Here is a 70,988-nt window from a genome sequence, read left to right as displayed (position 1 = left end):
AAACTCAAGTTAAATGGAATGGAAGTGGAGCTTAGTTTATAGGTCCAATCTAACATAAAAAAATATATATATTATTACAATGGAACAAATTTTGGGTTAAAAATTAATTTCTTCTCTCTCAAATAATTTCAATTATTTTGAATATGTTTCACAAATCTTATTCAAAATAAATTACGTATTAAACTTTAAAAAAACAAATTACGTACTTATTTGACAAACTCAACTGTGGGCAGTTGCATTTCCGTCCCAAAAACAATTTTGGGAGTTTAATATATCTATCTATCTCTCTTCCTTTTACGGTCACATTACTTAATGTCTTCAACTAAAAACGTTAAAATTTGAATTCTCCCACTAACTATTATTTTAGAATTAAAAAGTGAATTCATATTTCACGATAATGACCTGTCTTTCACACTTGAATAATAAAGTCGTTTCTAAAAATATGAAAAAAAAGTAGAATCCACAAAAGTATGTCATCTTTACAATAATTAGGAATCTTATCAAATCAATAGAACTATTATGGATAATTTACTGAAAATCTTTTAACAAAACATTTGTAAAATAATCCTCATAAAAAAAATGAGAGAGTCCGTAGAATAACAAAGCGTAGACAAAGATCATTAGACTTACACTTAAGACTATTGATCTATTTTTATCCATAACCTTGAATGACATAACATAATAAATAGACATAAATCAATTACCAGGCACGAGACTTGTAGAGGCCACAAGACAGGCACCGTTCATGCTTCAAATAATTCATCCAAGACATAACATAATAAATAGACATAAATCAATTAGAAGGCACGAGACGTGCAGAGTCCACAAGGCACGCACCGTTCATGCTTCAAATAATTCATCCAATCAAGCTAGTAGTAGAGTTGCTTATTTGGCCTAGGTCGGAGTTACTAATTATCTTTGAAACTAGCTTAGATTTGTTCATCTAAATCCAGTTTAACCTATGCAGACCCACGACATCGAGTTAGAGCATAATATACAATTCATGACATCAACTAATTAAAATTGTAGCTAAAAGAAACTTAAATTAACTAAAAATGCTTGTAAAAACTTTAAAATCGGGTGCGAGAGGATTAAAAATTGTAGAAAAGGGTCTAAAATTGATAATGTGAAATCTTACATTAGTTGAAGAGGAGAACGAAACATTCTTTACAAGGATGTGGAAACCTTTCCATAGAAGATGGCGATACATAATGGGTCAAAACAGACAATATCTACTAGTGGTGGACTTAGGTTATTACAGGTAAACCAAGCTGAATAAACCGTTTGGAGTCGCAAAAACGTGCCGAAGCTAAGCCGAAGTCCAAAGGTTTATTTGAATTTGTACATTCATACTTGCCCACAACTTTTTAACTTTTTCATTAATAAGTTTACAATTTTTTTCTCTTTTATTTTTAGAAAAAACATATTTATTTATTTATTCTCTTAACATTTAATCCATTTATAAAATAAAATAAACTTTCAATTTCATATATTTAAATCTCAAACTTAGCAAAGTATAATATAGGTGGAGGTGTGGTTAATGTTAGAAGCATAACGTAACATTATTGTGGTAACATAATGAGAAGAATGTTATTTAATGAAAGATACTATGGCAAAGGGAGAGAAGATGGAGGGTACATAACATGAGATAAGCGTGGCTTTGCAAGCAAATGCAATGGCTTTGGGAGAGAGAGTTCATCAGCTTGGGAGAAGTCTATCTTTGTGATTCCTGGCAGTAAGCTCCATGAAAAGCCTTGTAGAAGTCTTGCAAATAGCATCATAGTAATGGTAGTGCCGAGTGAGCTACCAAGGCACCCTCTTCTCCCTCTACTGAAGGTAATGAATCGCAGGTTGGGTTCTAATAATCCCAATTCCGTTGTCCTATCATTCATGTGCCGCTCTGGACTAAACTTCATTGGATCCTCCCAAGTCTTTGGATTTCGGCCTAGACCTATACGGCTGAGAAACACTTCACTACCTTTTGGGATGAAGTAACCAGCTATAATGATGTCAGAGTTTGAGACATGAGGAAGGTTGAAAGGCGAAAATTGATGAAGTCGAAATGTTTCTCTAATGCAAGCGGTGAGGTACTTGAGATTTGGGATATCAGATTCTTCAACAACCCTTTCTCTTCCAATTACTTTGTCCAATTCTTCCATGGCTTTTTCGAGAATTTTTGGTTGATTCATTAACTCTGCCATTGCCCATTCAACAATATTTGATGGATTATCTATTGCCGCAATTTGTAACTCCTATTATTTTGATCATCAATGTTAGATTAATGTTAGATTAAAAGTTTACGTTTGTGTCTAAAATGTAAAATTTAATGTTTGAAAACATTGCTTACCGTGATTTGAGCTTTAATCTCTGCGACAGATAGCAATGATTTTGCATTTTTATGTTGGAGTGAAATGAGGATATCAAGAATGTCGTCCTTCACCCCTTCCATTTTCCCATCTTTCCATCTTTGAACTCTCTCGTCTATAATAGGTTCATCATACTTTTGAACGACATTCAAAGCTTTCTTCATAATTTTTTGATGTCCATCTAAATCAAATGGCTTCAACCAAGGTACGAAATCCGATATAGAAAATGCATAAATATACTCGATCATTGTGAATAATGCTTGATTATGCTCTTCCTCTTCAAAAGTTGGCCCTCCATCTTCTCTTCCTTTGCCATAGTATCTTTTATTGAATATCATTCTTCTCATTATGTTACCACAATAATGTTGTGTTATGCTTCTAATATTAACCACTCCTCCATCTCTATTACTTGTTTGGCTAAATACAAAGCGTAAAAGAGTATCAGCCTCGGTGTTTCTATGGCCAAGCATTCGATGGAGAGTTGATGGATTGAATATCTCTGATGTAAGAATTCTTCTCATCTTCCTCCATTGTTCTCCCATCGGTGAAAGGGCGGTGGTGAGATATCCATGACTTAACATACCAACGGTGTTGGAAATACAAGAACGTGATGCAAAGATAGAATCATTTGTTTTGAGAAACTCAAGAGCGATCTCTGGAGAAGACACAGGGATTATGTAAGTACTTCCAAGACGTATGCATGCAATTTCAGTGTTGAATTGCTTCATTACTGCATGGATCCATTTGTAGGTTGGCATGTTGGTGGTCAACATTGTTGGGAGGCAGCCCACGAGAGGCCATGGCTTAGGGCCTGGTGGGAGCTCAGCTGCTTGCCCATTTGAATGCTTTGTTTTGCGGTAATAACATTGAGAGAACATAACAAAAATGAAAGACATACATAGAAGCACAAAGAAGGCATCCATGGCTAGCTCTCTTTCTCTTGCTGTTCTCTCGGTGGATGAATGCATCCAATTTATAGGAAGTCACACTTAATATAGGGTAAGGATAGTTGACTTATAAGGCAATATTAAGTACTACCATATTTGCAAAAGGCAGATACGTTGTATTCATTTATTATTATTTTGTTTTATTGTTGTTCCAAATTATATTTTATTATATTTTTTTTTATTGTTATTTCAAATTATCTGTATTTACCATATTTCTATCTTTTGTAAATGAATACGACGAGTTCAAAGATGGAAAGATGAAAAATTCGAGGTAAATGACTACATTCTTGATATCCTTAATTCACACAAAGATCAAAATGTAAAACCATTGCTACCAGTTGCAGAGATCCAAGCTTATATATCATATTTGACCCTTTTATTATAGGCAACTTATCTTGTATGCTTGAGGATATATCATATTTAACCATGAAGGCAAATATCTAAATATTTGTCTTCCAATACAGCTTAATGGGCATCATATTTGCAATTTTATTATAGCCAAATATCTTATATCCATTTATTGGTGTTTCTTGATTGTTGTTTTTATATAGTTTATAATTTGTTTGATGGTTAGAGAGCGAGAATTTCTCCACTATATAGGTGGGGTGATTTCAGTAAATATTCTCACTTTACACGAAATTTAAAATTTATGCACATTTTAGACACAAACTTAAACTTTTAATCTAATGTGATGAAATGTGATGAAATCAATCATATTGTTAATACCGATAGTGAAGTGTTGCTAATAATAGGAGTTAGAAATAGCAACCATAGATAATCCTTCAAATGTAGTGGAATGGGCAATAGCGTTGTTACTAAACCAACCAAAAATTTTGGAAAAAGCCATCGAAGAATTGGACAAAGTAGTTGGAAAGGAAAGGGTGGTTTAAGAATATGATATCCCTAAACTCAAGTGCCTCACCGCTTGTATTAGAGAATCATTTCGACTTCATCCATTTTCACCTTTCAATATTTCTCGTGTCTGTTGTTGTAAATTGTCATAAGGTCCTATTTTTAAGACTAATTAGTCCTATTCTCTACCATTAGATTTGCTGATATTTTTAGGCTCAACAAAAGGCAATATAATGTCATTGTTTCTGCTGTTGAAAACATCAAGTTTTGTGTGTCACATTGTATTTCTTGAGTGACATATTGGTGTTGTGAGTACATCTGTTCCGCTTTCGGCGCACAACAAGTGATATCAGAGCCTTGTTGTGGTATTATGAAAGTTTTGGCCTCATCGACCACTAGACGTGCTCACAATCGTGCTTATTCTCTTGAAAATCAATTTTCAAGGATTGTGTTTTTAGTTACATCCAGATTAATTATTGCAAATAGTAAAATCATCACAGCGTGGATCGAGATTGTGGAGTTCCAATCTTGAAGTAGAGAAATTTGATGAAATCAATAATTTTGGTGTTTGGCGAGGCGAAGTTAGCGATTTGCTGGTTATGCAAGACCTCGATGTTTCTCTCCAAGAGGAGATGCCTGAAGACATGACAGAAGCAGAATGGACGAAATTAAATCGGCAAGCCTGTGGAATTATTCGATCCTGTCTTGGCAAGGATCAGAAATATCCATTTATGAAGGTTACCATGGCGAAAGAATTATGGGACAAGCTTGAGGCGAAATATATGAAGAAGAGTGTGGAAAATAAACTCTATTTGAAGAAGAAACCCTTCCGTTTTGACTACAAGGAAGGTATCTCAATGGCTGAGCATTTGGATGATTTTAACAAAATCATCACTGATTTGCTCAATCTTGATGTTAAGATTGATGACGAGGACAAGGCGTTGTTGTTATTAAATTCTTTGCCGGAATCCTACGAGTTTTTAGTAACGACCCTACTACATGGAATCACTAATATTGATTTTGAAGATGTTTCAAATGCCTTCATAAATAATGAGATGCAAAAGAAGGAAAAGGAGGCATATCAAGGCTCTAGCTCAAATGTTCTCACTGCTCATGAAAGGACTTCTACTTGGAAAAGGAACGAATGTGGAGAGTCCTGATTAAAGTCGAGAGGTAGATCTGATAATTGGAGAAAACTTGATAAAAATGAGTGTGCATATTGTCGACAGAAAGACCATTAGAAGAAAGATTGTCCAATCTTAAAAGAGAAGGGGTTGAAGTCCAATGTGGTTAGAGATGACGACATTGATACAGATGATGCCTTGACAATCTCCCTGTCATCAGCCAAACTAGTGAATGGATTCTTGATTCTGGGTGCTCCTATCATTTGTGTCCCAACATAGAGATGTTTTTGGACTTCAAAAAGTTCAATGGTGGAGTTGTCTATATGGGCAATGATAGTACTTGCAAGATGATGAGAATCGGCTCAATACAAATCAAGCTGTTTGATGGGGTTATACGAAAACTCAATGATGTGAGGTATGTCCAAGAAACTCCTTACGTAGAATAAACCATGCTTGCTTTAATGTGGTTGCTGCTGCAATTGGTGAAAAAAATAGTCTCATGAACGGCTTGATGAATAATGAATAGAGCCTTGGCATCATTTTTCCTAGTTTCTCTCAATCTCTCCTTTTCTTATATTGTGGGTTCTAATACATCAATAAATCCGTGTTCCACCAAGTCCCATAGCTCCTGCGATCTGAACAAGGTTTTCATCTTGTGAAAAAAAAATAATCACTCACCCTCACCTCATGTTGACAGGAACTTGGCTCTGATACCAAATATGTTGGGAAAAAAATATTAAAAGAAATAGGAATAAATCGAAGCTGTAGTGCTTTATTATTGTTTTCTCACCCAATGATTAAAGAGTTACACAATTCTAATATTGATAGGCTTATACACTAACACGAAAGAGTAAATTATGGAAATCTAGATAAATTCAAATCTACTGACAAACTTCTCAAATCTTGGTAGTTTGAATACTTTGAATCATATCTCAACTTCTTTAAATTATATCTGAATTTTGAATACTTTGAATCATATCTCACCAAGGAGAAAAGGGTGCCTGGTAACTTACTCGGCACTTAAATGATTCTATTTGCAAGACTTTTACAAGGGTTTTCATAGACCTTACTGCCAAGAATCACAAAGATAGACTTCTCTGAAATTGATGAATTCTCTCTCCCAATTCATTGCATCTGCATGCAAAGCCACGCTTATCTCACATTATGTACCCTAGGCGTATTCATCACCAAGGGTAAGCTCCTTAAAATAATAATGTCCAAACAATAACAATAGCTACTTATATTCCTTCTACAAACATAATACATATGCTTGTGTGTTTAATTTTTATGTACTTTTGTTTATTGAAAAAATAATTTATGTTATAAAAAGATAATTACTTAGTTTGAAAAATGACGAAATATAGAGAAATATTACTTTTAAAGAAATAGGTTGAATACGAATAAATAACAACGGTTTTGATAACATATAACTCAGGTATGAAGAATTGACAATTAATCACATCCCCTATAGTATATTTTAGTGCATTTTAGCCCTGGTGTAGACATGATTTTAATGACCAGTCATACACTACTATATTGACACAACAAAGATGGTAAATGTCTATCTAACATGAAAGCAAGTAAAAGAGGTTTGGAACTGGCATGTGGCCATGAATGTCTTGGACAAGCATGACTGGAACATCTGACATGCGGCCACAAGCAATACGCCTTGGACAAGCATGACCATGACACAAGGCAGGCGCGCATGACATCTATGTGTGGGTGGTGTGTGAAGCGACTGTAAGCTCTTTGGCCCGTTTCAACTCCCAATTTTCAATTTTTCGCTCCAATTTCAATATTAACCATAGTCTTGTTGAATTAAGACCTACTAAAAAAAATCATAATTTTGGAGTTCCTAACACGTAAAAAAGCTAGCTCGAAAAGGCATGTGTCATCCATGTAAGTAACCACATGAACTTTAGCAAGTAATACTTGTACTGATCCCTATGACGTTCTAGCATACGAGTATTTCTTACCTTAGGTTGTTAGAAAATGCATGTCAAGGACTTCAGAAAGGCATTTTTAGATGAGTATGCACTCTATGTAAGTCATGGTAAAATTATTATTCTACCCCTAAGTTGAGATACTCGAGAAGCATGTTATCTTATGTATTATGTAGAGCTACAGCATGGTAAAATTATTATTCTACCCCTAAGTTGAGATACTCGAGAAGCATGTTATCTTATGCATTATGTAGAGCTACAGCCAGTGTAGTTTAGGGCATGGCTTTAATACCATGTTAGGAATCACAGATCTTCACAATGATATAATATTGTCCAATTCGAGCATAAGCTCTCATGGCTTTGCTTTGTGCTTCCCAAAAGGCCTCATGCCAATAGAAGGAGTATTCCTTAATTATAAACTCAGGATCATTTCCTAAATTAACGGATGTGGGACTTTCATCCCACACATATAACCTACCCACATATAACCTACGCAAAGTTCTTTGGGTTTTGGGTTATTTATCTCCTCTTTTTGTGATCTATCTCTCTCTATGATTTCTTTTTCAAAAACAAATCGTTCAAACGGATATTCGTTAAAATATTTTGTTATATTGCTCAAACTATATCTAATTTATATCTACAAATAAGTGGGAGAATACATAGAAATCAAACACACAAGCAAATTTATTATGCAGCAAGCACAAGGAATATAAGTAGTTGTTTTTATTCGGTATACAATGTCGTCTTAGTTACGCTATGCATCATGATGAACAAGCCTTGGGTACATGATATGAGATAGACGTGGTTGTGCATGCAGATGCAATGGCTTCGGGAGAGAGAGTTCATCAGCTTCAGAGATTGAAGCTATCTTTGTGATTCCAGGCACAAAGCTCCATGAAAAGCCTTGTAGAAGTCTTGCAAATAGCATCATAGTAATGTTAGTGCCAAGTGAGCTACCAGGGCACCCTCTTCTCCCTCTACTGAAGCTCATGAATCGCAGGTTGGGTTCTAATAATCCCAATTCCACTGTCCTATCATTTAGGTGACGCTCTCGATTAAACCTCATTGGATCCTCCCAAATCCTTGGGTTTCGGCCTAGACCTGTACGGCTGAGCAACACTTCACTACCTTTTGGAATGAAGTAACCCGCCACTATGATGTCCGTGTTTGAGACATGAGGAACGTTGAAAGGTGAAAATGGATGAAGTCGAAATGATTCTCTAATACAAGCGGTGAGGTACTTGAGATTTGGGATATCATATTCCTGAACTAGCCTTTCTCTTCCAACTACTTTGTCCAATTCTTCAATGGCTTTTTCAAGAATTTTTGGTTGGTTTAGTAACTCCGCCATTGCCCATTCTACTGCGTTTGAAGGATTATCTATCGTTGCAATTTGTAACTCCTATTATTGGAAACACTTCAGTGTCAGTATTAACAATATGATTGATTTCATCGACATTAGATTACAAATTTAAGTTTGTGTCTATAATGTGCATAAATTTTAAATTGTGTTTAATGAGAATATTTATAACCATCAAAGATATGGAAACAAAAATTAATAGAGAGAGAGTAATAAGTTGATATCTTATTATAATATGATACTGAAAGGCAAATAGTTAGATAATTGGTGGGTGAGATATGATATCTATAGTAAACAGAATGGAAGGCTAAGTATACTCAAGCATACAAGATATTTGTCGGTAAATAAAGAGTCAAATATGATATAAATGATAAACTATAATTCGTCCCGAAATTTAATGTTTGAGAACATTGCTTACCATGATTTGAGCTTTAATCTCTACGACAGATAGCAATGGTTTTGCATTTTCATCTTTGAGTGAAATGAGGATATCAAGAATGTCGTCCTTCACCTCTTCCAATTTTTCATCTTTCCATCTTTGAACTCTCTCGTCTATAATGGGTTCATCAAACTTTTGAACGACATTCAACGCACTCTTCATAACTTTCTCGTGTCCATCTAAATCAAATGGCTTCAACCAAGACATGAAATCTGATATAGAAAATGCGTGAAGATGCCTAATAATTGTCAACGATGCTTGATCATGCTCTTCTTCTTCGAAAGTTGGCCCTCCATCTTCTCTCCATTTGCCATAGTATCTTTGATTGAATAACATTCTTCTCATTATGTTACCACAATAATGTTGTGTTACGCTTCTAACATTAACCACACCTCCACCTCTAGTACTTGTTTGGCTGAAAATATAGCGTAAAAGAGTATCAGCCTCGGCGTTTCTATGGCCAAGCATTCGATGGAGAGTTGATGGATTGAGTACTTCTAATGCAAGAATTCTTCTCATCTTCCTCCATTGTTGTCCCAAGGGTGCAAATATGGTGGTGACACATCTACGGTTTAGAATATCGACCGTGTTCGAAATGGAGGAACGTGATGCAAAGATAGAATCATATGTTTTAAGAAACTCAAGAGCGAGCCGTGGAGAAGCCACAGGAATTATGTAAGTACTTCCAAGACGTATGCAAGCAATTTCAGTGTTGAATTGCTTCATTACTGCATGGATCCATTTGTAGGTTGGCAAGTTGGTGGCCAACATTGTTGGGCGGCAGCCCACGAGAGGCCATGGCTTAGGGCCTGGTGGGAGCTCAGCTGCTTGCCCATTTGAATGCTTTGTTTTGCGGTAATAACAATGAGAGAACATAACAAAAATGAAAGGCATACATAGAAGCACTAAGAAGGCATCCATGGCTCTCTTTCTCTTGCTGCTCTCTCCGTGGATGAATGCATCCAATTTATAGGAAAGTTGCACTTAAATTGACACACAACTTTGACTATGGTTGCATTACTAAATACAGAATATATTTTCAACTAAAATTGTCAAAATTTTTAACTCTCCTACCATCTATTATTGTAGAACTATAAAATAAATCCATAATACATGAATAATGGAGTCCTAGTTGAAAACGAGAAAAGTATGACTGACAAAAACAACGAAATCTTTCAAACTTCAGAGTGAAATATACAAATACAATATAATCTTTCAAAAAACTTAGGAACGGTACTATCTTTCAACGAAACATACACAAAATACAGACAAATATTATTAGGCTTAAGACTTAAACTATGATCTATTTTAACCTACAATCTTTATGCACTAAACGGAAAACTTGAAAACATATTCATTAATAACGTTTTGAATGAAATTTCTATTAGATGGTAAAAATTAAAAATTGCAACATTTTATTTAAATTTAAATTTATGAATGCAACTATTTATCCACGTTTAAAATGTAATATGTAATGTACATTTGAATTTGAGCCAAAATAAATGAAGAGAGAAAGAATTATATATGAGTGGCTACCATTGAACTGATATTGCGTGTTAGGGAGCTGTGTACCTTGTGACTGTATTCATGTGTCCTTTTTTTATTTTTATTTTTTTTATTGGTACAGCATTTAATAAAGCACATTTTTTAAATGGAGGGATTTTTTTTTTCTTTTTTTTTTTTTTTTTTTTTTTTTTTTTCTAACCATCCATGTCTAAGATTAAAAAATTGATATTGTGTCTGGTCGGGGGACAAGTACTATTGTCTTTTTATAGTTGAGGTAGTGGCTTCTGGCTCGTCTTTGACCTTTAATTTGGGTTCTTTTCGTTTAAAACAACATTTTTTAAATGGATGGATTTTTTTTACGTCACACATAGAATTCAAAATCTAGATAGAGCATTTCCCTAAGACATAATCTCCTTATTGTTTTTCTTTCTTTTTAAAGTGAAGACTACGACACAGTTTCTTCAACTTTGAACGACTGGGTTTTATATTGTCACCATAATTGATTAAATTAAATTTGATAATATTTGTGTTAAGGACTAAATTAGAAATTAAAATATAATTTAAGAGTTTAAACTATATTTTAAAAAAAAAGAAATATGAGGAGAGATACATTTAATAATGACAAAGGTTAGAAAATTAAAAATTAAATCAAAGATGTGTTTTAGTTAAGTTTATGATATGAACCAACAAATATCAACCATACAATATACTTCAATAAATGATAAGATAAGGAATCACTACAAGGGGAATAAGATTTGGATTATCTTGTTGATCGAATATCTCAAGGCAAGAACATTGTTTGAGATTCGAATCAATCCACAAGCAAGATCGATCATGTCTAGCTTGAATGATTCTTGTTGATCAAATATCTCAACGCAAGAACACTTGTTTCAGATTCGAATCACTCCACAAGCAAGATTGATCATGTCGAGTTTGAATGATTCTACATGCAACCTAAAGTACATAGAATTGCAAAGAAACTTAGTCATCGACTAAAGAAAAAGCACAAATGCTCCTTTTACTATATCTTTCAAGTCTACTTACAAATACAATATACATGGCTTTATATATTCTCAAAATGAAACTATTACAGGCATTACAAGAGTTATTATTTAGTATGCATTACAAAAATTTCCCACTATAGAGCAAGGAATAATTAGACGAAAAACACTATTTAATTTTGGTATCAATCGTAAAAGCCAGTTTACAAATGGATCCAGTGAAATAAGACTTCTTTGTATTAAATTCGTTTATTAGGAATCATTAAACAATTTTTTTTTTTTTTTTTACAAAATAACATTTTATATTTTTTTTTTTTTTTGTTTTGTTTTTTTGATAGCTATATTAGGAGTATACTCTAATTTATAGAAAAAATAATAAATAGTAAAAAAACAATTCCTTTTGAACACTAGATGTCTTTCACATCCAATTATAGTAAGGAATAATCAATTCTAATTTTTTAATGGCTTCCAAGAAAGCACTTCTATATCAAAAAAGTAACATCCATACTCAGTGACCATAATTAACTATTATGTAATTATAACTGTAAATAAAAAGTTTTAAAAAAATACAATAACTCTAAATTGCTCTAAATTATAATCCACCCAAATTTATACCATGAAACTTCATTATTCTTCAATATGGCATGAATTGAAATATCTTTTGATAATTTCAACAATATTTTCTTCACATCTTCATTGAAGTATATTGTATGATCGATATCTCTTAGTTCATATCAGTTTCTTTTTTAAAAAATTGAGAAAATAAAGGAAAAAACAAGAATTGTTAAGACATGTGATTACCTTTTTAATTTAATATTTAAATTTTTAGTTAAATGTTCATAAACTTTATAAGAAAAAAAAAAACATCTCACAATAAGGAATCACTTCAAGAGAAAGTAAGATTCAGATTATCTTGTTGATATGAACATTTGTCTGAGATTCGAATCACTCAACAAATAAGATTGATACTGTAATATTCTAAAATAGTAATGATAATATGTATTTTTGTATTTATTTCCAGTTGTATTTGTTAATAATAATAAGAATAAGAATAAGAATAATAATAAAATCTGTAAATAAGGAAATTTAAAAAAAAAACGAAAAACATGTCAAGCTGCTGCTGTAATGGAGGAAAAATGGGAATGGACGCGTGGGCGGATGATGAAGGGTTTGCTAGTTGGTGTTGGAAGCAAGACAGGGAGCTGATTTGGATTTAAAATGAAGAGCAGCAGAGAAACGAACCCCAAAAAACAGAGGAGGAAAAAAATTCTGAGATTTCGAGTTTGGTTTGCTTAAATTTGGTTGTCAATTCGAGCTGTAGAACCGTAATAAGGAGATCTATAAAGTTGTAGAAGAAGCCGGAACGAAATCCGAGCTGTAAAGATGGAATATGGCTTCGGGACATAACGGGCATTAATAGAAAAGTTAAAAAATCGCCAGAAATCAAAGGAAGAAGAAGAAGTAGCGCATACGGTACACGCAAGGCGCGTGGGAGGCCGCGAGTGAGAGCACGACTGTGCGTGGACCAGGCGCGTGAAAAAACCACCCCCGAACTTGTGCTGACGCGTGAGGGCGCATGTGAAGTTATTTTGATTCTCGGTTTGTCTCCTTCGACTTCTTTTGACCCGTTCTATCAAAATTGGTCTATACTTATCTTGAAAATGGTGAAAAATAGGTCTAATTTGGAGGAATTTAGTTGAAATAACCTATTAAACCTACATCCAAGGAAAAAAGGATTCGAAACCAAGTAAGTAGCATATCGATCTTTGAATTAGTTGTTAACTTGTTTTACAACATGTGATATGTTGTTTACTTGATTAAGAACTTAGTATGTTAATACGTGGTGTGACGATATTGATTGTCTAATTGTATATTGTGACTGCTTGTCTGTGATGTAAGCATGTAATAAATGATTACTAAAATGTTCTATGTATCGAACGTTATAAACGTATGAAAGCATGCATCAGATGTGAGTATGCTAAGCATGTTAATGGAAAGGTTATGACTCTAAGATATGCTTATAGATTGTTGAGCCATGGCTTATTTATATGAGTATGATAGTCTACTAATTCCCACGAATGATAGTCTACTAATTCCTACGGAGTTCCAGATCAACGCACTGTGTGCTAAGTCAGAGAGAATGAGTACTCCTGACCGTTGGTATATGAGATATACAGGCCGCCAGAGAAATTAGTAGATGGGTCGTATTTGACCGAGAGAGAGTCTTACATACGAGTCTGAAAATTCTAGATAAGCATATTAAGAGAGAGTCAGTAACCTAAGCTGAAGGTAGCTGAGATACCTGATTAATTAACAGATGACTCTTATACCTGATTAATGAACAGATGACCCTAGTAGGAAGAGAAACTAGGAATCAATGGCGAATAAAACTTAAAAACACCTGGAAATATTAGTTATGAACTCAGGAAAGATAAGTTAGCTACTTATTCGGTAATCTAATTACTCATCAAAATTATTATAACTTTTCTTTCCAGATTTAGATGATGCAGGCCAACCGAGGACGAGACCAACGGGCTAGAGACTATTGGGAATCCATGTTTGGGTCTGTTTATGTAATTATGTTTTTGTTGTTTAAAATTTCTGTTGGTTAATAATGTTTTAAACCGAGCTGGTTTTTAAATATTTTACTTAATGTTATGAAAATATTTTGAAATTTATGATTGGTTGTCGGAGTGTTATCGATGTCGGTGGTAACTCCTGTTAATCGCGTTGTCGAGGAGCGGGTATTACAGATACTGTCAAGCTTGAATCGTTTTAAACATGCAAATGGCAAATCAAATTAGTCTTTGGCTAAAAAAAACACAAATGCTCTTTTTTCTTCGTATTCCAATTCTACTTTACGGAAAGAACATACATAAGCTTTATATCGCCTCGAAATGAAAACTCTTATACTCTTTGACCATAATTAAATCACCATAAATCTAATTTTTATTATCTATCCTAAATATGTAACCATCTGAGAATAAATGAAATCTCACTCGAAGTATCTTGAAACCTTTGTTGCATAAATGAAGCTTGATTCTTTTTAATGTAGCATTAATATTATATGATTGAGTGTGATGTCCCATGTTGGTTGGGAGAGGAGAACAAACCACCATTTATAAGGGTGTGGAAACCTTCCCCTAACAGACGCGTTTTAAAACCTTGAGAGGAAGCTCGAAAGGAAAAATCCAAAGAGGACAATATCTGCTAGCGGTAGATCTGGGGTGGGGCGTTACATTGAGATTTCCCGATTCATATCATCCTCTATCAAGCTCAAAGATGAAAATGCTACTAGTCGACCTAACAATAAAAATGAAAATGCTACTAGTCGACCTAACAATAAAATTATGACATAACTACAGAACAGCTATAGCTGTTATTCGTACATGGGTCCTTGCCTTTATTTAGTGGAACCTACCTTTTTGTAATTATTCATTGGGGTTTACTTTCTTTTACGAGTAAAATTGGATGCATAGTGCTTATTCACACACGATTCACGCATGCGAGCACGCTCACACTATCAATTACTAGTGAAAAATAAAGGAGCATGTCTAATATCATACTTTACACGTTTATATGCAACCTATCAGAGAAGTAATTCATACTCGTGTGACATACAACATACATGAGGTCTCACATTAAAAATTTGGTTCAGTGTAATGATGCATATAGTATTTCCATACTTATCGTGATATTGATACCCTATAAGATGTGCTTACATATTCGTGGTTTTTCATGCATGCTCATCATACATGATATATTATAGTATCTAAGAGTTACCATTATAATCGTAACAATATAGCAAACATGAATTGTAAGTACATGTACCACGAAAATTCACTAGAATATCATAGTAGCACATAGTACCGCACAGAGGGCGACATTTACCTGATATTTATGCTTCATTGAATTCATCCAACCTAGTCTACAACTATTCTAATTATAACGGCCCTATTTTTCTATTAAAAATAAGGTCGTAAAGCATGCATGACATGCCTGTTCCGTGCGAAAACATACATTTACAATATTTCATAAACGATGTCATAGACTTAAACGTTCATAATGAAATCTTTAAAACAACTTAAAATAAAGTAAGAATAAAACAATGTATTGATTTAACCCAAGGGATAGAGACGATATGAATGCATCTATCCTAATTTCAATCTCATAGTCGTCACAGCGATGTCATCATTGGTACAAATGTGTTTTACCTTTACCTGAAAAAATGAGAGTAGCACAGTATTTTAAGGAATACTAAGTACCCCACCAAGTTAGGAAATTCAATTACATGGGATCATGTTTAGGACCTATCATTTCATATAACATCATGGCATGGTTTTGGTCCCCACTTCTAGTCTCGGGAGAATAAACCATTTTAGTATTGATGCATCATGACTGTCAATTATTGAATTCATCCAAGCAGTTTCAGAGCCGAACCTAAAGAGTTTTTTTTAGTTCAAGAACAAGTAAACTTGAAGGGACTCAAACTCGAACAATGTTCATCAAATTTAAATAGTCAAAAGTGAAACGGATCCATCCAAATTGCTAAATATTCTCTTGTATCTCGACTCTTTTCATGGTCGTATCGATATTCTTCACCAAAAGATCAAAGGCGGGGTATTACTTAATCTTGGAGCTATAGAAAAAAACCCTCATTTAAGTCTTTTCCTTGTGCCTACCATAAAAGATGAACACAGGGAATCCGTATCACTTTAAATACCCAAAACGCAGAAGAAGATTAGAAGAAAAAGATGGAAGCGAAGGTCAGCAAATTCTTCGGGTCGGTCTCCAATTTCTTTTCCGGCGGCGATCACATACCGTGGTGCGATCGCGATGTCATTGCCGTATGTTCATTCACTGGCTTCTTCTTCTTTCTCTACTCATCTTTTAGTTGCTTGATTTGTTTTCTTGTTTAGATTACGGGTTGTTTCTGAAATCAGGTTGCTGGGTTCTTAATGAACCATATTTGTAGTGTTTAAGTGAATTTTGGTATGAATTCTTCGCGTTTGTACTGCAAAACTGTGTTCTAATCGTTAGTGAACTTCTGTTAATTCTTCCAGCTTCCGTATAATCCGATGAATAATTTATGAAGTTATTCAATTTCGTTTTGTGGCTGTGCGGACTTTAAACTTGAAATTTCCCCCTTTCGAATCGTTTATCTGTGCCCTAATATTTCAAATTTTAACGAAAACTGATTCCTCCTTGTGTTTAGGGCTTGTGTTCTTGTTCTTAATCCGCAAGATTGAACATCGTTTACTGGATTTTAATCGTGGGATCCAATGATTCCCGCAGTTCTTCGCGGGTATTACTTAAATTATTGCTTTCACTAATCTTTGCCTTCATTTTCAGCATGTCATCCTTAATGGAACAATCAGTTTTACTTGGTTCTTTAGCTAAGACTATTGAAGACTCATTTGATCTTGTCCATGGGGGGGTAGTTTTAAGGCTAGATTTTTCTATCCCTGCATTTTCTTCATTCTTGATAGCTATCTCTTCTCTGTATCAGACTACAAGATGGCATATGCAGGCATAATCTTTGTTATAGTATGAGCAGTCTAACTCATATATCCATAGTCATTAAAGAAGGAAAGAAGAACAAAAAAGTTATCCTGAAAATTCTATGCCCGTTCGTATCAGATTATAGAATTGTTTTGTGTTTTAGATTTACAAAAACAGTTTTTGTCATGTTTTCTCAATTAGTTATTATATATTTATTAAGTTTAGCATGATTTGAATGTATATCATTGGAGCTGTAGTTTCTTGTTTTTCTCTATGGCTTTGTCATATCTTGTGAGATCTCATATCGGTTGGAGAAGGGAACGAAGCATTCTTTATATGGGTGTGGAAACTTCTCCCTAGCACACGTGTTTTAAAACTGTGAGGTTGACGACAAAAACGTAACGGGCCAAAGTGGACAATATATGCTAGCGGTGGACTCGGGCTGTTACAAATGGTATCGAGCCAAACACCGAGCGGTGTGCGAACGAGGACGTTCGGCCCCCAAGGGGGTGGATTGTGAGATCTCACGTCAGTTGGAGAGGGAAACAAAACATTCCTTTTAAGGGTGTGGAAACCTCTCCCTATCAGATGTGTTTTAAAACCGTGAGACTTACGGCGATACGTAACGGGCCAAAGCGGACAATATCTGCTAGCAGCAGGCTTCGGCTTGGGCTGTTACATATCTTTACCTCCATTGTATAGTTATGAAGTAGAAGTTCAAACCTTTTGTTGTGACTGCTTTATTTTGTTAATCTTTATTTGAATAATGCCATCTCTTTTATTATTCTTTGAATGACACCCCTTTTTAAGTTGATATGGTGATGCATTGCAGGGTTGCGAAAGAGAGGTTGCTGACGCCGAAAAGGGCTCATCTGATGAGCTGTTGAAGGAAAGCATCATGCGTTTATCTTGGTCACTTGTTCATTCGAGGCAACCCGAAGATGTACAACGCGGGATAGCAATGCTTGAAGGTGAAGTATTTCGAGGAATTGAACATCTTTGTTTCTTTTTATAAACTTCGAGTTTCCAAAATGTGAGCCTTCAAAGTGCCAACGTTAACGTATAGTTAGCTAGTTACTCATCTGATACTGTTCGTAAAACTTTCTCCCTTTTCTGTCATTTTTTACTATGCAGCTGCGCTATCTGGTGATGATAGCCCATTGAAGATGAGAGAGAAGCTTTATCTTCTTTCTGTTGGGTATTTCAGAAGTGGTGACTACTCTAGGAGTAGGGATCTTGTAGAACAATGTCTAACGGTACGATTTCATCCGTGGCATGGATTTCTATGCATAATAATACCTGAGCTTAATACTCGAGCCTATAACTGTAATGCAAAAAGGCGTAAATTCGGCCTTTATACGAATCTGACCCCCTAGCAACTGCCCTTCTTTTCTGTATGAACTTTTGGAATTCAACCATTTGGTGTTTGATTCTCAGATTGCACCTGACTGGAGACAGGCAAGGACACTGAAGAAGTCGATCGAGGACAAGATCACCAAAGGTATCAATTTCTCCCACACTTCTCATCTTTCCTTATCTGAACGTAACCATAATTCCTCGAAAACTGAACATTTTCGTTCATTATGACTATTGCTTGGAACGTAGACGGTGTGATCGGCATCGGCATTGCAGCAACTGCTGTTGGACTGATTGCTGGTGGCATTGCTGCTGCTGTTTCCAGGAAGAAGTGAGCCAATTACTTGCTTTGCACATTAGAGATCACTGTTTGATTAAATCCTGTTTTAGAATTACTATACTCGAGGAACTTTGATGTATGATGCTGCTTACTGAGGTTTGTTCTGTGATTCTGTTGTATTTTACCTATTTCAATTGGTAAAAACATGATGTTATGAACCTTTTCCTGAGTTGGTAGTTTATTTAAATTTTTAATATGGTTCGTTAATATTGTCCTCTTTGGACTTTCTTTTTTCGGGCTTCCCCTCAAGATTTTTAAAACATATCTATTAGGGAGATATTTTCACTCTTATAAAGAATGCTTCGTTTTCCTCTCCAACCAATATTGGATTTCACAGCTTAAAAAATCTTTTCTTTGAAAATTAGCTAAATGACGATTTGATTACGATAATTGAATTTAAGGAAGAAAAAAATCAAGAAAGGACGAAACTCCGACGTATCAGGTCTGGGGCATCACTTTCACAAAAGCCTATAGATTCCCCTTCCTATGAGTACCTTGTAATCTTCTCAAAGATCATTACGAGCCCTCTCATTTATTGATAAAAGCAGCTTCGACAAAAGGAAAATAGAATAATGCCAATTTTCAAGAAGTATAAGATATACCAATACGCATCATTTTTTAAAATAGAAAACTAAAAACTAAAAACAAACCCATTTATCACAGATGAATCTAAACAAATAACTTCACTCAATAATTATATGTTTGGAATAAATGCAATTAATAAAGATTTAGAATAAACTAGGAGAGAGGAGAAGATGCTCTTAGAATTTATACAAGTAGCAGTATTTGTATTTACATTTCTCATAACCCCCACACAACCATGCAGGGGAAGAATGGAAAAAGGAGAACACTAAACCTTAAACACACAAGAAATCATCAAATCCATCTAGTTTTCCTTCTAATTCTACTAATTCTTGTCCCTTTCTTAAAACCCCTATCGTCATAGTACTTCCAATCTAAATCTTAATGGTCAATATGATCCAGTTAAGTAGAGAGCCTCGAAATTGAACAAACCTTTTGTTTCCATGTACAAAATGATTTGGTTTCTGTGGCTGTTTGCATATAAGTCAATGAGTCAACTCTTCACCTCCAATGCCTATACTAGACTTATCCATGGCACGTACGTTATATCGTTCGTAAACTCGTGCACGGTTCTCTGCCCACCATTGCTCTGCTTGCTTCTCCGTAAATCGCTTCCGACTGCATTGAACCAATAATTTGAAGTTCAGAGAAAGTTTTGCATGGAGAAAAGATTATAAAGTAGTAGACTGCTTGCATAAAAAACGAAATCATAAGAAATGAAAAGTAAAATCTGTTGGTAAACCATTTCCCTCCAAAAAAAAATTCTCTCTTTCTAGGCTAATGAAGTATACTTGAATCATGAATACCTGCAGCATTAGTTTATGGAAACCGGGTATAGAATTGGCTAAAACATGCTTACCTGAAACGAACTCGCTTAAGATCCTTGACACCTCCTGATTGTGAGGTGAGTGTAATATATACACCCGGCTCGTCTTGCTCGACCCATTCTGCTTCTTGGCGAGACTCAGTTTCCTTAATTCTATTTCCATTCTTTGCTGAATCCAATTGACTCGATTTACTTTGAGTTGAAGACTGGTTATTTGCGGTGCCTGATCCATTAGAAAGCAACTGGACACATGAACCGTTTGAGTCTGTCTCTAAGGATGTTGCTTGACCACTTAATTGGTCCATAGAGGTGTTGATCAAATGATTGAAGGTTGCACCGGAGCTGAAAGAGGTAGGAGTTGATTTCATGTTACGGGCAGCTCCAACTGGCAGCCTTTCAGCCATTTCCTTCAGCTGTTCACCACCCGATTGATAAAAATTTAGTGTTTACTGAAAAATTTCCATTGAATTCTCGTATAACATTAAGGGTAAGACTGAAATGCATCATGTATCCTGAAAACAAATGCTTTGTTGGAACAGAACACAAAACGCAGGCAAGATAACTCGGATTTCTTAAAGATCGATGAATTAAACTTCCACAAAACGAACTGAAAAAATGAAAAATGAAAATAGATGGAAAAGAACAAAAAAAAACAAGCTCGACATCTTGGAGTTTTTTTAACTAACAATTAAGAAATAAAGTTCCTGCACTTTAGCCTCGGGGTTATTAGAAACGGAAACCATGAAGTATTAAATAGCTCATAATAAACCAACTTACTTGCGCAGTTAGTGACTTGATCACTTCTTTGGCTGCATTGCATCTTGCAGCCTCCTCACTTGCAATTGATATTGCTTCCTTCAACTGTTTGCTTGTTCTTTCTAGCTCAACTTCTTGAAGTTGTGCCTTGCGTGTAAGGCTTTCAACCTGAGAGAATATTCGGTTGAGCAAAGTTGTTCTCCAACATGAAATTATTTAGTCTATAGAAGAGGGATAAACCTAATAGTGTCTCCTATAGAAAATGAAATAATCACATGCCAAAGACAACGCTACCAGAAGATTACAGGCAACTCCTCCATTGTGTAACCCATTCATACATAAATTTGTATTATAAGGAAACACCTTGATTAGAGAAATGAACAATAATAATAAGGAAACACCATGTGAATAAATTTGGGATTTTCTTCTGTTAAATGATAACGTCATTGCAGTCTTGATTAATCAAATCACATAAATGCCAATAAGGGTCTAAAAGCAGAAACCAATGTGTTAAATTACAATTTTGATCCCTATGATTAGGAGAAAGTTAGAATTTAGTACCTATGAAACGATGGACTAAATTTGTAATTCAACCAAAAAAATGAAAGAAGTTACCTGAGCCCTTAATCTAATAACCTCCTGGCTAAGTCTGTTGTTCGTGCTTTTAGCATCGTTCACAGCAATCCTTGGAGAGGTAAGCCCTCCAAGAGTAGGAGTGGGAGTAGTTGAACGCGGAGGGCTGGGACGCCTAGATATTGGAGATGTAGCTCGAGAAACAATTCTTGATCCAGGAAGAGATGCAGCAAAGAACTTCTTTGAAGTTCCAAAGACGGGGTTAAAAGATTTAGAGATATTAAGAGCTCCCCGCTGAGAACCTCCACTAGGAATTGGCGAGACCCTACTGCTGCTAAATTCCAGTTTCTTGTTTTTCTTTGAAGATTGACTTCCCACTTGCTTAAATGATTCGACTGAAGCAAGCCTAGCAAGTTGAGCCTGTGATTTCACGTGCAACTTATCGTTTTTATTCACAAGTTCAGTCGATCCATGATTAATGCTTCCTCTTCTGCTCAGTGAAGATTGAGAAGAAGCGCCAATTTCAATAAATTTTTTTAGCTTATGATAGCAATTATCACAAACACGATAAGCTTTGTTGGGGTTTGGTGCCATTGAAGCCTTGAGAGACTTCTTACTGCTGCAAGAATGACAAAACACAAGACCACAGTTATAACAGTTGTGGCGTTTCCGTTTGAAGTTAAATGGTAGGCGGCAACCAGAACACATGGATTGATCAACGCCTGAAACCCACTTATGAAGGCAAATAGCTGCGGTAAAATTGGTGCCACAAGCAATACTTTTAACTTGCTTATCTTTAAGAGCCTCAACTAATGTCGGAGTATTTCTATCCTCGGTGCTGCCGTGACCTAAACGGCCATTCGCCCCCTTGCCCCATGTGAAAACCTCAGTTCTAGAAGTCAAAACAGCAACATGGTATGCACCACAAGCCAGCTCCTCCACAAAGCTTTTCGAGAGTTTTCCTTCAACACGTACTGGGAGCTTTCCATCTGCCTGAGGATTCCCTAGCTGACCATAAACAGGGCTTCCCATAGTGTACACATGGCCAGAGTTCGTAAGTGCAACAGTTAAACTATGTCCACAAGCAACTTGACAAAAGTTCGGTTCAACAAGGGCAGCAACACAAGTAGGCACAAGCTTTGCCTCTTTGTCACCATGCCCTAACCGACCTTTATCTCCATCTCCCCAAGTAAACAGCTTCACTGAAGAGTTGTTATGCGAACCTGGATTTCCAACCATAACTTCTACAATTGCAGCTGTATGCCAAACACCACAAGCAACTCGGACAGTACGTAGACCTTTGAGAGATTCCACTTCTCTAGGTATTGAAATACTGCCTCGATCTCCATGACCAAGAACACCAAATGTGCCATCACCAAAAGTAAATAATTTTCCAGCAGATGTCACCACTGCTGTATGCCAAGGTCCACAAGAGATAGATGATACATGTAGGCCCTGTAAGGGCCCAGTTACTCGTTTTGGAACCCAGTGGCTTACTTCTTTTCCATGCCCAAGAAGGCCAGAATTATAGGTGCCATCACCCCATGTATACAGATCACCAGAAAGTGTTACAGCACATGTATGATATTCACCACAAGCTACTAGCTCAATGTTTAAATTACTGAGGGCGTCAATAAGCTTTGGATGAGGAGCATCAGAATCTCCTCCATGCCCAAGCCTGCCTCCATATTCCTCGCCCCAGGAGAAAACTTCACCTTGCTTGGTTACCAAGGCAGCATGACGGTTACCACAGGCAATGTTTTGCACATCAAGTACTACTACAGACTCCAAGGCTTTTGGCAGCAAAGAATCCATTTTGCTATCAAAAGAACTTCCAACTCGACAAGTTCCACCACCAAGGACACCTTCACCAGTTCCTTCCCCCCAAATAAAAACATCCCCCAAGGCATCACAATCATCATGTCCTGAACCTTGGCTCGACGAGCTGACAGCACTAGATAGACTAACCCTAAAAGCATCCATTGGAACTGCTTTCATGTGGCCATGCATGCTATCTGAGCCTCCAGATGATAAAGAATGAACTGAACCACTAGCAGAATCTGAGTGGAAGAAACCTTTAGGAGGAATATTGTACAACATTACATCTGATAATGCCTTATCCAGACCATATTTTGGAGGACTTCCATAAGGACTGTGAAGTCTAATCTGCTCTCCAGCTTCCTGAAAATTTATGCAACGATGGATTGATTTAATTTGATTTGGAAACTCTGAGAAGTGGAATACTAAAGAAATATATACCTTTTGCACGCTGTCATTGCTGCTAAATGGTGAATGCAGGGGAGAACTTCTTTGTGTAAATGTTCTAGGACTGTTTATTTCAGACAGCATCCCATCACTCCGTGATTCAGTTCTCCACTTTCGATTATGGATACGTGAAATTAATGCTTTTAAGCCACTAAACCAGACCTCAGTTTCATCTTTATCCTTGCATATCTAGTACATTATACATAAGAACACAATAGAGTTACTCATGTACCAAATAGCTCTTACAGAACACCAAAGAGCATCAAAAGAAGAAAAAGTTCAGTACTAGTGTAAATAAGTGAAAGAATCGCTCACCAAATCAAGCGATCTATCATTATATATTAGAGAAAATGATTGACATTCCTTCTCCGGCCGTGGATATCTTTGAAAGATAGGCTGAAAAATTAGAACCACAATTAATTAGTGCATGTCAAGAACACAACTTATTGCAAAGTATGAGAAAAATATCATCATGTTATACATTCCAAATGGACAAAAATTTTGTGATTTCTTTCGAATGCTTTTGTAATTGCTTTCCTTTCAATGAAATGGTTTCTTATCTAAGAAAATAAAAAGGTAAAGAATGATATGAAAATGACAACCCATTAGCATCGTGAACTTTTAACTATAAAATTGAAACTGAAAAGTTGTCACTACAAGCAACTCTTACAATATCCAATGATAAAATTCAAGAAGATAATTGGGTTCTAACGCTATCTTACCTTCTTCACTCACATACAATAACATTAAAGTTTAATATTGGACCGTTAAGCAATATCATGAGAAACATCCGCAAATAATAATTATTTGATTTGGAGATCAGCAAATTGTTATTATTTTGAATTGGGCACTCGCAAATAATAGTTAATTTGAATTGCATACTTGCAAGTAATAATTATTTTGAATTGGAGACTTACAGTCCGTTGCCCAGAAATAATTCTAGAGACGTGGCTTAGCTTAAGGTGCTTCTCCTCTTTCCCCGAGAACCATATCAAAATAGACTCATCCTGAACCCATAAAGATATTACTCAGAATCTTTGCAATGGGAGTGCAAGAGAAATTTAGGGACAAGCTGAATAATGGCTAATTCAATATCCACCCATTAAAACCACCACCACACAAAGAAAAGAGATTACAATTATATGCCTTCTTGCATAGAATTATATGAATAGGCATACATATTTATGAAAAGTAGTAATGCATGAAGGTAAATATTCATCAACAACAACTGAAGAGAAACATAGAACCTAACGAGGGACCAAACATCACTCGAGTCTTTGTCAAGCCTCTAAAGATCCTATTGTTCCTCATTCCCTTAAAGATTTAGTGCATGAACACCTGATTGCCACAAAAAAAAGACTTACTCTCTTGAAAGTGTAAATGGAGAAAAAGCTCTTGGATCATCTCCCTCTAACGTTTATGTTTAGCAAATTAAAAGTCGAACGCTTCAAAAAAACACAAAAACATCCTAAAAAAGTCATAACTCCAAAGGATATGATCAAGATCATCATCCACCCTCCAACAAAGAATGCAACAAAATGATCAGGTCAAAGCAGGCATCTTTCTCAATAACTAATCCAAAGTACTCTTCCGTGAATGACTTGCTAAACGAATAATGTAACCTTCTTTGAAAATTTCACCTTTCACGAAGAAGAAAAACATACTCAAAAGAGGGAAAGATTCACCAGAACGTGCAAGAACCAACTACAACAAAAACCCTCAACAAGGTTAGAACTCCAAAAACAAATAAGAGAGCCATAACATCCATCATTTGCTACCGACAATGGACCACGAAATCCCAACATAAAAACAGAGAGCTCCTAGAAAGATAACATACATCTGCCACTAAACGATTCTTCATAAAGGAGAAATGATAGGAACATGTAGACGTAAAGCAAAGAGCTCTTTCCTATAACTACTTATCCAGGAACTTAGCTATGATATTATGCACACTCGTAACAAGACTGAAAGGCCTAAACTCCTTAACCCTATTTATAGACTTCAATAAATATAATCTGTAAGATACAGACTTGGCAACGCCAACTCAATATATTGGTCATTAGTGCCTTTGTAATGCCAAGTTCACGATTGGGTTGTATTAAATGCACTCTTTTCGCTCATTTGTTTCTCCTAAATATGAAGAAACAAAGGATAGTTATAACGAGATCAAAATCAACTCTGATTGCACAACAGATTATCATATCATGGCTACATCCATCAATTAGGTAGAAAAAACACCGGAAGAAAAACCCAAAGGTTTACTACTAATCATAAGAAATAAAAGATGATACAAATAGAAGTTGTTGAAGAGTTATGCACTTAAACAATAAGCTCTTGCACACTTTTGTATTCCTTTTTCATCTGGAAAAACAAGACTGTACTCACATTGGAAAGGCGGAAAGGACAAAATTTTGGCTTCCCTCTTCTTCCATACTTGAGCAAGTAGGCTCCTTTCTTCAAAGCAGTAATGGCCTTTAAGAATAATAAAGAGGCAAAAATACCGTCTCAGCATCATTACCAAATTAACTTTTGAGTTAAAAGATTAACATAAAGCAAGAAGAATCTATCATAAAATTCTTGTGTGCTCATGTATATATAAATTTTACGAAAGGTAAACCAGAGTTAGATTAACCAAGCATAGAAACAAACTCTTGGAATAATATGGAAAATCTATTTTTTAAAAGGAAACAACACTTCTCATTAGATGAGGAAGCTTTGATCTTGATAAGCTTGAAGCTATCTGACCATGAATAAAATCTATCCTAAAAAATTCTTTGGTTATGCTCTAGCCAAGTGTCTGAGAGAATAGCTTTAGAAGCATTAATCCAAAGAAGCTCGACCTTGGTTCGAACCAACTTGCATGAGATTCTCCCTCTCTAAGTTTCAGCACCGTCTATCCTCTCTGCAGAGGCACTGAAGGGCTGTAAAAGGGAGGATAAGGTGGCCCAATCTGCAATTTCATCCATAAGGTTTCTTCTCAAGTGGAAATTCCAAGATTCAGCGTGAATGTTCCATGAGTCGACAATGGTGGCTTCTTTTCTAAGCGAGAGGCATAATCAGGGATATTGAAGGCTTGTACTACCCAGCCACACATCCTTCCAAAAGAAAGTACCATTACCCACCTTGGTAGATATATGAGCATAAACAACATGTTTTACCCTATCGATGGATTTCCAGGTGTATTAGAAAATCAAAGATTAGAGGTGTGGATCTTAATTTAACCCACATGGAGGTTTCAATAATACTATACTCCACCCTTTTCCCTACAATCAACTAAGATGGTCTTCCCTAAAGTATCAAGACTGAGGGCTTATGACACTCCAAACCAATGAAGCCTGATTATCCTTTTCTCTTCCATGTAAAGTTCCCTTTGTTGTAAGTTGTCATGAAGAATAGGTTCATGCATCTCCTATACATGTATTGGCATTTGTTCAGTTCACAACTCTCATTTATTTGATTCAATCTCTCCTTTATTTGGTTCATAACCCTTTTGGTTCATAACTCTCATTTATTTGGTACATCTCTCATTATTTGGTTCATCTTCCATTTTGATACATGAATTATCTTGATTCATGTATGACATTAATGCTTCTATGCCTATATAAAGGGTTGTTTAGGATGGTTGAGATGAATTGAATTTGAGTGTCATTTTGTATTCGTTGAGTGACATTTGGGAGGAATTTTGTTGAGAGACTTTGTAGTGTGAGAGTGTGAAATATACACTTTATAAACACTTTGATTATTGAAATTGGTTGCAACCCATGGATGTAGGAGAATTTCTTCTCTCCGAACCATGTAAATCTTTTTGTCTCTTTGTTTAATTTCTGTTTGTGGGTCTATGAGTGTGATCGATCTTGCTTCCACTTCCGTTACAACACCCTTAGTATTTCTACTTCATACCATGGCCACTGACTAGTGCTGTCAGTGTGTTCAACATTCTCTCTCATAACACCTACTTTTATTTTTAAGAGAGACGAAAAATATTCATTTACAACAGGGGAAAAGGACCCCAAGCTAAAGTATTACAAAAAAAGATCTTCCACTAGCCCAAAAGAATGCAAAGACTAAAAAATATTTTGGGATAAATCTCAACCGCCTACTTTTTGTAATATTAGCAACTCTCTTCGTTCAAAAATATGTGGGGATGGGAATTTGAACCTCTAATCTTCTGGTCGAAAATGTAATCTTAACCAATGAGGTATGTTCGAGTTGGGTTTGCAATGTTAGCAATTAACAAAATTACAAAAGTTTAGGACACCCAATTCTTGTGCGTCTTAGATATATAAATGCACACCAAACAAAATCCCTTTATCACGTTGTGTTGCAAAAGTATCCCTTAACTGAACTAGAGAAAGAGATGAAAGAAGAGAGCAGAGGTAACAAAAGGCAGCAACATCAGGTAAAATCATATTTATTTTCACAACCGTTGTAACGGTCCCCAAGCCCACCACTAGCAAATATTGTCCTCTATGGACGTTCCCTTTCGGACTTCCCTTAAAGTTTTTAAAAAGCGTCTACTAGGGAGAGGTTTCCGCACCCTTATAAAGAATGTTTTATTCTCCTCCCCAACCGATGTGGGATCTCACAATCCACCACCTTCGGGGCCCAGCGTCCTCACTAGCACTCGTTCCATTCTCCAATCAATGTGGAACCCCCTAATCCACCCTCCTTCGAGACCCAGTGTCCTTGTTGGCACATTGCCTCGTGTCCACCCCCCTTCGAGGTTCAGCCTTCTCGCTAGCACATCGTCCGGTGTCTGGCTCTGATACCATTTGTAACAGCCCAAGCCCACCTCTAGCAGATATTGTTCTCTTTTGGCTTTCCCTTCCGGGCTTCCCCTCAAGGTTTTTAAAAACGCATCTGCTAGAGAGAGGTTTCCACACCCTTATAAAGAATGCTTTGTTCTCCTCCCCAACCGACATGGGATCTCACAACCATGGACATAGGATAGCCGAGGGAACCAAAGGTTGACGATTCAACCGAGAGCAAAAATAGGCATAAAATCTAAGCTCAACATCACAATTTAAGCAACAAAACAAAAAGATAGGCATTTTCCTGAATCTCGAATTACTGAATTACACAGATAACTACGTCGAAACATAACAAAAAGGATTGAAGATGTGAAAAAAGCACCTGTTCAACATCTCTCTCGACAGCCCCAGTCCTACTAAGATCCTGAGCCGTCCTCTCCATCCCGGACGAGAAAACGCCGCCTCGTTGCCAATTACAATACCTCCGCCAAAATCACCACCAACTCATCCATTTTCAAAGAGAAAACCTTCCATTCATGAACCCGTTCAGACACTCGATCACTCTCCGACAAAGCCTCTCAAATCCACAACCTCAGACAAAACCTAAAACTCCATCAATCAATCAATCATCACAACAACCACTCCGTCAGTCCGCCTACAGTTCGTCCAGCAAGAGAAATAACTAATACCACAAGCTCTCAACAAAGCAAGCTCTAATCGCTCAAGCAAAAACCGAAACTAACAAAGTGAAGACTGTCGAGGCATGCACCCACCTAGACTCCAAAAACCACCAGATTCCTTTTCTTTAATCCATCTACAAACCCCAATTGATCGAAAAAAATGCGGCAAAACTTCAAGCAATCAAATAGTGAAGACACCGTGAAGCTCGTAAAAGCTTGTGAGGTAGATAACACGAAGCAATGTGCGGGAAACGAGGAAACGAAACAGATGATCGAACTCCAATTCCATGGAAGAAAAAGTAAAGCAGAAATGGTGGCTGGAGAGAAAGCTGAGATGAGAGGGTGATTGGGGGCAAAATGGGAAACAGCTGAGCTTTCACTCAAACCATCATAGTATGTGTCCTAAACATTCAATTCTATTCCATTTTCACTTTTTTTTTCCATTTTTTTTTGGTGGAAATTATACAAAATGCTTTTTTAATTTTTATTATGTTTTTGAAATTTTCAAATTTTTGTTTGTATTTTTAAAATTTGAAATAATTATTTCATCCCAACCTAAAATGTGATATGTGGATTAAGGACGTTCATCGATCAACATCGATAAGACAATGTTAAAGACTTGACATATCGATTTGGAGAACTCTGGAAAAAAAAAATAAGAATAAGAATAAAATTGTGAGAGCCCACGTCGATTGGAGAGTAAAACGGAACAGTCTAGAAACCTCTTCCTAGTATACGCGTTTTAAAACCATTAGGGAATTTAGGGATGATGAAAGTTCCATATCGGCTAATTTAGGGAATGATTGGGTTTATAATCAAGTAATACTATCTGCATTCGCTTGAGGCCTTTTGAGGAAGCTCAAAGCAAAGCCGTGAGAGCTTATACTCAAAGCGGACAATATCATACCATTTTGGAGAGTCGTGATTTCTAACATAGTATTAGAGTCATACTTATCGTGATTTCTAATATGGTATTAGAGTCATGCCATAAACTTATCGTGATTTCTAACCTGATATTAGAGTCATAGTCGTACGCATAGTAAAAAATGACTAAGACTCCAAAAGAAAAAGGAGTCGAGCCTCGATTAAGGGGAGGTGTTGGATGATGCATAATCAATGAATACTATCTCCATTGGCTTGAGGCATTTTAGGGAAGCCCAAAGCAAAGTCACGAAAGCTTATACTCAAAGTGGACAATATCATACCATTGTGGAGAGTCGTGATTTCTAACAGAAACCTCTCCTTAGTATACGCGTTTTTAAAACCGTAAGGTATATGATAATACGTAACAGGCCAAAGCAAACAATATCTGTAGTAGTGGGCTTGGGCTCGGGCGGTTACATTTTCATATACATAACCTTCTAGACATGCATCATTTCGATCTTGTCATATCTCATAGAAGCATAAGAATGTTTTTTTTTTTTTTTTTTCAATATTTCATGATTTTTCGAAGTCCTACGTACAAAACATCGTTTTAATAATATGATGCGACATATAGTAAATCTTTTATGCATAACAACATCGTCATCTAATAAAACATTTTAACATTTCAATATTTCATAACTTCAAAAACCCACTAAAGAGCTCAAATCTCTCGTTCGACAGTGTTTGTAATAGCTCAAGCCTACCGCTAGCATATATTGTCTTTTTTGGGCTTTTCCTATCGAGTTCCGCTCCAAATTTTTAAAACGCCTATGTTATGGAGCTAAAAATAAATGGGGGAAGCCAATCAAATGTGTGAGGTCGTTACACCGTAACGACCTTATAATAACCTTGGGATGTTGACAAAAAATTTACATGCAAGTCCGTATGGCTTCTAAAGTTTCTCTCTCAAACATCTAACGATGCAAAACTCTCACTTATATTATGGTAACCTCCTCGAACAACTTCTTCATTTGAGGTTGTTAGACAACTCGTGTTCATTTAAGACCTTCAGCCTTATAATAACCTTTAGATGTTGCTTCAAAAATCTGTATATCTCTAGTAATTACGGAATGCAAATTTAAATAACTATTGTCGTTTATTTCATATATCCAACGATGCAAAACTGTCAGTCATATTGTCGTAACCTTCTCGAACACTTCTTCATTTGAAGTTGCTAGAGTACTCGTGGTTGACCCTCTGAAAAACCATATTATTCAACTAATATCATTCAATTGGAAAATTTATGGAAGTTTGAAAAAGAAATTCAACACGTGTATTTTCACCACCTTTGTCCAAATATCACGTATCGTGGTAATTTAAACCTTTTTTTTTATTATTATTAAAAAACGATCTAAAAAAATGAAAACTTTGGACCTTAAACGCCTTATTAGAGTCGTTCATGAGTTGGGTTGGGTCGGGTCGGTCGAATTCAAACATTTTTTAGACCCAATTTAATGGTTCGAATAGTAAATTTTTAGAACTCAAACAGCCCTTGCTATCAATGAACCCAACCCAACCTAATCCAACCATAAAATTTGAGTATTTAGATGGTTACGTCCTTTCTTCCAAATTTATTTTTAATAAAAATTCATAAAACATCTATTTATTTATTTTCAAACATTTAATTAAAATTTTCCATCCAACTTCAGTATATATTTTGAAAAATTAACTTCTAAATATTTAAAAATTATTTTTAAAATTAGTTAGACAATAATTAATTATAAAATTAAATGAAAATAAAAAATATATATTTATATATAATTTTATCGTAACCAAAAATATTTTTTTAAAAAAATTAACTATAAATTCCGGGAACCCATGAATCAACTTAATCCATAAATTTTGTTTCTATTTGAACCCAATCTAACCCAAACGGTAGAGGTTCGATTGCATTGTTCGAGTTTTTTCAACACTCGTAATAGTCTTCCAATCTTATTAATTTGATCTTTTCATACTAAAAATGTTAGAGTTCAAGGGCTCGAGCCCCCTAAGCCCATAGTAGATTTGTCACTACGAACTGAAGTTAGGAGATTCAAACATTTGACTTTTTTATCGTATTTATACCCGTTGAGTTGTGCATATAAAATTAACATATTACGTCTAGTGTATGACCATGTGTTAAAATCATGTCACACCTACCAAGATTAAAACGTCTCAAAATATACTATATAATACGTGACTAATTGACAATTCTTCCTACCTAGGTTATACACGTGGTTGTTACTTATTTGCTTTTAGCCTATAACAGACAGATTTTTAAAATATTTTTTTAGAAATGAGACCAGATGTTCGAGCATAAGTTGATTCTGCCAACAACAACCCAAATTCTAGTTAGTTGACGTGGATGAGAATAAATGACACACAATCACTATTTCTTGATTAATTTTAGTTAATGTCGTAATTATTTCCCTTACGAAAATTTAAGATTTAAATTGATACGAGTATTAGTCAAATATTTTAACGAGGAAATTGAGAAATATGAGTTCGGTCAAAGGTCAACCATCTTCATATTTATAATATACATTAAATAGTTACTGATGCCTACATATCTCCTATCAACCTGGTCTCATTGGTTGATTTGCCACGTAGGCATTTTTATATTACAAAATTTATATTTTTCATTTAATTTATAATTTTAAAAAAAAAACATTAATTACATTTTTTTAATTCGGTGAATTTCCAACATTTTGAATGATAGAAAAAAAAACAAAATAAATTAATTAAATTTCAAAAAAAATAAGTATTAAATAAATATATTGCATACATAATTATATAATATTTTTTTGAAATTAATCATAAATTCGAGCCAGGGACTAGATTCATAAAATTTTTATTTATTTAAACGGAACCAAATCTAAAATAATTCAGAGTCTAAAATATTTAAAACATTTAATACCCTTTCTTTACTTAATTGTGGTTTGACTTGTAATTTTCTAACTTTTATTTGCATTTAATTTTAATTAAATTTTGGGGACCACATTTGATGTGAGTCATTTGACTTAGCCACATAAGTACAATACAAGTAATTATATAGTTGCAATAAAAATAAAATAATGGCGTCTACTTCTGAATTAACCCATGTTCAATGTGTACGCGTAAATGTTGAAATTAAAATTATTAAAATTATGAGTGTTTTCATATGACTCGATAACCTGACCAGCTCAAACAACTCAACTCAATCCAACTTTTTGAAAACCAACAATTCGAGTTCGTTTGTGGGTTGACATTTTTTGTTGGGTCAACCAGACCAACTCAAAAATAACCCAACTTTTGAGATTATTACGATGATTAAGAATATTTGACGTTTGTTATTCATGTTAGTGATATGTTGTGACTTATAAATGTTTGGTATTTGAACATTATGAGATTTTAGTTATTAACGTAATATACATTTTTGAATAAATATGATTTAAAAAAATAACTTGAAAACTCGACACAATCCAACCCAAATTGAAAATATAGGGTCGAGTTGGACGGTGAGCCTAGTTGTTTAGGTCACCAACTCAGCTAACTTGACTCGTATTCAATCAGTATTCGAGTTATTAATGTAATTTCGAGTTGGTCCAAAAAAATTTCTGAACCCAAACTTTTGTACCCGTTAATTAACGTTTAAATTTTTTTAGTAGATATATATAAATAAAATTATTTATTAGATACAAAATTAAAAATTTAATGCCCTAAAATATATATATATATATATATATATATATATATATATATATGAATATTATAAAATAAAATAAAAATTGTTTGTTGGAAAGTCAATATTAATTATGGGTATTTTAGGAAATGCAATTTTTATAGCTATTAATTAAAAAATTGCTATATTTTTTTAATATATTATATATATATATATATATATATATATATATATATATATAAGGAATAATGATTTAAACCTATGCTTATTGGTGGTAATTTATTCCAATAAAATAAACAATTCTTTTAAAAAATATGAATTAGAATAATTACAAATTTATTCATAGATTAAATAATTACAAATTTGAATCAAATAATCGAAAAATATGATTCATATTGCATTCTAAACCCTAAACTATTACAAATTTAAAAACACTATCGATAATCAAATTAAACCGTTCTATATTAAATTTAATAAACTAATTCATCATTTCAATCATAGTATATATATAACAGTAACGGTTCATATAATTACATTCAAATTGACGATATTCACTGTAAACAGGGTGCACACATTGGGTTGAGTCGAGTCAGGAAAATCTTTTGGATCAACCTAAAATTTCGGGTTGGTTAGGTTGGTGACCCAAACAACCCGAACACAGTTCACAACCCAATCCGACCGTTACATTAATAATTAAAATCTCATAAAACTCCAATATTAAACATTCACAAGTCACAATGCATCCTTAATATCACAACCATAATATGAGTAACAATTCATATAATTACGTTCAAATTGTAACCCTAAATCGAGTAACAGCGGTGCACACAAATTGGGTTGGGTTGAGTCGAGTCAGGAAAATCTTTTGGATCAATCTAAAATTTCAAGTTGATTAGGTTGATGACCTAAACAACCCGAAGACAATTCACAACCCAATCCGACCGTTACATTAATAATTAAAATCTCATAAAACTCCAATATTAAACATTCACGAGTCACAATGCATCCATATCGATCGAGAATGTCAAAAATTATTAATCTTCATAGTAACCTTAAAACTAGAATAGGGTTGGGTTGGGTCAGGTCCTAATCATATTTTAGATTGGTCTAGTTGATTCGGTTGACCAAATTAAAAAAAATGTCAACCCGCAAATCGACCCAAATTTTCGATTTTCTAAAAACTCAACCCAATCCAAACCGTAACAAATCTAACCCAACCCAACGTTTATAATTTGGGTTCAACGTAATCAAACTTCGTTAAATTCTCGAGTCATTATATGTATATATATATATATGTATGTATATGTATATATGTGTATACGTGGATATTCAACGCCGTCATCCCTGACTACCGACCTCTCATGAAAAAACTAAAAACAAACAAATCTCCCATCGAGTCAAAATCTCCCAATTGATATAAAATCCCCAAATCTCTCTTCCTCTCTCTCCTCCCTTCAAATCTCTCTCTCTCCTCTCCGTCTCTCTCTCTCCTCTCTCTCTCTCTCTCTCTCTCTCTCCAATTTCGAATGGGGAATGCAATGTCTCCATGTCTTATACCCCCTTCCATTACCAACCGCCACCGCTCCTCCGCCGTGAAGCTCATATTCTCCAGCGGGCCCACCAGAATCCTCGCCGGAAGCCACCACTTCGCCGGAGAGATAATGTTCCAATTTCCCGACATGATAGTCTGCCACGCTGACTCCTTCTTCATCGGCCACCGAATTCCATCCTTAGCCATTGAAGACAAGCTTCTCGCCGGCGAAACCTACTTGGTTCTCCCCATCGACCGATTCTCCTTGAACGACGTTCTCTCAACGTCGTCGCTCGCTGCCATCGGCGCCGGGAATGAGGCGGCGGAGAAATTCTCGAGTTCGTGTCCGTTTGAGTACGTCCGAGGGCGGAATGGGAAAGCGCTGATTAAGGTCATGCCGGAGTTTATTGTTCGGTTGGTCTCTCCCGGCGGCGCGTACGGCGGAGAGGGTGGTGGGTTTTTGTGTAGCACGCCGGAGTTGAAGAAGCATTACGATCAACTCGTCGGAACATCGAAGGGGCAGGTTTGGTCGCCGTCGTTGGAGACTATTTCGGAGTATAAAATTAGGTATTCGCCCTGTAGATTTGTTGGGTTTAAAGTCAAACAAAAGGAAGGCTAAATATGTCATTTCACCCTCTTTTTTATTTTTTATTTTATTTTTCATTTTTCCTTTCTTGTGAATTGTACAAAAAAGAAAGCGAAATTTGAGTAATATTATTCTTATTTTTAAATTTTATTACCTGGTTTTGTTCAAATCTATTTTAGGGTTTAGTTTTTTTTCTTTTTTAATTATTATTAAAAAACAAATATTGGAGTTTAATTATGTGTATAATATAAGGGTAGATACGTAAATTCACTTGTTAATCCCGGGGATATCGGGATTCCACATTTTGAGTTTGTAGTGTACTATTACCCTGCTTGATAAACACTAATTCGGCGTATTTCTAAGAAATAAAACATAATTTTGAAAAAAACGAAATAATTATTGAATTGGCTTAACTTTAATGACCTGAGTATAACTTAACTCGTTGTAGTCATATATGTTTGACTAAGATCGAAATGATATTAATGTCATGAGAGAATTCGACCTAACGACTTACCGAAGAACAAAGCTTTTAGATCTAAAATATCAAAAAATAAATAAATAATAAAATTGAGAGAAAGTATTGAATTGGATTTAGGTTGATGGTGAATATCAAGAAGAAGAAAGCTTGTTTCTAGACTCGAGATTTGAATCTGTAACAGTTCAAACTCACCACTAGCAGATATTGTTCTTTTTCAGTGCTGACAGCCATACGAAATGGGCTAAAAATGGACAATATCTACTAGTGGTATTAGAGCCAGACACGGGGTGAAGTGCCATGAGGACGTTGGGTTCCCAAGGGGGTCGATTAGGAGAACGAAACATTTCTTAAACCAAACAATATCTACTAGCGGTGAGCTTGAGCTATTATAGAATCAATCTACAAGATAGTTTGATCAAGACTATTTAAACGACGACTACTGTTGTGTTGCATTATTTGTGTTCGACAATTGTTTAGGGTTTTGGTTGGTTTAATTCAAATAAAGTTGTTAGTATTAAGACAATTAGAAATGAAGAAAAATGGGTGTAGATGACATATCAATTATGAATTATTTAAAAGGGTTTTGAGTCAAATATTTCAACTCGGAAATTTCCATCAAATAATAGGATTATTTCAGTTCAAAACTCGAAATTTTGGGTTTATTAAGTTGGTGACCCGAACAATCCAAATAGAGTGCACAACCCAACCCAACCCAACTCAACACTCTATTCTCTCGTTGAGTTGGGTTGTCGGATTATTTTTAATTATTTAAAAAAATTTACTTATCTACGATACATGTTACATTAACAATTAAAATCTCATACACGTCACAAGACATCATTAACATCAGTTACAAACGTAAATATTTTTAATATTTATAATAATCCTAAAAGAATATAGGGATGGATTGGATTGTATCCCTGTTTTTAAGTTGGTCGAGTTGACCAGACTAAAAAATGTCGATCATGAACTGACCAAATTTATATATTTTCGGGATGGTCGGGTTGAGTTAGATTTTTTTAAAAAAAATTTGGGTTGGAAATCTAGGTTAGTCGGGTTTTCGAGCCTATGATTATTTAAATTAAAAATAATTTATACAATTGATTATTAAAATTTTAGAAAATTACATTAATGACGCAATTGAAATTATAATCATAATATTATATTATGATTTCTATATTATGCAAACCATAAACTTACCCAATTTTATTTTTATAACATAAAATATTTTTAGATTAGCGACGATTATTATTATTTTTTTGGGGCTACATTTTTGTTCGGCGAACAGGTCAGTTATGTGAAAATCAAATTTTATGGATAATCTTGACATACAATCGAGTTTGGGTCATGTTTTATAGAAAATATTTTATGAAACATGAGCGATGAAATGTGTTAAAACAGTTTGAGAGAAAGTAATATTATAGACTAAAAGCGAATAAGCAACGACCATAACTTTGATATCATATAATTCGGGTTAAAAGAATTAACGACTAGTCACATCCACTTACAGTACATTTTGGAGCATTTATCCTAGCGAGTGTAGCCATTAGTTCGGTGAATGGTCATGTACCCCCCGTATTTACATAACAGTAAAGACACGACTAATATGAAAGCAAATAAGGGGTTTGGAATGAGCATATAACCATGGACGACATGCCCTGAATAACTATGACCAAGATATTTAATATACGTCCACAGGCAACACGCCTTTGACAAGTATTGAAAGTGTTGCTCATCTAATGGGTTTCGTGTGCATGAAACTGATGTACATAGAACTATGCATGTGAATGAAAGTGATGCACGTGTCATTAGTAAAATAAAAGAAGTGGAACCCAAGGCCAAATTTTAAGTCTCGACATAGTCATGTAGTCTTAGTCATGATTGTATATGTTTGCATTTTTCGACCCAAACAGTGGAGTCACTTTATGATTAATGTTCAACAACGGAGCCTTAGTCACCTTTGACGGTATAAAGTAGTCCAATAAAATGATGCCACGTGAGTTCAAAACCAAACCAAACAAGTCGGGCCAAACCTAAAAAATTCAATCTCACTAACGAGGATTGAGTGAAGACAAACCTAGTTAAGTCCAAAGTCGAACTAACTTTCATCTCGTACCTTTCAAAGAACTAGAAATTTTAAAATTAGAAAATACTCCCGAGTTTTAGTTTCTTACAACTTTGAATATATGTTTGAAGACATCTGAACTACACAAGATAAGATGTTGATTAAATTTCTAGTCAAAGTTATCGAGACTTTAATAAGTTAGAAGTCAAAGATGTTCAACAAATTAAAAACAAGATTATTCAACAAACGAGAAGCCGGAAGCTCTAACGTCATTCACGAGAACAAGCTCATCAAACCTTGAAAGAAGTTCATACGTATAAAAAAAAGTATTAAAACGATAAAAATTTATTAAAAAAGTAAATAAAATTGACGAATTAATTTTTTTTTTTTAGAACAATGGTTAATACAATAAGTAGCTATTAGATACATAATTAAAAATTTAAAAATTAATAATAATAATAATAATAATAAATAAATAAATAATAATAATAATAATAAAATTTGGAAAACAACACCTGATCATTTTCCAGACGTTCGAACCCAAATTTCATTGGTTTAATTTTTTCGGCTTTGGATTTTGTCCTTTCCATTGAAAGAAACCCAATTTTGGCAAGAACACTACCAAATCTGCGAACGGTTCGAGTCACAGAGGCAATCCGAGGATTCGCAGCAGCCGTCGCTACTTCCCACAGATCGCCAGGGCAGTTGTAGAGACCTGAAGTAAGCATTCTGATTCCCCCGCAAATGAATCTCAGATTCCGATCCCTAGGGCCTGTTTCAGCATTTCTCCGGCCGGTCAAGTCGGAATCCATGGATATAGCTTCATTCATTGGCAGTTGTGTAACAATTTTGTAGTCTGATGGTTTCTTTTCGTGTTTTTTTAAGGTCCGGATTGCGAAGTAGAGGCAAATGGCGTCCATGGAAGTCGACAGCGCTAACTCCAATGCTTCTGACCCTGATAATCCTAGATTTTCCGTCAACGGTATGCTCTTGTCAATTGCTGTTGTTTCCTTCATTGATCTTGAGAAACTGTTCGAGTTTTTTCGTGTTTTAAACTTCGTCTGGTGTGTTCATTTTGCCCATTTTATCAGCTTTGGCAAATTTCATCACGCTAGACTTATTTATTTATTTATTTATGCTGACGGTGCATTTCTGTTTTCATTTTATTTGTTTTTGAAGTATTGCAGCTCTTGAAATCTGCTCAGATGCAGCATGGATTGCGTCATGGAGATTATACTCGCTATCGGTTGGTGCAAACGCGTTTTGTATAAATCTGACTTTATTGATAAGTTGTTACGCTGTCTTAGTTTCATACTTCCAATTATGCTAGCGTTTATAGCGTTCTGGAGTTCTCTTGATTGCGTAGGCTGCTGATTGTTGGTAGATTTATTATTATTATTTTTGATGCGTAGGAGGTATTGCACAGCTCGGCTAAGGAGGCTGTATAAATCTCTGAAGTTCACTCATGGTCGTGGAAAGTACACCAAACGAGCCATAACTCAATCAACTGTTAGTGAAGTCAGGTTTGTCCCATTTATAGTTTTTTGCAAGCAGAGAGTAACATTCAATTCTTCACATATTTACGTTTTGTATCTTTAATCCCTTCTTGGATTTACACTTCGAATTCGTCTCCTCCTGTTATTGCCTACAAAATGTTGCACTCTAGAAATTGTTAACAAAGTGGTCAATTATGTTTCCCCTTAATGTACACTGATTCTAATGAAGTGGGAAGGAAAAGTGGAAGAGAAAGAAGATGATCAAGTGGTAAATAATTTGACGATTGTTAGAATCTTATGATATGAGTTCAGATGTAGTGGCACGGGTATTTTTAGATTGGAATGTGTCTGTGAAGATAAATACATTGCAAAAATCATTATGAATAAAGTGTTAAACTATCAACTTCTGGATTTAAAATAGGTTTCTCCATGTGGTTCTTTATATGGCGGAGAGAGCATGGAGTCATGCTATGGAGAAAAGGCAATTACCAGCGGGTCCAAATGCACGCCAGCGTATCTATTTGATTGGTAGGCTCAGGAAGGCGGTAAAATGGGCCACTCTCTTTGCACAATTGTGTGCAAGCAAGGGAGATTCAAGAACGTCTTTGGAAGCAGAGGTGTGATCCTAGTTTTTTTCCTTATGAAATATAAATCACATATGATATTCTTTTAACCTTGAAATTTTAAACTTAGTGAAGAGTGATTTTTCATCATCTTTTGCTTCTCAGCTGGTAACTATTTGTTCCTATATGTAGGCTTATGCATCGTATATGACTGGGAACTTGTTGTTTGAACAAGATCAGAATTGGGACACTGCATTACTGAACTTCAAAAGAGCTAGGTGCTTCCTTGTATTTTCCTGATCGTTAATTTCCTTGTTAAACTGAACAACTAATTCTTGAATGACCTTCTCTTTTCGGGCTAGGATGCATTATGCAAATAATTCTCTATGGATGCTGTAATAGTTTATTTTTGTTTTTGTATTTCTTTTCCCATACTCTATATAAGAAAGGCCTATAATCCATTAGAGAAACATGGTCACTGCCATTCTAGGAAAGTTTGGAAGACACAGAGTAGATATATTCTTTATGATAATATGGGGCCTTTAGAAGAGATCTGGTATGGAACCAGGTTTATTGCCTCTATTCAAGCTTTCAATTCCCACAAATTCTTCCCTCTTCATCTCCTTCCACTGAAAGTTCTATCTTGTTCCAACCAAATTTCCCACAAAATGACCCTAGAGCATTAAGTGAGAGAGTCCTCGTCTTGTCTTGAGGCTTTGAACCCTAAAGGAAAGGAGGATTGAAGGGCTTTGGCGATCCTCAAAGGTTGGGTAAGCCAACACTAAAAGGATCATTAAAGCTTCAGTGTGTAAGTGCAGCTGATGAGAATGTGACTTGCATTTTGATTTCTTACTGCTGAAGATGACTCTAAGATAAAAAGAAGAAAATTTTAATTTATCTACGATTTCTACTGTTATCCATGTGTAAAGAATCCAAAAACTGTTAAGGCCACTTGATTTCCTAAAGGCCCTGCGTCATTTATCATCTCATTTTGATTTTTTCAGATAACTTATTAGGTAATGTTTTGTTTACCTTTCAGAGCGGTTTATGAAGAACTTGGGAAAGTAGGAGACCTAGAGAATCAAGTTTTGTGTCGTGAACGTGTAGAGGAGCTAGAACCTAGTATACGATACTGCTTGCACAAGATAGGGAAGTCAGATCTACAGGCTTCTGAACTTTTACATATTGGGGAGATGGAAGGTCCTGCTCTAGACCTGTTCAAAGCTAAATTAGAGGTATGTTTGCTTGCTTTTTACTTTCAAGTTTATGAATTGTCATTTTTGCTCCAATTTTATTTTTATTTATAACTATATCCAATGTATCTATGTAGGAGCATCATAAATTAAAAAAACTTACTGAAAGATATCTGTTCAACTGACAAAAGTCCGACTCAAATTGGTTTTCACAGTTTACAAGAATTCATTTTTCTTGTTGATTTTGGTGTTTCTTTTACTGCGAAGTTGTTTTGTTTTCAATGAAGATATGTATAAGTTTTCAGGAAAGTTTTGGAGGCCTTGGTTTAAGTTTACTTGGTTATAGAGTACTACTTTGGAAAAATTATCTTTTTGGTCCTCAAGTTTTTAGAAATAGGTTCATTTGGTCCTCCGAGTTTCCAAAATGTGCATTTTTAGTTCTTGAGTTTTGAGAAATAGGTTTTACAGGTCATTGAATTTTCAAAAATTAGTATAAAAGTTCCCGACGTTACTTTTTCATTTGCTACAGCGACATTTTTTTAAAAAAAAGTGAGTTAATTTTTTTAACGTTGATGTGAAATTTGAAATAAAGAATATAAAATAGATCTCTTTCCTCTCTCACTCTTTTCGGCTGGACTAGAGGCATCGTCTCCTTGATCAGGGGTAAAGGCTGGAGCTTGGTGGCGGTGGTGTAGGGTTGCGGGAGTTGACGAGAGCAATGATTCCGAGATGGTGGAGGATAGGAATTGTTTTGTTCTTTTCTGAGTTCGGTCTAAAATAGTGAATTTAGCCTCAGCTTGTATGTGAAATCGCGACAACCCACAAAACTTAAGGCCAATGGGTCAATGGAAACTAGGGGAAGTAGACGGTTGGCATGCGGGACACTGGGTCATGCGGTAGAGGGATGGAAAGTGGTGGCATTTGGAATTGGGCGGTCGAGAGATTTAGTTGATATTCGGCAAGGAATGAACTTTGAGCAAGTCTGGCTTTGGCAATACCAAATTGTCGTCACCAATGTCAAGTGCTTGTGAAAATTAACCATCAACAGGGACTGCTCCCCTGTGGCAACCCTTTGCAGTTAAGAGAGAGAATTGGAAGATAGAGGATAAAGAAGGGAGGGAGGAGATAGGAGAGAGAATGTGGAGAGAGGGAGAGAGAAATTACTTTATTTATTTATTTATTTATTTTTAATTTCAAACGCCAGGTTAGAATTTAAAATAATAAAAAAATTTGTTCCTTCAGCAAATGGAAAACGTAATGCCCAAAGGCATTTTAAACCTATTTCTTAAAACTTAGGGACTAAACACATTAGAAATTTGGGGCACAACGCAAACCTATTCCTTAAAACTCTGGGACCAAAATGAAAAATTTACTTCTGCTTTTAAAATGTTGTGGCATCAACAAAGTCTTGCTTTTATTTTATTTGGAGAGCTTTTCATCTAAGGACAATTTCTATTACCTAGACAATATTTTTCTTATCTACCTTTCTTTTTGATCTCAGTATAGATATGGATGTTTGGACCTGCGGTTGTATAACCTAAGCTTTCATTTTCTCAATGAAAGCTTGACTTTTAGTAGAAAAAAAGGTCTTATAGCCATCATTTATTGTTAGGTTGACCGTAGCCCTGAGAACACTGCCTGTTATTGAAAGAACCTCAGAAATATTCTTCAACTGCAAACTATTTGACTGCTCAGGTTTTCAGTAAAAAAACTGAACTTTCATAACGGTGGTGATGTTTTTTCTCTTGTTCTGTGTTTGGTTGATCTGATAATGTCTTTACTCTTTTAGTCTATTAGCGGTCTTAGTTTATTTTATATTCTCGTACTTTCTTGCTTGTAGGCCATCATGTCGGAGGCCAGATCTCAGCAGGCTGTTTCCATGACCGAGTTTCACTGGCTTGGTCATAGGTTTCCAATATCCAATGCAAAAACCAGAGTTGCCATATTAAAAGGTTGGTGTTTGTTTTTATACATCATTTAAATATTGAGATTTATGATGATTTTCCTCGGTTAGGAACTTATATGCTAACCACCTAAAATTAAATGGCCTGTTTATATATGTTCCAAAACAAAAAAAAAATTATTGGTTTCTAAAATTTTTAGATGCATTATTTGGGTTGTCTAGAACTGAGGGTGTTTGGGGGACAGTTGACGTAGGATAAAGGGGAGATTTTCTAGTTGGAGAAACTTCTACTTATCTGGAACAGGATGACTATAATTCTTTTGGTTTTTGTCTATATCCCTATGGGTTTCATGTCCATATTGGAAACAGTCATGTCTATATCCCTACGGATCTCATGTACATAGAAAAGGGATTGGGGGTGTTGGGAGTGAAGAAATCTTGTTACTTCCATCTATGATGATTGGGACGTTTACCTTATGTTATGAAGATTCTTTCATGGAATGTTAAGTGGCCTTGAGGATATAGAAAGAGGAGTTTGGTACGCAATGCTATTTAGACATTCTGATTCAAATATGCTTTCTCTCAATAAACTGAAGTTCCCATGGTAGATAGAGCTCATCTTATGACTATTTACTCATCTCAAATGGAGTGGTTTTTTTAGCTTTGAAAGAGCTGCTCTTGGTATTCATGTTCCGTGGAAGAAAATTCTATATTGATTTGCAAAGTCCTCATTTTTGCTTTCCGTAAATGTTTTTTATAATGATAACACTACTACTGTTGGTATGGTTGGAATATTCTTTGAGTTGGAGGAAATCTATGATTTCTATGGTCTTTGTCATAGTTGCTGGTGCATTGGAGGTGGTAATTTTGACGATGTTATGTAGATAAAAGGTGGATTTCTGAAACCCATCGAGAGGATACTCAAATCATTGAACTTTTTGACATTGCTTATTGGTGATCAAGTTCCAAATGATATTTGTCTATCACGTGGCTTCTTTTCCTGATCTAACGAGGCAAAGACCCATTCTTTCTCTTATCAATTAGTTTCATTGAGAAGTGCCTAGGTGGGCTGAATATGTGGAAAATCTGGATGCAGTCCAACTCTGTAACGGCAAAAGCAGTCTATGATGGGAGTAAGATCTAAGTGGTTTTTTCTCGGCAATATCCACTTTCTAACAACTTACTAAACCTAAAGCCAAGATGAAAACCCCTGGTGCACTATACTTGGAAATCTAAACCTCCAAAGAAAGTAAAGTTCTTCATTTGATCTCTTTTTCATAGAAACCTGAAGTCCTTAATACTGTGGATAGGTTACCGAGAAAATTTCTAAGTTGAGCTCCATCTTCCTTGGTTATGGGTTGATTTCTTTTCACTCTTTCGAAGTTTACTTGATCTAATGAAAGTTACTCTTGTTTCCTCTCTTAACTAGTTGTCTTTTTGTTTTCTATCCTCCATTCTTTCCTTTTCTATTTTTCTCAACCACAGAGTCCTCTTTCTATTTTACTTGGTTATAATGTATTTATGTATAATATGTGGTTAGCATTTTTTATATGTGCTGGTGTCTAGGCTCTCTGTTAATTTTATATTGATTACACTTGGAAGAGTTTGGCTTGATAATAAGTTGCAAAACATATTCCTATATAACTCATTATTATGTTGTATTTTCTAGGAATCCGTCGAGGATATGCCCTTACTGATGTGCATATTTTCATTTTGCACTTTTTTCATCCAGATTTCCTTATTATTTTGTATTTTCTAGGAATCTGTAGTAGTGTGCCCTTACCATCACGTGCATATTTCCATTTTGCACTTTCTTCATCCATAATTTCTAATTATGTCTGCATGAAATTATCTAGCTCGGGAATTAGAAAAGGACTTGCAAGGTTCAGCAGATTCACTTCCTGCAGAGAAAAGATTGTCCATTTTTGATAAGATCTTTGCAGCCTACCATGAGGCAAGGAGCTCCATTCGCAGTGATTTGGTATGTGGAAGATTGACAGTAGCCTTTCTTTGGATTCTTTAGTGTGTTTGTGTCTCTTCTAATTTGATCTTCCAGGCTTAAACGTTTCTGATTCTGTTTGTTTAGGTCAGTGCTGGAAATGCTGAAAATGTTAAAGATGATTTAAGTGGGCTTGATAAAGCTGTTAGTGCAGTGTTGGGTCAAAGGACAATAGAACGCAACCAGTTATTGGTAAAAATTGCAAAAAGTAAGCTTGTTAGGCGTCATGATGAAAAAAATGAGAAAGTTACCAAGCCGGAGGAACTTGTTCGCTTGTATGATCTCTTATTACAAGTAAGCATCTTTTTGCATTCTTGTATCCTTTTCATTATTTGAAATGATCCAACTGTTCTGCTCGACTAAAAACAGAGGTTTTTCTGGAGGGTTTAGCAATAGCTATATATAATTTTTGTTCTCAACTTTTTTTTTTTTTTTTTTTTCTCTTTTGCAGAATATTGCTGATCTTTCTGATTTAGTCAGTTCTGGAAGAGATAAGAGGCAGGAAGAAGTAGTGTTTGCTGAGGAGTGCTCGCTTAAAAGCATAGCTTTCCGTGGAGAAAGGTTTCTGCCCTTGAGTTCCTAATCTTTCTTGCTGATCAGAAAAACCTCCATATTTACATTGATAATCCCAATTTGCATTCTGGATTACCTGTTCTCTTTTCGAGCATAGAAATCTTTTTGTTCTTTTAATCCTTGTAAATTTGCTCATAATGCGTTAGATTCCCCGCCATTTTCCTTGACCCTATAACTCATTGCTTTTAGCTGTATCCTGCACCTTGTTTGCTTTGCATTCTCTTGTTCTATTTAACCTGTCGAGGTGATATTATGCCAGCGTTGACATTCATTCTCAGGCGCATCTCTTTGGAGTATCATATGGACATATCATTTTGTTTATAGATTTTTTAATTTTTTAATTTTTTTTACAATTATCATCAGTGTTATTAGTGTTGAAGATGATGCGATTTTCAGAACTTACTGATAAGAGACAAAAATAGAAAAGTTAGCAAAACATCCGTGTAATAGTGTCTAAAACTTATTCAACCCTTGGAAACCATGTAGCACGTGTGATACAGTTAGTCTCCCCTCACCCCCCCAACCAATAAAAAACAAATTAATTCACTCTTCTCATTTCCAAAAGTGTGTAAGAATAAATGGTGTCTGGGTTGAGAACATTCTTTCCTTGGCCCCTGCGCATCTTGTCATTACATTTGATCTTCCCTCTTGTTTATATGTCATTACTCAAGAGTAGATCAATTGATGTTTGCTGACACTAGGTTGCTGTAAATGATAGATCCTCCTCTGTATATTTTCAGGTGCTTTTACTTGGCAAAATCATACAGTTTGGCTGGAAAAAGAGCCGAAGCTTATGTACTTTATTGCCATGCTCGCTCCCTTGTTGAAGATGCCATACAAAAATTCCGTACAGAAAATATCAGCGATCCGGTATGTGTATCATGTAGACCACTCTGGTAGCATACTAGGCAGAACATCCAACCACTTGTCTTATGGGTTCAACATTATTTTATTATCTTCGGTAGTTTTCACTGCTGTAGCTTGTTGCATTGCAATAGTCTGTTGGTGGATCTTCACTTCCCTTTGAGGAATATTTTCTGATCTTGTTGAGGTCTATAAACTTTAAGATTACGTTTTAAAAGCGAGCAAAAATTCAGAGAAAACGCCTCCTCTTTGTTTCTTTTAGTTTGTTTTCACCAACAGTAGTTCTTCAGAACAATTGAAATTGTTTTTTTACTTTTTTTAAAGAACCTCTGCTTTATTTCTTTCAACAGAAGATAATCGAAGAGTTGAAAACATTGATCGAGGAATGCAGAGCCAACAGTTGTATAGAGCATGCAACTGGAATTATTGAGGAGGTGAAGGCTCCAGAGAATCTGTCGAAGAAGATCTCTAACATATCATTGACTGGAGCAGAGAAGAAGGTACTTATAACATTCGTTCTGTCTGTATTTTCCTTTTTAAGCTGGAACAAAACTGAATGAACTTGAATTACTTAGTTCTGGATGCAATAATACTCACTGGACGATGAAAATCGAGAGACCGCTTAAAGGACGATTAACCAAAAGAATCGACCTAAGTAAATCTTTGAGCATGTTTGATCGCTTTCCTGTTGTATAGATACACCTAGTTCTTATTTCTTCCTTAGCCAAGCCATGTTTTCGGGAGCACACGTTCTTATTTTAGTTTATAGCTTGCATGGATGCTAACATCTATCAAATCCATCTTCAATATGTTACAGTCGGTCAAATACCTCCTTCAGAGCCTCGATAACTATGAGTCTGCAGTTGGCGATTCGAACATCAAGACTGCTCCATGCATTGAAGCCTTTCCCCCCGCGTTTCGGGCAATCCCTCGGAATCCCATTGTTCTGGACCTTGCTTTTAACTACATTGACTTCCCATCTCTTGAGAATAGAATGAAAAAGGACAGAAAGGGCTTTATCAGTAGGCTATGGGGATGAGTTTTCCTTTGCCAAGATTTTGTTTTCACTTACGGTCTCTTAAACAACTTCCCAGCCCTCATGCATGAATTTTGGGTCACGATGAGAAAGGAATGACTGTTTGTTTCTTGTGTTTCTCTCAGATGAACAACAAAGATATAGGACCAATTTTCCAGGACTTATTTTTTTTTGGAGGGCTGCGTGTGACTGTTGCAGAATACACATTATTTATCTTCTGATTTTGGCTATTAACTTTGAATTTATTGTGGATATTTTAGAAGTTTATTTGCAGATTGTCACAAAATAACTATTTAACACACCTTATGGATGATTGTATTGATTTGGCCTATGTTGTTAAGCTACAATTAGAGACCTAGGTTTTACGAGATCCCACTTTGGTTGGAGAGGATGAAACACTGTAGAAACCTCTTCCTAACAAACGTGTTTTAAATCCGTGAGGTTTACGACGATATGTAACAGACTAAAACGGACAATATCTACTCGTGGTGGGCTTAGGCAATTACAGGTTTGCTAATTAGTTTATTTGTGATGCAATTGAATTGATATCAATATTGATGTGATATCTAGATATGATNATTTATAATATATATCATATATTCAAGCAAAAAAAAAAAAAAAAAAAAAAAAAAACTAAAGATCGATATCTATATCGGGATGGATATATCAGCGGGATATTGATCTTGTTCTGAAAATTGTATTCTTTTATTTATTTTAAAGGTAGTTCTATCAAGATTTGAATTGAAGGAGTGAAATTTAAGATCATTACTATTTTATTTTTTTGAATCCTACATAATAAAAAAAAAATCGTGTAGATATTAATTTTTTTCATGTATAAAATTTATAGTGAGTAAATAAAAAAAATGATATTTTAATATTTTATACTAGAAATTAAAAAAAAAAAAAGGTAATTTTGGTAATCATACATATTTCATTCAAATTCAATAATGAAATTCTTATTACGAGTCCTAATCTCGAGCCTATTTTCATTATGAGTCATAAACATAGCTTTAATTCATAAGAGATTATAAAATTTAGAACATTTAATTATTTTCATAAAATGACAAACAAATCTTGGATGTAATGATTTTCTGAAGATCCTTTGCGTTTTTTTTTTAAAAATATTTTTAATGACTTTTTGACTGCAAAAGAAAAAAAAAAAAAAAAGATAGTTTATTATGAGGGTTTGACTTCAAACACCTCTATAATCATTTGGGAGAGATAATGGTTTAATTTTGACCATTTTTTTTTTTAATGAGATTAATAATTTTCTTTACTACAAAATAATATTAGATAGGTTAAAATTATAACTAAATTTTATTTTTCAATGCTTTCCCATTTTAATTTTAACTTTTTACTCATTTCTATCATTTCATTTAAAACTTACCAAACACTCCAATTATTAGTGGGGAAAAAGATTCAAAGTCACATTATTTGTGATTGAAAGGAGCATTACTTTATGTTTTACTCTAATTTTGATTGCTTTAGGGTCATTCTCGAGCTTTTAACAAGGCTGGACGTTGAAGCAAGTGAAAAGACGTTTAGGTAAGAGCTGACTTGAGTAATATGTTAACCCGTTAATTATTAGCTATGTTGTAGGATTTGGACTAAAGTTCGTGTAAGCCAAACAGAAAATTTTGTTATTATTAGTAAACATTCGAGGTAAAACATTTTCTTATTTGAATGTCTAAGTGTTTTAAAATCATTACGTCTATACGCTATACTTCAAGATAAATGGTGGATATCATATCTAGCACATTGGATTTATAATACTTTGTGTTCAGGATTTAAAACCCTTGAGAGTTCGCCACGAGGCAACAATCTTTGACACCCCCACACCATTGCGGCTAGAGGGATCTTGCCCATCATCCTACGTTGCCAAGATGTGGGGCAGGAGCGCAACGATCTAGCCCAAACCCACTTATATGATTTGAAATTCGAATTTAACAATTGATGGTCTCGACATTTTCCGCAACAAAATCACTTTATTTGCTCGTGTTGAATTGTTTTCTTTTATTCTTTTTTTTAACTCCATATAGATTTGGATAAATCCCAGTGGGCTCATATACAACCCTCTGGACTTGTCCTTCGACTAGTGCACACTCACACTGTTGGAGTTACGGAAGGAAAAGAGCTCGCATAATATCATAATGTACATAGATATCATAATGTATTCGTCCGTACTAATTATACCGGGAAAGTATCTCAATGCACATGACATACAAAATGCATGAGATCCCCATAGTTTTAAATCATAGCATATACTTATGACGCAAGTCATACCTCTATTTTTTTTCATGACATACTGTTTGTATGAGACATACATACATAATACTTGTCGTATCTTTCATGATTGACATACATGATAACATAGTTTACACAGTGTGACGTATGGAGGTTCATACATCATACAACATCGATATCAAAACATAGTTATATAACAAAGCATAATTACATCATAATATAACTTATGATATAACATAATTCATATCATAGCATAACTTATATGATAACTTAGACATAACATATCACACGTCGAACAATTACAAAACATCCAACGTGTAAGGCCAGAGAGCATGCGTCATTCATACATCATACAATTCATCCAACCAAGCTAACAATAAAACCACCTACGTGACTGGCATAAGGCGAAATCACTAAATTTTTTGAGTTAATGTTTGTTTGGTCCTACCCGTCAAAGGCTAGTTCCAAAGCTAACTCCAATCGCAAGTCCTAATCCCTAATTACCAAGTTCTAGTCGTCGGTCTCTATCCTTGGTTAAGGTCCTTGGTCTCTAGTGCTAATTGTCGTTGACTAATGGCTAACTACTGGGATTGGGAAACAGTGACTAGCAACTAGGACCGAATGCCAATGGTCAACGATCAAGATTAGGGACCAAAAGCCACTAACGAATAACCTAAACTGAGAATCAAGATCGAGGATTGATAACTAAGATAGGGACTAGAAAAATGCAATGGATTGAAATCAATGACCAATGATCACCGACCATCACCAGATGACTTCGTCCGTGATCTTGATTGTTGACCACCGAAATAAAGAACTAAAAAGACACATTTAGAAACAAAGACCTAATAACTAATCCACAATTGGGACATTTTTTATGGGTTTAATTAGGATGACATTGTAGACTGAAAACAACAATGTTCGGAGAAATCCAAGTGGTTAGATTTACTATGTTTTTTTTGTGTCAAAATGCTATTGGTCACTCTCCAAAACCTTACCTTTTCTCATTATTATATGCTAATGCTTGTCGACCAATCATAATTATAATAATAATAATGAAACATTTTGTTTTATTCTATAGTTTGCCTTTGTTTTAAAAAAAAAATATATATATATTTTAACACGTTCCTAATTCTCTCTTCTAGATTTGTCGTCCGGGCAAGAGAGGTTGCCACGGTCGATTGGTTTGAATAAAGTTAAATTACAAATTTGACTCTAAGAAAGTTAAAATTTAGTCTTTAGGTTTGTTGTAGTTTAGACGGTTCACACTAATTCGGCCTATAGAAAAGATCATGAAAGAGGCGATCATAATGGTACTTGAATCCATTTACGAGCCGGGATGAATGGCTAAAGGGATGGTAAGTGTTAGACGAACACGACTCTCCACAATAGTATGATATTGTCCCGTTTGAGCATAACCTCTCATGGCTTTGCTTTGTGCTTCCCAAAAGGCCTAGTACGAATGGAGTTAGTATTCTTTACTTATAAACTAACGATCATTTCCTAAATTAGCAGACGTGAGACTTTGATTATCGAACCTAAGAATGGAGCAAGGGATCATATTTTGTAAGGTTATGGGATTATTGATTCAGCGGCGCAATGCCATGGATGAGAAGCTTTGAGAGAATGGCGATGGGGCCGAGCGGGGGGCCGAGTGGGGCGCCTCCAATTGCTTCAGTGGAACCAATTATCGCCGGAAGTGGAAGCTGCAATGTCAAGCAAAAGTAAACCCCAAAAGCCAAACCCAAAAATCCCCATCGCTCACCCACCCCCGACCCTTCTTCCTTTCACCAAAAACCTTCAAAACTTCTTCACAGCAACAACCCCCAATCATCAGTTTTCCCTTTAATTCCACGAATACCTAACAATCCCACCTCATTCTTCCCTTGTAAGTTCTTCCCTCTCTCTGTTTTCGTGATTCCTTTGCTGGGTTTTCGAGATTTTGATCGAAATCAAATGGGTTCTGTTTGTTTTCTTCAGTTTATCGAGTTTTAATTGGTTTGTCTGTGATGGGTTCGTTTGTAATCGATCTGTTGTTTTGTTGATTAGAGTGGGGGAGGAGGCCGTGATTTTTCTGATGGATTCCTTTGATGAGATTTCTGTGTTTGGATACGATATGAACTCGAGCAACATAAACGATCCGGACTCTTCCGGTGTTCTTGAAATTTATGTTCATCATGCTAGAAACATTCATAATATATGCATATATGAAAATCAAGATGTTTATGCAAAGTTTTCTCTAACTTATAATCCAGACCAGACCTTGTCCACTAGAGTCATCCATGGCGGTGGGAAGAATCCTGATTTCAATGAAAATTTGAGTATGAACATTACTCATCTTGATTCTGTGCTCAAATGTGAGATTTGGATGCTTAGTAGAGCTAGAAACTATTTGGAAGATCAGCTTCTGGGGTTTGCTTTAGTTCCACTTTCACAAATTGTTGGTAAAGGGAAAATGACTGAGAATTATAGCCTATCTTCTACTGATCTCTTCCATTCCCCGGCGGGAACGGTTCGTTTGAGTCTGTCGTTCGATAAATCGTTGCCTGTCGATGCCTTGAATTCGATATCAGATCTGCCAATAAGTTCATCAATATCTTCAGAAGTTGTGTTGTTAGACAGGAAAGTATCAGATTCAGATGAGTTTTCCAGGATTGAATTCCCTGATGTTAATGTGGTGATGGAGAATCAACAAATGGTGTCTGAATACTTTGATTTGGCTTCGAGGCCGGGAATTGCCACGTTTCTTCGTCTCGGTGCATCGCCTCCCGAACCACCATCATATGACTTAGAAATGACTGCTAATTCATCTGAAGAACACCAAGGGGGATCAGTTTCCCCAAATGACAGCAGCATTCAAAACTCCACAACGACGAGTTTGAGCGATGATCGAAACTCGATCGATTCAGTTGAAAAGAAAATCCGTTTCTCAGGCGAGTCCTCGAATTCTGTCAATGCTTCAATCACTACAACCGAAGCTAGAAATCAAATCACTTGTCCTTGCCCAGATACTCCAACTTCAAGGAAGAACATAGGAGCTGAAGAGGATAAGGAATCAAAAAATTCAAACAAGGAAGATAAGATTAGCATAAAAAAAGAAGGAAACATCCCTTTTGGTCAGCTGTTTTCAGCTCCATTAGGGAACATTAATCTTGATGCAGAGCAGTCTGCAATGCAGCAGCAAATTGTGGACATGTACATGAAGAGTATGCAGCAGTTTACCGAGTCTTTGGCGAAGATGAAGCTTCCAATGGATCTCGACGCGCTCGAGCATGAACACCGAGGCGTTGTGATTCAAACCCATGATACCAAACCAGAAATCACCCCAAAGAAAAACGACGGATCTCGAGTTTTTTATGGTAGCAGGGCGTTCTTCTGATAATTGCCTGCCTGGCTTCATAATCAAATGGTATTTATGACTAATCTTTGATACTATTTTTTGATCTTTTGAGCTTGCAACTCTTCTTAAACAGAGTTCTTGATATCTATATACTAAATCATCTGTTATAGTCATGGCAACATGACATTCTTTGTCTTGTGATTAGAGCTCGTTTTTTATTCGCACAATGTATAGAGGATTTCATGGTGAATGTATCCAAGCAAGCTGTGCTAAATAACACTAGTTTTTCTACTCATTTACTCACATGATTGTCTCTTGATTCAACAACTGTTCTTGCAAACCTGACTGTAAATTCATCATTGCTACTCATCTATATCACGAACATGGGTTAGCCGTGAACGTAAATATTTCAAAATTTTCAGGAACGTATTTTTAGATATGACATGAAAGTTAACGGACTAAACTTATAATGACGATGAGTTTTGATAGCTTTTGTGTTTGTGTGTTGTGTTTCTTTGGTTGGTTAGTGGTTTCTTCATCCCCTCCCACTAGCTTCAGTGTCATTGAGTGGCCCATAGCTGGTTTGACTCTGCCAATTCTTTGAATTTGATATGATTCACTCTAATTGATACGGTCTTTATTAGACTTTTCCTTTCGGAATTCATTTCAAGGTTTTAAAACGTGTTTGCTAGGGATAGGTTTCTACACCTTTGTAAAAAATGCTTAGTTCCCCTCTCCAACTAACGTGGGATCTCATAATCCACCCCTCTTGAGGCCCAGTCTCGTTGCTGGCACATCGCTTGGTGTCTGACTCTAATACCATTTGTAACCGCCTAAGTCTACTGTAAGATCCCACATCGGTTGGAGAGGGGAACAAAGCATTCTTTATAAGGGTGTGAAAACCTCTCCCCGATAGAGGGACGGGAAGTCCGGAAGGGAAACCTCGAATAGGACAATATCTACTACTAGTTTGGGCTGTTACAATCAATTACTATTCAAAACATTTTAGTTTGACTCACAATTTTAGTAAGTTAGAAAATTGTAACGGCCCAAGCCCACTACCAACATATATCACTTTGGCCTGTTACGTATCGTCAGCCTCATGGTTTTAAAACGTGTTTGTTAGGGAGAGGTTTCCACACCCTTATAAGGAATATTTTGCTCCCCTTTCCAATCGATGTGAGATCTCACATTAATACTCCTGAAACTTCTCGCTTAAAAAATATTTATAAACTTTCAAAAGTTTCATTAAAAAAAAAAAAAAACTCAAAAATGCCTTTTCCATTAATTTTTTTTATGGAAATTATGAGTACTTTGTTTTTTTTTACCAGTTTCATTAATTTTCTTAAAATTTTAAAAAGTAAAAAAAAATAATCAATAGACAAAAACTGTTTACTTATATCCCATTATCTCTTTCCTCGAGATCTTGAAATTTTGTATGAGAACTGCGACAAATGCAAGAAAACATGAGTAGTTCTTTTATGTTTTTGTTTGAGCATAAAATAATATATCATTTAATGATGTGTCAAATATTCCGTATAAGAAGTAAATACTACAAATCGTATCACAGATACTAACAATTTTCATTCATATACTAACGTTAAGATATTTTTTTATTTTTTCGACCTACTCTGAATGAAAATTTTAAAAATTTTTAAATCTAGTACCAAAACTAACCCCTATATCCAAAAACTAATCAATTTAGATTTTTTTTTTTTTTTGGAAGTTAATACTAATAAAAAGATTTAAAAAAAAACCCTAGAAGTGGGTCCCACTATATCTGTTTTCTTTTGTGATCCAAAATCCAAATGGTTCCAAATCCAAAAGGGAAAAAGCAGAGCTCCTTCTATATCTAAACAAATTTCCTCTGTTTCTAAAACCCCCAGAAATAAAAACACTCCATTTTCCAACAATTCTAACCCCATGGCGGACTACGGCGGCGCAATCTCTCTCTCCCACCAACCCCTCACCTCCTCCTCCTCCTCCTCCTCCTCCTCTTCTTCCGATCACCGACCCCTCTCCGCCGCAAAACCCAAAAATCTCCTCTCCTCCTCGGCGGAAACCGTCGGCAAAAAGCCACGTGGAAGGCCACCAGGATCAAAGAACAAACCAAAGCCTCCAATCGTTATAACCAAAGAGAATGAATCCGCCATGAAGCCAGTAGTAATCGAGATCTCAGCCGGAAACGACGTCGTCGAATCCCTCCTCCACTTCGCCCGTAATCGACATGTCGGCTTCACCATCCTCAGCGGCTCCGGCTCTGTTTCCAACGTTACGCTACGACACCCAATGTCGCATTCCACTTCTCTATCTCTTCATGGTCCGTTCAGCCTCGTTTCTCTCTCCGGCTCTTTCCTCGGTAATACGACGCCGTTTTGCTCTCCTTCCTCTTCTTCCTTTGGGATCTGCCTCGCCGGCGCTCAAGGTCAGGTGAGAGCTTAACCCAACCACTAAATCAATCAATTAATTAATTAATTAATTTTGTGAAATACCCATTTTCTTTTTTAAATTAATAAAATTCTTAACAAGGTATTCGGAGGCATTGTTGGCGGGAAAGTGACGGCGGCGAGTCTGGTGGTGGTGGTTGCAGCGACGTTTATAAACCCAGTGTTCCACCGGCTGCCGAGCGAAACAGAGGAGGAGGGGGAGGATGTCAAACCCAGCAACAACGGTGGTGATGGGTCTCCGGCCGCCGCCGCAACGGCAACTCCGATGGGTGGGTGCGTGTATAATGCTCCTCCATCTCCGGCGGATCATGGGATGCCGTGGGGGCAGAGCTCGCGATCATCTTACTGAAATTTGCATGAAATTAGAAAGTGATTTAATTGCTTTTGGGAAATGGAAATGATTTTAATGTAAGAAAAAGTGGTGCGGAGGGTTTAGCGTTTAGGGAGGGTTTAGGGTTTAGGGTTTTATCCACTGGTTATTAACTTATGAATACATGGACATATTCTTTTTCTTTCACTTTTTTATTTCTTATTTTCATATTTTTTATATATTCAACTTTAAATATTTTTTTTAATTAAATTATCATATTTTAAAAATATTTATGAATTTATATTTTCTGAAATAAAAGATTAATTATTTATATGTAAAGATAAGATTATTTTTAATACTTCTTTTTTATAAATTTAAGAATGTTTTTAAAATTTTAAAAATAATAATATTTTAAAAATTGGAACCATTGAAGTTATATTAGGTTTAGAATGGGAATGTAAGCATGGACAACATGTCCTCGACAAGCAAGACCGGGATATCTGTTATGCGGCCATTGACAACACGCCTTGGACATACATGACCGTGGCATCCTCCCCCACTTAATTGGTTAACCGTGATATGTTAGGAATCACGACTCGCTCTCATGGCTTTGCTTTGGGCTCTTTCGAACAAAGTACACTATAAAACCTCCCCTAAGCCTTATGGAGCACTCGAATAGCTTCCTCTTAATTGAGGCTTGACTTGTTTCTCTAGAGCCCTCGAACAAAGTACACCCTTTGTTCATCACTTTTGACTATACCGTCGAGGCTCACAATTCTTTGTTCGATATTTGAGGATTCTATTGACATAGTTAAGTTTAGGGCATGGCTCTGATACCATGTTAGGAATCACGACTCTCCATAATGGTATGATATTGTCTTTGCTTTAAGTTTTCCCAAAAGCCCTCATACCAACGAAGATAGTATTCCTCACTTATAGATCTATGATCTTCCACTAAATTAACTAGCTCCCAATAATTCTCAACATGATATCTGTCATGCGGCCATAAGCAATATGCTTTGAATAAACATGACTCTGACGTCTCAATAATAAATTTTATGAAGAAGAATTAAAATATATATATATATATATATATATATATATAATTTATGGGAATTTAAAATTTGTATTGGACAGGAAGTCAAATACTTAAAAATAAAATTAAATGGTATTGAATATTTGAGTTCAATTGTACTTGAGGGCAGCTGATTTGTACTACGTTTGACTGTGAGTCAATGTGTTTGAATTATAAAGTGCAATGGAAAATTTTAATATATTAAAACGATTATTTTTTTTAACAACTAAAATAAAGTTGGGAACTTGAAAAGACTACTCATGATTCATCTAAATCCATATGTAAAAAATGTTTTTTTTTTCCTTTTTAAAATTAAAAATTTGACATCGAGTAAAAGATTAATACATGAATGAACAGACTTATGGGAAAAGCATGAAAAAAATGGCTCGAATGGTACGATCTCGTAGTTCTTGGTCTGTGAAGATACGTTGTTAGGTGCTCCGTTTTATTTTCCCATTGAGGTTGAACCTAAACTTGTGCTCGAGAGATAGTTGTCCATATACTGATAAGGGATGTATGGATTCTTGAGAAGAGAGGAGTCGAGGTGGTTCCCCCCGGACCGCCCAGATCCCACGAGTGAATAGAAAGTTGGATCTACATTAGATCTCACCTAAATCGACCCATCTATTCTCCTGAGGAGAAGTTTGGTTTCAAACCCCGGTTCAAACAGGAGAAGTGTTATTACCCATCTTTCTTTTTGATGGGTCAAACAAAAGAACTCCAAAGTTTAAGCGTATTTTGCTTGGATCAATCATACATTTGATGACCTCTTAGGAAATTTTCTTTAAAAGCATGAGAGCGATCAATCATTATTTTTTGCTCTTTTTTCCTCTTATTTTTTAAATTTAATACAAACCCGACATAGGCATATCTTTCGTTCATTTATCTGATTACTAGATATCTCTAGCAACAGGTCTTTCAAATCACACCGTATGAAAACGATGGCTTAAAGGGAGAAAGAACAAACCTACTGTAACAGTCCAAGTCCACCACTCCTAAATGTTGTCCACTTTAGTATGTTACATATCGCCATCAGTCTCACTATTTTTAAAACGCGTCTGGTAGGGAGAGGTTTCTTTACCCTTATAAGATATGTTTCGTTCCTCTCTCCACCCGATATGAGATTTCACATCTACAATTTTATGAATCAATCCTAGACTCGACTTTTTGAACCTAGAATTAGAAAAATATTTAATCCGAGAGTCAAACAAAGAGGTCATAAAAGAGGTGGGAGAAGGGTAGGTTCAGAAGAGTAAAAGAGGATAAGATTTAGTGGTTAAATTGATGTTTGGAAGGAAGTGAGATGTCCCTATTTAGTGGACAAAACTAGAAAATGGGGAATTCAAGAACTCATACTTTCCATTCAACTACTCCCCCTCTTCTATTTACTCACCTTCATTCATATTTATTTTGTCGGGTACACGTGTACCCGGGTTGGGTTGGATTAAGTTGGTTAGGTGGATGACTCGAATAACTCGAATAGAATTCACAACTCAAACCAACTCTCAATGTTGAGGTTAGGTTGGGTTGTAGGTGTAACGCCCCAGATCCACCACTAGCAGATATTGTCTTCTTTGGGTTTTCTCTTTCGGGCTTCCCCTCAAGGCTTTAAAACACGCCTGCTAGGGTAAGATTTCCACGCCCTTATAAATTGTGGTTTGTTCTCCTCCCCAACCAATGTGGGACATCACAGTCGGAATATTTTTTTCAATTAATAAAATAATTTTACTTATTTACAATATATGTTATGTTGATAACTAAAATTTCATAAAGTTCATACGATATTTACAAGTGAGAACGCAACACTAACCTACAAACGCTAAATATTCTTAATGTTTTAAAAGTAGGATAAGATTGAGTTGGATTGTAAGTCTATTTTTTGAATTTGTCGGGACCGACCCTTTTGTGAAGTTTCAAATATTATAAAAAGAACCATCATTTCACTGTGCAGAGAGATCAGAGGGGACAATGATGTGTTTGTGTTTATTTTTTGGGTTAAAAAACAAAGCTTCCTTTTAATGTTTGGAAATTATTAATTTTTTGTGTATTGAAAAATAAATATAATAATTTCTTTTAAAATTAAAAATTTATATTAAATTGCCTATGGTGGTCAGTTTTATGAAATTAAAAAAAGAATATATATAATTGTATGTAAATAAAAATATATATTTTAAAAATGATCGGTGAGTTCGGTTCAACTTAATTTAGTTTTAAAAGATGTGGTTCGAGTTTTTTGAACACTCCCATTATCAAATAATAGAGCCATTGTTAATTTACAAGAATCGGTTTGGGGAGAAGATCGAAGCATTTTTATCAGAGTGTTGAAACATCTCACTGGTAGACACGTTTTAAAAATCTTGAGGGGAAGGCTGAAAGAGAAAATTCAAAGAAAACAATATCGACTCAGGGTGGGTTTGTGCTGTTATAAATAGTATTAGAGTCATCTACTAGATGATGTGCCAACGAGGAGGCTGAGTCTCGAAGGGGATGGACATGAGGTGGTGTGCCAGCAAAGACGAGATGGATTGGAGGGTGCTAGCAGTAGACTTGGGCTGTTATAAATAGTATCATAAACAAGGACGCTGGACCCCTTCAAAACATTGTTTATAAGAGTGTGAAAATATTCCCCTAACTTGAATCTTTGGGTACCCATCATGAGATTTACGGGTACTATCTAATAGTCAAAAGTATAAAAAAAGAAATTCTTTGTATATACATTCGAACCACTGTTGGTCATATTTCTCTTTATCGAGAAATCGAAGAGGCTATACAAGGATTTTGCCGGGCCTGCTCATATGGTACGTAATCCTCTGGTATCTCACTCAGCTAAGTAATTATATGACACCGGTATGAATTTAGTTCTCTCCGGTTCAACTAGGACCATAGGTCCTGAATTTCTACGCGAATCAAGATCGAGAAAAGGAATAAGGGGAAACTCGAAAGGAGTGAGTTGGGGGGTCCCACACGTCGATTGGAGAAGGAACCGAGTGTCAGGGTGGACTAGACGCGTTTTAAAAATCTTGAGGGAAAACTCGAAAGGGGATGGATTAAGGGGTCCCGCATCGATTGGAGGAGTGAACTAGTAGATTTTTATTAAAAGGAAAAAGGGTAAGTGAAATGAATGAGTTGCATGAGAAGAATGATAAAAAGTGAGAGAGAGTGAAAGGCTTTAGCTGGACATGAAATTGCATGCCGCTGATGGATGATGGTCCTTTAGGAAGGTGGAGGGTAGGCTACCCTGCAAAGCCTGAGCCCCCTCCCTCCAAAGGGGCTTATAGACCTCCCAAACAACGTCGCATGCTACCACCTCGGACCCCACCCATCCACTTGTCACAACCCCATTGGCTACAACTCTAGGGCTGTAGGCCCCACTATGCCCTAAACTTCAATTGGTCAAAAAGGGTCTGTACAACTTCCCCCTGGCAATTGGCCATTATCTTCTCTTAAAATACTCTGTTCAGTCATCGCCCTACTTGGGAGTGGAACTATCCTTTTTTGTTGGAAATTGTAGCATTTTGGAGTGCCCCCTTGTCATTTTTTTTTTCTCTCTCTCTCGAATCCAACACATCGTCTATCCCGATTTCAGGTTAGTTGGTACGGTGACTCGAGCAACTCGAACAGAGTTACAATCTAATCCAACTAAAAAATTGTGACATCCCACGTCGATCAGAGATGAGAACCAAACATTATTTACAAAGATGTAGAAATATGTTCCTAACAGACTGTTGTAAAAACCTTGAGAAGAACCTTAGAGAGAAAACAATATCTGTTACTGGTGCACTTAAACCGTTACAAAATAGGGTTGGGTTGGGTTGGATTGGTTGTCCACTTAATTTCAAATTTTTTAATATTATTTTTTAAAGTTTACGAGTATTTAAACACAGGTATCTTTTAATTTTTTTTTAAAAATTTATTATTAGGTTGTGTTGGGAAGGGAATGAACCATAGTGGGCTTCCGTGATAGGACTTTGATTGTCTTTTTGGGCCGTCCCTTGCACGTTTGAGGCCCATTTTGATATATATCAAAACTATAAATAATTGCAATAATTTAATAAATAGCTTAAATTTATGTAAAATTCAATATTATTGAAATAAACAAGTTTATTTATTTATTTATTATTTATTAATTTTTGTTAAAAATTAGTAGATGAGTTATAAAAAATTCAATACAAGATAGAAATGGTAACACGAGTTGAGTTTAAAGGTGAAAATTGATATCACGAAGAAGTTTAAGGGTAAATATTGTAGGTTTGTACACGAGTAGGGTTTGGTTAGAAAAATCATTTAGATCAACTCGAAATTTTAGGTTGGTTGAGTTGGTGACCTGAACCACTTAAATAGAGTTAAAAACTTAAGCCAAGCCAAGCCAACCCAAGCCAACCCAAGCCAACCCAACCCAACCCTCTATTTTCGAGTTGAGTTGTAGTTTTCCTTTAGTTATTTAAAAAAATCCCACAAATTTGAAAGAGCTTGTGTTAGTACGTAGAGATAGTTTTCACTCTTAGAAGCGAGGAGTAGGTAACGTGACTATGTTGTAGGATATGTAGGAGAATGACGAGACTATCAAGTGTTGATCCGAATTTTGAATCCCGAGCATGCATCATTACATCATATCTACTTATAAAACATCAATTGAAAAGGCTATAATTAGATCGTCATACTCAAATAAAAGTATTGAGTTCAAACTTCATGAGTTATAAAATCATAAATTTAAGGTAGTTGAACTAAATACACACCTAAATAATTTAGTTTCTCACTTAAACGATTGATCGAGATTGAGGCTTGATTATCACACTCGGAATTGGCATGTGTACCTCGTATGCATCTCGAAAGGACAAATTCACGAACACAAACACCCACACAATGAATATTAACCAAAAATGAATGTGGCAAAAAAATCGACTACTGAATATATATATATATATCATGACTCGAATCAATCATAACTCCTATATTTCTGCAACTCGTGTATGCACTCGACTCAGCTGCGTAAGCTCATCCTAGGAATTCTAACTACTCCGAGTTCATCAGTACTCATAGCCTCTCCTTAGGACTTATCGTTTCTCATCATCTAACTCCCAGGAGCTCATTGTTTCTCATAATCAAGCTCCTTGGTGCTCACCGTTCTTCACATCTAGCTCATTCGAGCTTATTCCATTCATGGGTTCTAACCATCCAACTCCTTGGAGCTTATTCTCATCAAGGATACTCGGAGTTTTAGAATAATCTAGTTAGCCTTAACATACACACACTAAACATCGATGACACAACCCTTTTAAAATGTGAACCATGTATTTAGAGTTTACTATTAAAGGTTAACTCACGACCCTTTAATAATCCCCACACTGTATTATTGTAGACAAAGTGACTCCACGTATCTACCAGCTACTAAAAGACTACGTGGGGCCGTCTTAATGACTCATATTAAGGATAAGCTAACAAATTTCTAATCAACCGAACATAGTCACATAAATCAATGATCTTATGTCACAAATCACAAAAATACTACGTGGGTTCTGTCTTGACAGTCCATAATTAAGAATAAACTAGCAAATCCCTAATCGTGTCCACGTAGTCACGTAATTATTTAGTTTCAAGATTTGAGAAAAAAACAAAAAAAATCAAATAATTGAAATACATTAAAAAAAAAAAAAGGAATTATAAATGCAAAAGGAATAGGATGAAGCATGTGGTCCATGTGTGTTTGAAGGGTGTTTTGTCTGTTAGTGGTCCCTAATTTATTGAAATCTTGGTGACTCAGCACCAACATTATTGGAGCAGCAATCCTCCAAAATCTGAGGGGCCTTATCCACACGTGGCACTGTTCCTCCATTTCTTCTCTCTTTTTTAATTCTAGATTTGACCGTTAGAATCTTTATCTCCTTTTTCTTTGGATATGCTTTATATGGTTGTCGTAAAATATGTGTGGCTTTCGATCTCTTCGACCACTACCATGCTTCGCAATTCTAAAAACATAAGATAACATCGTACGAACACAAACTTAATCTTTTTGTCTCGATTTAAAAGTTCTCATTCCATCCACAAGCTCTGCATTTAACTTTTTAACTTTAGTTTACTTGTTGGAGTCAGATTTACCCATCAATTTAATCGTTATTGCTTTATGCTGAATTAAACTTATGTTCATATAGGACAAGTTCGAGGTAATGTTCGAGTTTAGCTCTTAGTTTTTAGTACAATTATGAAGTTGGGTGTTCGAGTCTTTCAATCGGCAATCCAAAAAGAGATGCTATACTCATATTGGGTCGACACACTGAAGATTAAACTACGTGAATTTTTTTAAAGCCTTTAACTAAACCCTATTGTATGATATATCTTAACTGTTTTTTTAGTTCATGAATTAATTCCGTGAGAGACCGAATGGTTGACATTTGAGATGAGTATTAACATTTTTATCCCTGAAATTATGTTCGGGTCGTTGTTATATTTTGAAAAAAATCACACAAATATTACCCTCTACTAAGTTTTTTTTTTTCATTGAATAATTGAGATAAAGTTTTCTTTCTATGATGCAATGAATGTGAAAAAAATATATATATATAATAATAATAAAATAAATAAACTTTCTAAAATTGGTGTAAAAATGGTGAGATTATTTTTTTTATTAAAAATATATATAATTATGGAATCTTGTCACATCTTTCCTATATAAAACTGTCCACAAAATTACAAAGATCGTACATTAAATTATTTTTTTGCTTTTCTAACAACTTTTTAAATTACTTTCCGAAGTAATATTAATATTGTAACGGATGTAAAAAAAATCCCGTTGACAGACAAGACGCAAGAATTCCGATGAGGTGCTAGAATCATCGTGCCCTCCTCGATGTCAAGAGAGTAAGGCGTGAGATACAGAGAGAGAATGGAGAAGACGAACCATTTGTAGGTCTCCCTTTCAACGAACACGAACCCCGTCGACGATCGTAGGTTCCCTAGCACGCCGCCCAACACGCTTCTCCACCCCCACAACGACACGTGTTACGCATGTGAATGCTGACTCCTTCGGCTCAACGTGGCTTGACTTGGGTTGCACTATTTTATATCGTTCATTACGTTTTCGACCCTCCCAGAGCAGGTCAACATAGCATCCTGTGAGGAAACAGAATCCAAATGTATTAAGGGTAGGGATAAAGTGGATTAAGGCCAACTAAGTAAGTAGCTTTACTCTCAGGATGATTATGTTTGATGTTGTGTATTGACACGTGTCCGGTGGTTCTTCGTGTGTCATATATTGTATACTGTGTATTGGATGGGACAGTGAAGTCACGCGCGCACGTTATGGGTTTACCCTCTGAACCGGCAGCTTCTTAAATTCGTGAAAATCCAAACCATTCTCATCCCTCTCCGCCTTCAACCATCTCTCTCTCTCTCTCTCTCTCTCTAAAAATTCTCTCTCCGCTTCTGAAGCTATGCCTCGGCCGCGACACCAACGTCAGCCCTCACAAGTTCTTCCGCCGGAGCTGATCTCCGGTGTGGATCCGTCTCAGATCTTGGACTTCGGCCAGGCAGTCGCCAGAACAGTTTCCGGCCAACCCCATAAGGCAACTGAAGCTGCTACGAATGTGGCCACCGCCGCTGCGGTCCTTCAGCGGTCCAAGACTTCCGGTGGTCAGGAGGGCTCCGGATCCGGCTCCGGCCCCGGCCATTTCCCTCAGCTCCCCAAAACGCCGCCGTCTACTTAACCCAACTGTCTCTGTCTCTATGTTCCAACTTGTTTATTTTCTCTCTCTAGATTTCATGTGCTCTCTCTCTCTCTAGATTTCCATTTCAGAGACTCTCTCTCTGTTTTCTGTTAAACCCAAAAATAAATTGGATGAAATGGAAGAAGAGTTCTTTGTTGTTCATATTGCCCTTCCTTTTTATTTATTTATTTATTACAATATTTTATTCGTGAGAATGTTTGCTTAATTCGATCATACCTAAACGGTGGTAAAATTATCTATTTATAATAAAATAAATTATCTGTAAATAAGAATAAATGGAAATAACTATAAATAAAAAGATATTATAATAAGAGATATTTACTTTATAATAAAATATCAAGTACCATATTAATTATTAAAATAAAATTTATTATTCTTTTGTAGAGTAATGAATATCTTACCTACTTATTCGAGATCTTAAAATATCTCTCTATTATTTATATTTTAGTTTAATGTTTTTTTTGAAAGGTTGTGATTGAGTGAGAATAAAGAGACAAATTTTTGTACGAGTTTTAGTTGTCTTTTATGGATATAAAAGACATATTTGAAATTAGAGATGTTCGTTTAATCGGTGAAAACTTGTTTCGAATGAGATAAAGAATGGAGAGAGAGAGAGTAACGGGAGGTTTGTCTTGATAATTAAATCGGTCGAGGATAGATATTATATTCTTTGTCTCTGTCTTCACTCCGTGTCTTCACTCCTATCCAAATCACTGTCTGATCCACTTCTCCCTGACTCACATTTTATATATAAAAGGCGGGACGAGGTGGGAGGTAAGTTTATTGTCTATTGAAATGATTATTGGTACATTATCCACGTAACTATATTCGAACATATGTTAGAATCATCAAATCATGTCTAAAACCGATCCGGGCTAAAATGCCCTAAAATGTATCATTGAGGATGTGATTAGTTGATGTTAAGGATATTTAGTATTAAATTATAGTTTACTATATATATTATATTTGATATTTTATTATACGCACATGTCTAGATATTTGCATTCTTGCTATATAAGTATCTTTCCATTTATTATTATTTCCCTTTCTTTGTAATTTATTGGATTATAAACAGAGAACTTTCACATGCTATTTATATTTAGGTGCGATGGATTAACAAATATTATCAGTTGATAATTCTATTTAAGTCGTGATGTTTTTTCTTTGCTTATAGCCATATAACAACGTAGCTTTCATTAATTCTTTCAAATTGTTTTCTAATGTATTTTCTCGTACACGTTTTCTAAAACATTTCTCACAAACGTGACTCGAGGTTCGAGCATACGCTTATGTTAACCGCGAAATTCAAATTTCTTATAGTTGACTTGTTTGTTGGGTTAAAACAAGTGTTGCACAATCGTTGTCCCGTACTGCAAGAGTGCAAATATAACGCTTAGTTTCATTTAGATAACAAAGAGAAATCTTTCTCGGTTCTATCGACTATTTGAAAGAGGTTAAATGAGACACTAACAAACAAACCACCAACTTATTTCAAAAGGCTAAGCTACTTCTCTCTCATTTATTCATCTTGAGAGTGTTTGTGTTGACTTGTCTACTCATTTATGGTTCGTGTTGGCTTGTCAATGCATCATACATACCACCAACCATTGGTACCATTACGATCGTTCCCTGCATTGAGAGGCCTTTGCTGTAGCTCCCATGGCATGTCACTCAAACGGATAGTTCTCTATCATTTGTACTCCTTACTTCATTTCGTATTATTTCTTATATCATATAACAATCAAATAAACGAAGTGGGCTCTCAACTTAAGTTCGTAATAAATGAAATGGACCTAGGATAACTTTAAAGCTAAGTTCGCAACTAAGGTAAAAGACGGTGAGATCCCATATTAGATGAAGAGGGGAACGAAACATTCTTTATAATGGTATGAAAACCTCTCCTAAATAAACGCGTTTTAAAATCGTGAGTCCGATGACGGTATGTAACGGACCAAAACAAACAATATCGATAGCAGTGGATTTGGACTCTTACAAAAACGATTCTGTAAAATCCATCTCAAATCAACCCGTATTAGATATTTGAGAGAATGATTGTGACATTTAGGTGGAAGGTAGATTTATACAACGTTCATATATTATTATGTGTATCAATAACATAAACTCACCTTCTCAATTCTAAAATATACCAACCTATTCTCCGACGTCGAGTCTTATTTTGGATCGTCTCGAGTTTTCTTATCATTTTTTGACATCTATTAAAGAAATTGTGTAGGTGTTGGTGAGGATATGGTAGAAAGAGATGGTTTCATTTGGACAATTTGGTCTTCACTAACTCCCATTTTCTTAGCTAAACCCTCTGCCTCAAAGAATCTCTTTACAGCCTCCCTTATATATTCCTACCTTCTTTCACAGTCATATCATTTCCCAAGGGTTCAGGGTAACTACTGAAGATATACTCTCCTTTCCACGCTATAGCCAACTGCATCAGCTCCTGCTGAAACTCGGTGAGCATGGCTGATTTGTTCGCCGGGCTGTTCCTGATGTTCACTGGCGCTGGGAGTTGTTCTACATCGAAATTGATAGATAGATTTGTAAGTTTAAATAGATCATAAAAAATGATACGTCCGGTTTGGTTTATAGTAAGATTGATGTTTTGGACTCACCGGGACAGTCGGTTCTCGGGGAGGTGGGGTTTGGGACGATGAACTTGAAGGATCTGACCCACTTGTCCCTCTTAGTGAGGAAGGGAGATGGGAGGTTGAAGATCTTCTCGACGGTGGCAGGAAGGAGTGTTCGTAGTCATAAAACATGTTGTTAACCTCTCAACCCTTAGCCCATATTTTCATAAACCCAAATATTGTAACCCTCCATGTCTAGGGTTTGGAATCCAGATACAATATATGATAGTTCCGACATTACTCCGTATCTTCGGTTATATGGTCATGTTACATATTCCTCACCTCTTAAGATTTAAAACTTTCCCCATAAACCAACACAACTTCTTCTACCATGTTTTATCTCGTTCACGTGCATCTTAAGAAAATTTTCAAAAGGCATCCCAACATAAAATTTGTAACAGCTTAAGCACTGCTAGTAGATATTGTCCTCTTTAGGTTTTCCCTTTCGGGATTTCTCTCAAGGTTTTTAAAACGCATTTGCTAGGGAAAGATTTTCACACCCTAATAAAGAATGTTTCGTTTCTTCTCTCTCATCGATGTGAGATCTCACAATCAAACAATATCGGCAAGTGGTGGGCTTGAATTGTTACAAATGGTATCAGAGCCAAACATCGGGTAGTGTGCCAGCGAGGACGCTGAGACCCAAGCGGGTGAATCGTGAGATCCCACATTGGTTGGAGAGGGGAACAAAACATTCTTTATAACGGTGTTAAACCTCTCCCTAGCAACGCATTTTAAAAACCTCAAGGGAAAGCCCAAAAAGAAAAGCTCAAAGAAGACGATATCTGCTAGCGGTGGGCTTGGATTTGGGACCGAAAAAAAATAATCCTATGATCGTTATCGTCCTTTACTCCATTGTCACAATTTTCCCTCTTTAGACCTAAATCTATTTTTTTCTAACTTACATTTTCCCTACCCTTCAATTTTCCTATTGTACCCTTCAATTTTCCTATTGTATATCTATACTATTGGAGATGTACAAACAAAAATATAGAGTTATAGATACGACAATAAAAGAAATTGAATATTATAAGATTTATCGAAAAAAAAAAAAAAAAAAGAGGAACTAACAAATTTCTAAATTTCAAACATACAATGAATGTCTTCCGTCATTTTCAAATTTGAAAAGAGATTTTATATCTAAATAAAAACAATAACATTTTCAAACGAAATAAAATCGAGTTTGTTTGTTGTTTGCTTGTAGCACCGTTTTACAATTAAAGCAACATGTCTCCAAAAATGAAACCCATGACGCCCCCGATTGCACTATTGACTTTACCTGAGGTGTACCGGACCTCATTCTTGAGCCAACTACTATGATATAATGTGAACCGAGAGTCTAGACAGTTCACTATTAGAGGTCAACATGAGGTGGACTAACTTCATTCTTGAGCAAACTACTATGATACAATGTGAACCCATGAGTCTAGATAGTTCACTATTAGAGGTCAACAGGCGACTTCCTAGTAGGCCCGACATAGTATTCTAATAAAATGGCACATGATAAGCGTCAACAATTACTAGATTTGCAAAGCTAGAGGTCCTTCTAAGATCCTTGCAAACGTTCACAAATAAAACTTAGGATGCGACGGTGTAGTTGAACCAACTACTGAGATACCCCTCTCAATTTAGACCATTCACTACCCGAGGTTAGTTGGTGATCCTCTAAAAGTACTCACATAGTAACCTGATAACATAAATACGAGGGAAGGGAAGCCACTCTTAGTTTCAACCAATATTCAGATACATATTAGGACTCTATCAATCTACGCAACTCACTACTAGAGGCTAGTTGGCATCCCTTTCATAATCTTTACATATATGATAATACCAGCTACTAACATATGTAAGCTTTATCAAATCTCATCAAACTCAAATATCAAACATTCACACGATGCAATATGTCACAACGCGTCACTAACATTGATAACAAACGTCAAAGATTCTTAATCTTCATTATAATCTTAAAAGTAAGGTAGGGTGAATTGTGTTGTAACTCTATTTTCGACCAACTGAAATGGCCCAAGCTCACCGCTAGTAGATACTATTCTCTTTGGGATCTTTTGGGCTTCCCCTTAAGGATTTATAATGGGTTTGCTAGTGAGAGGTTTCACAAACTTATAAACAAAGTTTCGTTTCTCTCTCCAACCGATGCGGATCTCACAATCCACCCCCCTTCAGGGCCCAACATCCTTGTTGCACTTGTTCCCTTCAACAATCGATTTGAAACCCCAAATCCACAACCCTTCGGGGTCCAACATCCTTGTTGGCACACTGTTGTGTGTCCACCTACTTCGGGACTCAGCCTCTTCACTGACACATCGCCTGATGTCGGGCTCTAATACCATTTGTAACGGCCCAAGCCCACCACTAGTCGATATTGTCCTCTTTGGGCTTCCCCTTCCAGACTTCTTAAAAAGTGTATGCTAGAGAGAGGTTCCACGCCCTTATAAAGAATGTTTCGTTCCTCTCTCGTACCAATGTACGACCTCACATTAAGGCAAACCAAAAATAAATCTAACCCAACCCAATTTTATAGCTTGGGTTGGGTAGTCCAAGCGTGTCTGGTTCTCGAGTCATATGAAGAACCATCCAAATCACTTGCCTCTCTCGACCTTAGGGATGAAAATCATTTATGTATAATAATCTATATTGTAAGTTGAGTGAATTCACATACGAAACATAAACTCACTTTCTCCTTTCTAAATACATGAACTTATACTGTGACACAAACACCTCGTAAAGAGCTACATGACTCTGTCCCTACACGACTATTCTATTACGTCAGATTTTATTTGTATCATTTTTGACATCTATTATTATTAAGGCAATTGTGTAGGTGTTGGTGAGGATCTTGTAGAAAGAGATGGTTTCATTTGGAGAATTTGGTCTTCATCAACTCCCATTTCCTTAGCTAAACGCCCTGCCTCGAAGAATCTCTTTACGGCCTCCCTTATATACTCCCTACCTTCCTTCACAGTCATATCCTTTCCAAAGGTTTCTGGGTAACTACTGAGGATATGCTCTCCTTTCAAAACTGCAGCCAGCTGCATGAGCTCTTGCTGAAACTCAGAAAGCTTGGCTGATTCGTTCGCGAGGCTGTCCCTGATTTTCACCGGCGTTGGAAGTTGTTCTATATCGAAATTGATAGATAGATAGATAGATTTGTAAGTTCAAATAGATCATAAAAAA

At 35.7% G+C, this 70,988-nt stretch overlaps 8 protein-coding genes across 10 annotated transcripts in view; 5 read left to right on the top strand and 3 right to left on the bottom strand.

The window, feature by feature from the left end:
* Positions 1-1,607: 1,607 nt before the first annotated feature.
* LOC111461341 (isoleucine N-monooxygenase 1-like) lies at positions 1,608-9,992 on the bottom strand. Its single transcript, XM_023104839.1, has 3 exons — positions 9,011-9,992; positions 8,136-8,634; positions 1,608-1,753 (listed from the first exon to the last, which is right to left on the bottom strand). The coding sequence occupies exons 1-3, from the start codon at positions 9,950-9,952 to the stop codon at positions 1,608-1,610; spliced, it is 1,587 nt and encodes a 528-aa protein (XP_022960607.1). The 5' UTR covers positions 9,953-9,992.
* Positions 9,993-16,222: 6,230 nt separating this feature from the next.
* Positions 16,223-18,925, top strand: LOC111461518 (mitochondrial fission 1 protein A-like). The gene is made up of 5 exons (XM_023105058.1): positions 16,223-16,385; positions 17,873-18,011; positions 18,175-18,296; positions 18,478-18,541; positions 18,646-18,925. The coding sequence occupies exons 1-5, from the start codon at positions 16,293-16,295 to the stop codon at positions 18,729-18,731; spliced, it is 504 nt and encodes a 167-aa protein (XP_022960826.1). The 5' UTR covers positions 16,223-16,292; the 3' UTR covers positions 18,732-18,925.
* Positions 18,926-19,527: 602 nt separating this feature from the next.
* LOC111461517 (PH, RCC1 and FYVE domains-containing protein 1-like) lies at positions 19,528-29,554 on the bottom strand. The gene is made up of 9 exons (XM_023105057.1): positions 28,872-29,554; positions 26,124-26,210; positions 24,656-24,745; positions 24,054-24,134; positions 23,733-23,927; positions 21,516-23,654; positions 20,922-21,068; positions 20,178-20,557; positions 19,528-19,936 (listed from the first exon to the last, which is right to left on the bottom strand). The coding sequence occupies exons 1-9, from the start codon at positions 28,929-28,931 to the stop codon at positions 19,804-19,806; spliced, it is 3,312 nt and encodes a 1,103-aa protein (XP_022960825.1). The 5' UTR covers positions 28,932-29,554; the 3' UTR covers positions 19,528-19,803.
* A 5,640-nt stretch (positions 29,555-35,194) lies between these two features.
* On the top strand, positions 35,195-35,908 carry LOC111461744. Its single transcript, XM_023105377.1, has one exon. The coding sequence runs from the start codon at positions 35,260-35,262 to the stop codon at positions 35,881-35,883; it is 624 nt and encodes a 207-aa protein (XP_022961145.1). The 5' UTR covers positions 35,195-35,259; the 3' UTR covers positions 35,884-35,908.
* Positions 35,909-38,932: 3,024 nt separating this feature from the next.
* Positions 38,933-48,375, top strand: LOC111461728 (signal recognition particle subunit SRP68-like). Of its 2 annotated transcripts, none has more exons than XM_023105355.1 (14): positions 38,933-39,113; positions 39,279-39,375; positions 39,573-39,639; positions 39,806-39,916; positions 40,311-40,506; positions 40,645-40,730; positions 41,492-41,687; positions 43,486-43,597; positions 45,405-45,529; positions 45,635-45,841; positions 45,999-46,108; positions 46,861-46,990; positions 47,338-47,484; positions 47,802-48,375. In XM_023105355.1, the coding sequence occupies exons 2-14, from the start codon at positions 39,303-39,305 to the stop codon at positions 48,021-48,023; spliced, it is 1,782 nt and encodes a 593-aa protein (XP_022961123.1). In that variant the 5' UTR covers positions 38,933-39,113; positions 39,279-39,302; the 3' UTR covers positions 48,024-48,375. The 2 variants fall into 2 exon arrangements, with proteins under 2 accessions (XP_022961123.1, XP_022961122.1); XM_023105354.1 differs by having other exon boundaries at positions 38,935-39,113; positions 47,335-47,484.
* A 3,496-nt stretch (positions 48,376-51,871) lies between these two features.
* Positions 51,872-53,907, top strand: LOC111461790. 2 transcript variants are annotated; one of them, XM_023105441.1, is made up of 2 exons: positions 51,872-52,152; positions 52,314-53,907. In XM_023105441.1, the coding sequence occupies exon 2, from the start codon at positions 52,342-52,344 to the stop codon at positions 53,641-53,643; it is 1,302 nt and encodes a 433-aa protein (XP_022961209.1). In that variant the 5' UTR covers positions 51,872-52,152; positions 52,314-52,341; the 3' UTR covers positions 53,644-53,907. The 2 variants fall into 2 exon arrangements, with proteins under 2 accessions (XP_022961209.1, XP_022961210.1); XM_023105442.1 differs by having other exon boundaries at positions 51,873-52,152; positions 52,520-53,907.
* Positions 53,908-55,507: 1,600 nt separating this feature from the next.
* On the top strand, positions 55,508-56,539 carry LOC111461734 (AT-hook motif nuclear-localized protein 28-like). Its single transcript, XM_023105364.1, has 2 exons — positions 55,508-56,034; positions 56,134-56,539. The coding sequence occupies exons 1-2, from the start codon at positions 55,528-55,530 to the stop codon at positions 56,398-56,400; spliced, it is 774 nt and encodes a 257-aa protein (XP_022961132.1). The 5' UTR covers positions 55,508-55,527; the 3' UTR covers positions 56,401-56,539.
* A 14,052-nt stretch (positions 56,540-70,591) lies between these two features.
* The window catches only part of LOC111461642 (non-specific phospholipase C2), a 2,026-nt gene continuing 1,629 nt past the window's right edge, over positions 70,592-70,988 (bottom strand). Inside the window, exon 4 of the mRNA XM_023105240.1 lies at positions 70,592-70,929. Within this exon, the coding sequence (XP_022961008.1) occupies positions 70,619-70,929 (311 nt within the window). The 3' untranslated portion in view covers positions 70,592-70,618. The remainder of the gene's footprint in view (positions 70,930-70,988) is intronic.

This window comes from Cucurbita moschata, unplaced genomic scaffold, assembly GCF_002738365.1.
Source record: "Cucurbita moschata cultivar Rifu unplaced genomic scaffold, Cmos_1.0 Cmo_Scf00025, whole genome shotgun sequence".
Classification (NCBI taxonomy): Eukaryota; Viridiplantae; Streptophyta; class Magnoliopsida; order Cucurbitales; family Cucurbitaceae; genus Cucurbita; species Cucurbita moschata.
Note: the sequence above shows the minus strand (reverse complement) of the source record. Positions and strands in the feature narration are given on the sequence as shown.

Excerpts from the sequence above, each read along its gene's own strand:
- LOC111461728 (XM_023105354.1), top strand. The coding sequence starts at position 39,303 with ATGGCGTCCATGGAAGTCGACAGCGCTAACTCCAATGCTTCTGACCCT. Across the intron at positions 39,376-39,572 it reads TCCTAGATTTTCCGTCAACG|TATTGCAGCTCTTGAAATCT; the intron begins GTATGCTCTTGT and ends TTGTTTTTGAAG. Across the intron at positions 40,731-41,491 it reads CTGAACTTCAAAAGAGCTAG|AGCGGTTTATGAAGAACTTG; the intron begins GTGCTTCCTTGT and ends TTTACCTTTCAG.
- LOC111461517 (XM_023105057.1), bottom strand. The coding sequence starts at position 28,931 with ATGGAGAGGACGGCTCAGGATCTTAGTAGGACTGGGGCTGTCGAGAGA. Across the intron at positions 26,211-28,871 it reads TCGAGAGAGATGTTGAACAG|GCCATTACTGCTTTGAAGAA; the intron begins GTGCTTTTTTCA and ends TTATTCTTAAAG. Across the intron at positions 20,558-20,921 it reads TCAAGTCACTAACTGCGCAA|CTGAAGGAAATGGCTGAAAG; the intron begins GTAAGTTGGTTT and ends GGTGGTGAACAG.
- LOC111461744 (XM_023105377.1), top strand. The coding sequence starts at position 35,260 with ATGGGGAATGCAATGTCTCCATGTCTTATACCCCCTTCCATTACCAAC.
- LOC111461341 (XM_023104839.1), bottom strand. The coding sequence starts at position 9,952 with ATGGATGCCTTCTTAGTGCTTCTATGTATGCCTTTCATTTTTGTTATG. Across the intron at positions 8,635-9,010 it reads AGATTAAAGCTCAAATCATG|GAGTTACAAATTGCAACGAT; the intron begins GTAAGCAATGTT and ends TTCCAATAATAG. Across the intron at positions 1,754-8,135 it reads ATTTGCAAGACTTCTACAAG|GCTTTTCATGGAGCTTACTG; the intron begins GCTTTTCATGGA and ends GACTTCTACAAG.
- LOC111461734 (XM_023105364.1), top strand. The coding sequence starts at position 55,528 with ATGGCGGACTACGGCGGCGCAATCTCTCTCTCCCACCAACCCCTCACC. Across the intron at positions 56,035-56,133 it reads TCGCCGGCGCTCAAGGTCAG|GTATTCGGAGGCATTGTTGG; the intron begins GTGAGAGCTTAA and ends ATTCTTAACAAG.
- LOC111461790 (XM_023105441.1), top strand. The coding sequence starts at position 52,342 with ATGGATTCCTTTGATGAGATTTCTGTGTTTGGATACGATATGAACTCG.
- LOC111461518 (XM_023105058.1), top strand. The coding sequence starts at position 16,293 with ATGGAAGCGAAGGTCAGCAAATTCTTCGGGTCGGTCTCCAATTTCTTT. Across the intron at positions 18,297-18,477 it reads TTGTAGAACAATGTCTAACG|ATTGCACCTGACTGGAGACA; the intron begins GTACGATTTCAT and ends TTTGATTCTCAG. Across the intron at positions 18,542-18,645 it reads CGAGGACAAGATCACCAAAG|ACGGTGTGATCGGCATCGGC; the intron begins GTATCAATTTCT and ends CTTGGAACGTAG.